General features: G+C 52.3%; 2 protein-coding genes across 2 annotated transcripts; both read left to right on the top strand.

Annotated features, from left to right (window-relative positions):
• Positions 1-14511: 14511 nt before the first annotated feature.
• LOC311204484 (uncharacterized protein) lies at positions 14512-18798 on the top strand (the record flags this gene model as incomplete). The annotated part of the gene is made up of 6 exons (XM_084280903.1): positions 14512-14534; positions 15866-15938; positions 16720-17006; positions 17545-17629; positions 18258-18353; positions 18611-18798. 6 exons carry the CDS (start codon positions 14512-14514, stop codon positions 18671-18673), a joined length of 627 nt encoding a protein of 208 aa, XP_084137029.1. The 3' UTR covers positions 18674-18798.
• A 9737-nt stretch (positions 18799-28535) lies between these two features.
• LOC311204482 (uncharacterized protein) lies at positions 28536-33111 on the top strand (the record flags this gene model as incomplete). Its single annotated transcript, XM_084280902.1, has 7 exons — positions 28536-28544; positions 29596-29671; positions 30197-30269; positions 30907-31319; positions 31858-31942; positions 32571-32666; positions 32924-33111. The coding sequence occupies 6 exons, from the start codon at positions 28536-28538 to the stop codon at positions 32653-32655; spliced, it is 741 nt and encodes a 246-aa protein (XP_084137028.1). The 3' UTR covers positions 32656-32666; positions 32924-33111.
• Positions 33112-60474: the final 27363 nt, after the last annotated feature.

Here is a 60474-nt window from a genome sequence, read left to right as displayed (position 1 = left end):
AGTTGTCATCTAGAGGGACGTAAACAAGCTGGAGAGGTGGGTCCATGCAAGCCTCATAGAGTTCAAGAAGGCCAAGTGCAAGGTCCTGCACTTGGGTTGGGACAATCCTCACTCCCAATACAGGCTGGGGGATGATGTGATAGAGAGCAGCCCTGCAGAAAAGGACTTGGCCCAGTGCATCCTGGGCTGCACCACAAGAGGTGTGTCCAGCTCATGGAGAGAGGTGATTCTCCCTCTCTGCTCTGCTGAGACCCCAAGTGCAGTACTGACTCCAGCTCTAGAGTCCTCAACAAAAGAAGGACATGGACCTTTTGGAGTCTGTCTAGAGGAGGTCACAAGGATGATCGAAGGATGGAGCACCTCTCCTATGACGACTGGCTGAGAGAGCTGGTGTGGTTCATCATGGAAAAGAAAAGGCTCAGAGAACTCAGAGCCCCTTTCCAGAACCTGACACATGTTGTCCAGAGAGATGGTGGAGGCTCCATCTCTGGAGACATTCAAGGTCAGGCTTGAAGCTCTGAGCAACCTGATGGAGTGAAAGGTGCCCCTTCTCACTGCAGGGGGTTGGACTAGATGGCTTTTAAAGGTCCCTTCCAACCCAGAGCATTCTGTGATGCCACAACTTCAGTCTCAGGGATGGAAGGAGCTGTGGGAATGTCTCCACCCCCAACTGCCAGGAGAGGGCAGTGTGAGCCCAGAAGAGCTGCTGAGCCCCAGCTCCCAGGTGGGACCAGCAGATCACCTCCCAGAAGAGCATCCTCCGGCCCAGGCTGGGATGCTTGGAGCACCTGAATGGGCATCTCAGGGCTGTTGGGTGCTGATGAGAACCACCTCATTATCGAGCACTGTGCCCAGAGGAACAGCAGAAGCTTCATGAGGGAGCTGGAGAAGGGAAACCCAATAAGATTTCAGGTTGGCTCCCCTCTCCCCTCAGCATCCCATGAGCACAGGCAGCAGCTTCACCTTTCCTGGTGTCACCCCCATCAGAGTGGGAACAAAACGCTGTTTGTACCCGGGGTTGAGGCAGGAAGGCCAAACTCAAACCATTCCCTCGGGCATCCCAACCCCAACCAGGATGAGTCCTTGAAGCCCACTGCCATCCTCTGACATGGATGCAGGACCCCCAAAATGTGGAGAACACGCTGGATTTCTGTTCAAAGGAGTTTCGGGGATCAGAGCCAGGAGCTCCCAGGGAATGACAGCATCAGGAGACAGGTTAGGGCTTGGGGAGTCCCCCTGGCCTGCAAAAACCACTGGGGAGAACACTGAGGTGCCCCAGGGATGGAATGGGAGCACAGGGGAGAGGGTCCTACCTGCCGGAAGGGCCGGGGCAGGGGCTGGAGAAGTGCCATGGCTTCTCAGTGGTGGGGTGATGGTGACCTCCTGGAAGGAGAGCTCCTGGTGACAGCTGCCTCCTGGGGGTGTGGGTTGGGGGGTGCACACAGAGAGGCTGTAAAGAGGCCTCAAAGTGACAACATTTTGAAAGTTAAACCATTAAACCAAAGTAACCAAAATGAAAGAAGGGGAAAAACCCACAACTGAGACCCAACATACAAAGGAAAGAACTAAAATTTAAAAAAAGAAGCAAAATTAAAAATATCCAAGCAAAAAACAAAACCTGAAAAGAACTAGAATAACCCCCTGAATAACTGAATAAAACACATGTAATATTATGAAATCAAATAATCATTTTTTTACAAAATAAGAAAGAAAAATCAAAGAAACCAAAAAACCAAAGAACTAATTTTAAAAGGAAATCAAAAGAGAAAATAAAAAAGCTAAGTAAGAAATAAAATTGAATGCTAAGAAATAAATTTTTAAAGAAAAAACAAATTATAAATTTTAAAATAAAATTAAGCCAAGGAAAAAAATATAATCCCACAGTAATAAAACCTTAGGAATAAATTTTTAAAACCCAACAAACCACAAGGTGAGAAATACAATTAAAAGTGATGAACTAAACTTCAAAAAGCCAAAGTCAGACACAAAGCTTGAAATATTATCATAAAAAAATGACAAAAGAAGGAAAAACTTGTTGCCCTGATGTTCCCTCTGCAGTAGCCCCCAAGCCCTGAGGTCGGACCCCGCCTCTGCCGCCAGTTCCCCTTTCCCCCGGCTGCGCAGGGTCCAGGGGTTCCCCCTGCCCGACAACCTTCATCTCCCCCCTACACGCGCTGGCACAGAGCGGGGCTCCGCGGTACCTGCGCACCTACTGTAGGTGGGGAGGGCTGACCCAAACCCACCCAGCCCCCAGGGTGAGGGAGGATGGGGTGGCCCCCACTCACTGGGGAGAAAAATGCCTTTTCCAGATTTCCCTCTTCCCTCTATTTTTATTCTTTTTTTTTTATCATTTTCCACTTTCATTTTAAACCCTATTCCATTTTTATAACCATTTTTTTGCCTACTTTATAAAAAAATGTTTCCTCCTTTGTAAAAATAATTCTCCCATTTTCCTCTTTCAAACATATTTTTTTCTTTTACATTTTAACCTTTTTTTTTACCTTTTCTTTTTCGCATATCCTTATCCCCTGTTTTATCCTATTCCACCTTTTTTAAATCTCCTCCCCCCATTTTTACCTTTCTCGGTTTTTATTTCCTCTCTTCATCCCTTTGTTTCTTTCCCCTCTTCCCCCTTCTTTCTCCCCCCCTTCTTTCTTTTCAATCCACACTTTCTTGCAAGAAAAGAAATGACAGGATGGGCATCTTCAGACCCCCATGGAAGTTATCAATAAAATAGCAGCCATATCTCCACCGGCCAACACAAAGGAGACTCAAGCTTTCCTAGGCACTGTGGGTTTCTGGCGAATGCATATCCCAAACCACAGTCCCATTGTCAGCCCTCTCTACCATGTAACATGGAAGAAGAATGATTTCCAATGGGGCCTGAGCAGTGACAGGCCTTTGAACAGATCAGACAGGAGACAGTCCATGCAGTAGCCCTTGGGTCCATCCGGCCTGGGAACTTCCTCTGCCCAAAAGCTTTTGTATTTCCTCTTCCTGGAGGTGCACCTGGTATGTGGGTACAGGGTGGGCATTGCAGTTCCTTGCTTGGTTCTCCTGTTCCTCCTCTGACAAGGGGTGATCTGGAGGGTTCCTAAATGAGCTTCTGCTGTTGTGGGAGTCTCCTTCAGCAGCTGGCTTTTTGTGGGAATAAATGCTGGAGATAAAGAGGATCTTTTGTTCTCTTTTGGGTTAAACAGCAAATTCCTGCAAGAAGAAAACCGGGAGAAAAGAAAGGTGGAGCTGGCTTGTTCCCAGGGGACTCCTCACAGCACGGAGCCCCACGTAAGTGAGCGCTGCTTGGGTTTGGAAAATGAACTGTGGCTCCTTGTGGTGAGGGTCTGAACCCGTCCGAGTTCAGCCCAAGTCATCAGCCCGGAGCTTCTCCTGTTCTTATGGCACCACCTCTGGCTGCGAGCGGAGCGGGAAGCTGGGTTGGACTCTCCAAGCAGAGCCTCTTCTTGCTGGCCCAACGCTCTCTTTGCTGTTTTGGGGTTGGGGTTTGTTTAATCAGTCTGCCCCATTCAGGTGAATCTGACTTTGTCCCCATTCCATAAGTTTTTAAGGATCTGTTGAGCCCTTGTCAGAGACCGTAGGCTGCCAAACCCAGCTCTGGGATGAGGATTGATTCTGGCTTGGAGCACAGAGCCCGGTGTGTGACAGAGCAGGGGCTGGTGCCAGTGTTTCTCAGGACATTCCCTCAGAGGGAAAAGCGAGGCCTCAAGCCTTGATTGCGGAGACACGGCGCTGTGCAGAGCTGGGTGTGCCGAGAGCTGGGGGGACCCGCCGAGGCTGCGGGAGTGGGAAGCGCATCCCGAGTTGGGTGCGGTTAGCGCAGGGCTGGTGTGGGTAACGCCTGCTGCTCGTCCTCTGAGGGAACGGCACATCCTCTGCCTTCCTCTGCCTTCCCTAGGAAATCCCTCAGCAGCAGAACAGCAGCGACTGTGGGGGTTTCGCCTGCCAACACGCAGACAGCATCTCCCAAGACGAGCCCATGACCTTTCCTCAAGTGAGCGAAGGTTTCCAACAGCTCCAGAGCTTTTTTGCCCTGGGTTTTTTCAAGAGCTGGGGGAGGGGAGTTCAGGCAGCAGCCTGGGGCAGGGGCTGAGGGTTTGTACCTCTCCTTGGGCGCGCACTTGCTGGGGTCGGCACTTTGGGGTGGCCTCAGCAGGGCAGAGCAGCGCTCCCCGTCCCTAACGAACCGGGTGTTTGTGCCTCCTTGCCACCCTGACTTTCTATTTAATGGCTTTCTCTCTCCTCTTTCCAGAGTCACATCCCTCACTTCCACAGGAAGATGGTGTGGGACATAATCCACCAGCAGCTGCTGTGAGACGGGCACCACTGCAGTCACACTGTGATCCCCTTGGACTGACCCTCATTTTAGTTTCTCTTCTGAAGTTTGACCAAGTCCCTGCAACGTGGGGTTGGGTTTGTTGTTCTGTTTTTGTCTGTTAAATGTGCAAAGAGAAATATTTATTTATTTTATTGCATTAAATATTTAAATTCTATAAAAAAAAAAGCCGTGCTGGTGTGAAGCTGTTTGGGACCGGAGCGGCGTTGACCCTATAAACAATATTTCATCAATCATGTTGGAGTGGGTTTTTTGGGGGTTCTTTCTGTTTTTCCCCCTTATATTCTCACAGCTGCTCTAACTCCTTTAAAATCAAAATCGAATCCTACACTAGAACCAAAATAACGTAGAAGTGAAGCTGTTTTATTAGGGTGACTGTCACATTTCCCCCTTTGAAAGTTTTGATAATCATACTCAATACTTTCACATACTCAAATTGTGGCTTCATTGAATGTCAAATTGTCATGTGCAACTTCTTTAAGAAGTTGAATTGCAACGTCTTTAACAAAATTATAATTTATATTTTAGATTGAACTGCTATTGATATTAGATTTGTATTTATTTTCTTAACCAAACTTGTTCACCTGCTTTTACTTGCCAAGTTACAGGTTTGTAACGGGGCCTGTGAGTGTGATAAACGGAGATACTTCAGGTTTTATTCATTCTCACTTCTTTTATTACTATGACGTTAGTGCTATGCCTATTCTCTTAAAAAATAGTAATTAAAAAAAAACCCCAGTCCTGTATCTGCTGCAGATGGACTAAAAAAACTCTAGTTTGACAGGATCTTGAATCTCCTGGCTTTGTCCCCATCTGCAAGATGTGCATCCTGGTTTTCTGCCTGCTGCCCCCCTGTCTCAAGCCAACCCACTAGAGGTCTAGAATTGCAACAGTTGCCAGGGACCTCTGGTGACCAACCAGTGACATCTCTGTCAGAGGGGCATCACCTGGGAGGTCACTTCCCAGAGGGGAAGCACCTCCAGCCTTGTCAGGGGAGATCACCTCCGGTCTTGTCTGGGGAGATCACCTTGAGCAGGTCACACACGACGGTGTCCAGGTAGGTTTTGAGTCCCTCCAGAGAAGGAGACTCCCCAGCCTCCCTGGGCAGCCTGGGAGGAATTTCCTTTTCTTCTTTTCTTCATTTCTTAAATCTTCTCTTTGATGGCTCAGCCGGGTGACAGTAGAGATGGTAAAGCCGGTATTTACTCCGTCTGCCCTTTCTCCAGACTTTATCCTACCTCCTGGGTCTGGGATTCCTGAGGGCCCCTTCTAGACAGGTGGATCCTGTCCCTCTCCAACAGGTTGGAGTCACCAAAGAACATCCCCTTGTTGTCCAAGCCAACCCCCTGGCCTTAGTACCAGCCGTGTAGCCAGGAGTTGAGAGGCGTGAGATTTCCCAGCCCGTTCAGAAAAAGGAGGAAAAGCCAACTTGGGCACCAGTGTTTTCCACTGGCACCCCCAGGGCTTTCTGGTCTTCTTGATTCTGCCTGGTGAAATTGTTTGAAGTATAAAGGTGAAGTCAGGTGAAATCCAGAAGTCCATTGGTGCGAAATGTCCTGATATATGGTCTTGGGTGAGGAACTTGTGGTGTGCTCTCTGGTAGGGACGTGAATTTCAGGACTGGAATTCAGGGACTGAATTTCAGGACTGGAATTCAGGGACTGAATTTCAGGACATGAATTTCAGGACTGGGAAACGACCCTGTTGGTGCTCATAGAAACACCTTCAGGCATTTATGAAGCTTCAGGCTTTGTGTTACTTTCCCACTGACGATTGTAAGGTGCTTTCTTGTTTCTCTTCCCAGCTGTAATCCCTGAGGCTGTGTAAAATGGCTGGGCGCTTCCACAGAGTCCTCCTGTGTGCCATACCTGGAGTGCTGGCACTTGTTGGCTGCTGGTGGCTGTACTGCCAAAGGAGAAAGTCTGCCACCTTTAATCAAGAAGAAAGAGCCGCTGAAGAGCAGCAGGAAACACCAGCAGCGAGCGTTGGGGCGAGAGAGGCAGCCTCCAAGGAAGAGCAGTGCCCAGGGGATGAAGCCTCAGCCTCCCTGCCTCTGGAGATGGCGAGCGTTGCGTCCTCTGGCTGTGCACGTGCATCTGAAGGTGGGACGAGTGCGAAGGCCCCGCCGCAGAAGACAACGTGGTCTGGTGCATCAGGCCAGCAGTTGGATTCACAGAGGGTATCTGCAAGCCAAGATGTGCCTGCTGAGCAGAGCTCAGCACCAAGAGAAAAGCCTCCCACTCTGGCTCTACCTGAAGGCAGCATCGTGCCCCACAGTAAAGGGGTGCATAAAGAGGATGAACTGGCCTTGCATCTTGACGGTACCAGGGCAGCAGGAATGGGTGAAGGTCACTCAGGAGGTAAGGGATTTCCAAATCCTCCTACAAATACATGGGGACCAAGTGTTTTATGTGCTGTACCCCTTCTGCTTCAGAACATGTCTAAATCTATCCTCTCCCTCTAAATCTATTCCTCTCAGTAGAGGAATATTTGGCCCTTGTACAGGTGGGTATGCATTTGCTCTCAGAATTCCCATCGCTGTTGGCTCTGGGTGAATTTCAGGGTCTGCTGCAAAGGGGTGAATGGGCTGGTCCCCTTTCAGCATGGAGTTTACTGTCTAAAGCTGAGGGTGTGCTTGAGCAGCCCAGTGAAATGGGCCGTGTCTGGGTGCTGAACACCCCGCTGCTTTGAGACCTGCTCGTATGAATGGTTTCTGCTCCCGTTGAGGCAGCCTCCAGTAAGCACGGGGTCCTTCTCTCTTTATGGGCTGCTGCTGAATGGATGGATGGCAGCAGGTTTCTGAGGTGCTGCTGGGCGAGGCAGAGACGTGCTCTGAGGAGCTGTGGTTGAGTCAGTTGGTTGCAGACCAAGTGCCCTTGAACCCTGTCAGTTCTGTGTGAAGAGTTGCATGGCCCCCCACGTGCTGAACTCCAAGTCAATGCTGGCCACATGTTTTTACAGCAGCATACACACCCTACTTTCTGTGTCCAGCATAGACTTGGCCAGCAGATGAATGCCTGCTATTCCCAACTGGATATTCCCACCCTGCCAACTCCAGTAGAAGGCAAGTAACTCAACTGCTCACAAGCTGTTTGCTTGAGAAACTTGTAGGGTCATGCAAAAGCCCAATGCCCCTGAGCACGGTAGTGGCAGACAGACTTGAGAGTCCAAGGCAGCTCTGCTGTGTCGCAGCTGCAGGCGGGTCTGATGGAGGGGCAGGGGTGTGGAAGGGAGATGGGAGCAGCAGAAGGAATGCTGTTGGTTCTCAGGAGGTCGCTGCGCAGCGCGGCTGATCCGCCCGAAGGGCTCGTTTCTGGGCATCCACTCACCCTGAGCTCTTCTGCTTTGCAGTTGGCACGATCTGCGCGGCTCCGGCTCTGGATGGGGCGTGGTTACGGGCTCAAGTCAATAGGTACTTTGAAGAGACCGGTGAAGTGGAGCTCCGCTACGTGGACTATGGAGGCTACAACAGAGTGAAGATCGACCAGCTCAGGAAGATCAGGTCTGTAGCTCCTCTGCTGCTGCTGCTTGGATTGCTGGGAGCGTGGTCTGGGGTCTTTGGAGGGTCTTTACTTTTAAACTGAATTCCTGCTAAAGCAGTTGATTAATTGCCGTAACCTTCAAGGACACAGGAGAAACTTAAATCCATCTTCTTTGGGTTTGTTCCCTTTTCCTTCAGGTCTGACTTCTTATCGCTGCCTTTCCAAGCAGCAGAAGTTTTGCTGGACAACGTGGTCCCGCTGGCAGGTAACGGAGCTCTCGAGACGTACCCTGGTGGTGCTCTGGCAGGTTTCCCTGGGTGCCAGCTGTGTACCAGCCTTGATTCTGTCTCAGCCTTCTCCCTCCCCTTGCGAGCGCAGCCTCTGAAGGGACTGGAGAGAGGGCTGGAGAAAACGTATTTTCTTCTAAATGTGTGAGTGTGGCACAACCTGTCAGGCTCCAGGGGAGAGATGGGGAAGGGCCAGGCTTTCTCCTGTGTGGAGGGAGGAGAGAAGGAATGACATTACTGAAGAGCAGGTTGGCAGGACCTTCAGGGTATAGGTGAAGTAGCTGGAGCTACTCTGCCACCTACTGTCCCGAAGGAGTTACCAAGGCAAACTTAGCTTTTAATTTGCTAGACAAACGCCTGAGATTTTCCTACTAGTCAGAGTCAAAACAGCAATGGCAGATGAGAAGTCTGCTCTTCTGCCTTTCAAGCCTCCCAATTCATCAGCTGCTGGCGTTCACATGCAGGTGGCTTTAGAAAGCGCTCGGTCCTTTCCCTTCGGCAGCACAGCAGGGATAATACTTGTGTGACCTCCAGCTGGATAGGCTGGGTCCAGCAAATGCCTCCAGCGTTGGCAGGGGAGGGTTCTCTGTTCGGGCTGCTGTCAGAGGTCAGGCAGGGCTGGTTGCTTAGTCCCTCCTGGCCTGTGAAGCCTGGCACCATCTCATCTGCTGTCTCCCGCTCTGCTCTCTCCACAGACGAGGATCACTTCTCATCCCAAGCGGACGCAGCCGTTGTGGAGATGACCAGAGGCGCAGTGCTGGTGGCGCAGGTCAGTGGGAGCTGTCTGGGAAAGCCTTGCTGCTGCTTTGAGTGCTGCTGTTGGCCCCTCTCCTCCAGCATCCTGTGTGTGCTCCAGGCCAGAACAAAGGCCCAGCTTGGACGCCTGGCTGCTGGGCAGGGCTCTCGTGGAGAAACCTTGGTGCTGAGACCTTCCTGGTGCAGCATCGGCAGCGCAGTGGCTGACGCTGGCCGTGCCAACTCTGTGGCTCAGGGCAGGGCACTGCTGAGAATCGCTCACGCTCGCGACTAGGACTGGTGTCTGTCTGCACACTGATGTCGGTCTGTCTTTTCCAGGTCACAAATTATGACAGTGCAACAGGTCTGCCACTGGTAGAGCTCTGAACTCGATGGGAGATGAGGTGTGTTTGGCCACATGCCTGTTTTTTCAACACTCTTAGAGTTGACGATGATGATGATGCAGAGTGTTGATCAGCAACTGGCTGATGGTTCTTCCCAGTGGCTTGTTCACCTTTCTACTTCTTTCCCCCCCCTTTAGATGCTGTCAGTGAACAGAGCTCTAGTGGAAAGAGGGCTGGCTCAGCGGCTTGACCACTAGAGATGCCCCAGATGCTCTGACGCTTATTTCTGCAGAGAAATCTTATTTTGCACTGTTACAATTTGGTTTGGCAAGTTCTTAAAAGAAAACGTTCTCTTACCAGTGTGTGGAGTTTTTCTGGTCTGTTCAAACACATTTCGTAGGGAGCACAGCTCGTCCTTACGCGGTGTCTGGGTCACACAAGACCGAGAGATACTTCATGGGAGGATGAACGTGCACCATGTTATTATGGCTTAGACACACTAGGAGTAAAAAAACCCAAACCAACTACTCAAAAACCTACTAAATATAGCCTGGTGCTAACGTGAGTTTCGTGGCCAGCGATGCACAGAAGACCAGCAGTTTGTTGCTGCTTAGAAACATCCAGTCATCAGTTTCCACACAGCATCCTTGAGCTCCTGGATCCTCACGCTGTAGATGAGGGGGTTCACTGCTCAGGGAACCACCAAGTAAAGAAATGCCACTACCAGGTTCACTTGTCTGTGGAGACAGGACAAGGGGCAATGGCATCTTGTAGGAGCGTAGGAATTTCCACACCAACATGTGGAAGAACTTTTTCAGTGAGAGTGAGGGAGCCCTGGGACAGGCTGCCCAGGGGAGTTTGGAGTCTCCTTCTCTGGAGCTATTCCAGCCCCATCTGTACGCCGACCTGTGTGACCTGTCCAAGGGAAACTGCTTTGGCTGGGGGTTAGACCCAATAAAAAATAGGCGAGTTCCACGGACTTGTGGAGGGCTGGATGTGTCCCTTGGTCAGTTGCTCCTCTATTCAATCTTGGAAGTGGGCAAGTTTTTCTTTAGTAAGCGGCCATCGCTCGACCCAAACGGGGGGTTGTATTTTCCAGGTTAATTTTCAAGTAAGCTGCCCACTTTCTATGGTCACCATCAAAAATCCTTTTGCTCTGTGCCCAGCCTTGCTCTCAGTGGATAAACGCATCCCTGAGCCTGTGGCACATACGAGCAAATGCTGCAAACCGATTCATCAGGAGACAGTGATTTCTGGGTGGGTTGGGTGGGAGGTGTGGATGGGAGCGGTGGGTGTAGAGACCAAGTGGGTTCCTGATCCGATGGCTGACAAGGCAGGTTCTGGCCAGGCGGCTTCTGGACCGTCTCTGTAGGGCTTTTGTCCATGTGCACAGGCTCCTTGTCAGTGTCCATGGGCTCAGGAGGTGCCGTGGGGACAACACTGACCGGTGCTTTAGTCTGTGTTTCTCTGTATCCGTAGCCTTCGGGTGGGTGGGCGGTCGGTCCTGGGACTGGGGGCTCAAACCCTTTCCCAGCAGGCCATGCCATTGCCGCCAGAGCTTTAGCAGCCCCCGTGGCATCTGTCTGCTCCGCTTTTATGCTTTCCAGAGTGGACATCCCAAGTTTCCCAGCAGCAGCAACTCTCTTGACCTTCTTGGCTCCCCTAGAGACTGCATCCCATAATTTATCCCCCACCCCTTGCCAGGTGTTTACACTGAGCACTAAGTGCAGTTGGAGTGAAACTCCATGGTCACAACCCCACCGCAGCAGACGCTCCAGTGCTGGCTCATCCTATTTTATGCCTCTTTGAAAGGGTTGTTGCTCAAATCCTGACTATGGCCCTTTCCTCACTAGAGAACTCATTCCCCAGAGCTGTAACAGCTGCTCACCTTCTCAGCCATACTGCTGCAGGGTGTTGTTTTCTCTTCTCTCCACCATCCTTGAGCACTGTCTGGTTGCTGCAGGGATTGTTTCCAGCTGCTCTTTTCCTCTGGAGTTTGTGGTGACCGGCAATGAGCAACACCCAATTCGATATGAATTTCAGGTGAAGCCGTTTATTGGGTGAAATCCCACAGATTAGAGACATTTGTTACTGCAAAGGTGGCAAGCTGAACAACTGCTACTTGGTTACACACACTGTTCACACCCCACTGACTGGTTTGTGATTATAACGAGTTCTGATAACCCATCTTATCGCCAAATATCCTTAGTTTACCTTTGATGCCTAAAAGCATCCGCACACCGGCTGTTTGCCCATCTTATTATGGCTGGTTCTGGGAAGGAAGAAGCTGGGTGCTATCTGGGGAGGATACCGGGCAGAGGAGCGGCTGGAGAGGGGCGTGTCTATGCAAATAAAGATCAGAGGTGCGCGCAGGGGCTGCTGGGAGTGCTCGGTGCGGAGCTCTCCGCCGATTAACGGAGCCGGGAGCAGCGGATCCCGGCGGGAAGAGGGGGATAGGTAGGGGAATATGAATGCGAGGGGGACCTGAGGGTGTTTCGGGGCAAATGTGTATTAACCGTGTTTTGTGTGAGTGCCGGCGGGGGTGTGTAGAGGTTCTGGTTGGCTGTTAGGCATCGCTTCTGGGCCTTTTGGCTGAGGTGAAGTGTAATGTATGTTCTTATGAGTTTAATACATGATACGTCCTTCATCAGAAGACTTTATATTCACTAATTTTTTTGGTCCTGCGTGGCCATCCCGATCTCTTTGCCCTTCGAGAGATGGGGGTGCCTGGAGTCGGGTCCCGGTGAGGGGGATAAACCCGGCTTCCCGCCTGTCTCCAAACAGACCGTCTGTCTGCTGACAGGTGGTCCCTGTCTGTCGCGAGTCACAACCTTGCTCTCATTTATTTTGTTCTCCTTAGCACCTTTCCCTCCAAGCATCTTGCAATAGTTAGTAATTGAATTTACTCTTATTTATGTGTAAATTATAAATGCGATTTCTTATGCTCCCTTCTATACGTCCACCCCCATCACACATGCCAGTGTCTTGGGAACAGCCTGTGCAGTTTGCTCTGTCCCCAGATCACAAACGTTCCCTTCACACCCTGAGCTCCTGAGCTCCTTTGTTAATTCTTTCTCCCCCTCCCTCCCTTCTGCCAGGATGTTCAGCAAGGAGAGAAGAAGACGGACAAACAGCTCCTCCAACAAGGGAAGGGAGAATGGCCTGGAAGCCCGGCTGACCCGCTGCCCGCCAGCGCCAACAAGTCATGACAGGGAGAATAAGCCCTGCCCTTGTGGTGGGGACGTTGTAGCTGATGTAAATGGGGCTGGGGGCTTCATCTGCTCTGTGCTGAGAGAGGCAGCGTCTAGTTCTAGTGCTGGCAGCCTGACTTGAAGGCAGGAGATTCCCGGTGCTGGCTGTTCAAAGGGATCGATGCTCCTCCCGTCTGGCAGTGAGGGGTTTTGCCTCGTTGGGGAATCCTGTTCTCCCCGGGAAGGAGAAACGTGAGGTAAACACAGGGGGGGCCGGGATTCTCGGGGTGGAAACCCGGGGGCACCCCGAGAAGCCTCACCCCGGCTGCCCGCGCAGCTCCCTCCCTCCCTCCCCGCATCCCCGCCCTTCTGGCTCGGTCAGGGCAGGGGGAGCGGGGTGGCTGCGGGACCCAGCCGAACCCAGCGGGACAGGGGAAACCGACTCGTTCCCGCCCACTGGGAACGAGTGGTTCCCAGTGGAACGAGCCGGGGAGGGACGGCCCAGCCCGGCCCAGCCCAGCCTGGCGCTGCCCAGGGAGGGGGAGCAGCACTGCGCATGCGTGGCCGGCCCTGGGCCACACACCCCCCCGTTGGCTCCTCCGCGTTCTCCCTGCCCAGACAGGCAGCGGTCGGAGCCAATGGCGGGGCTGCTCCGCACCCTGGTGGGAGGGGCCGGGCCGTGCCGGGCGCGGCGCAGGACGGGCGCGTTCCCGCCGCGGGCTGCCGGTGCTTGTGTCCCGATGGCTGCTGGGGCCCCTCGGCGGCCTCTTCGCCGCCGTCCGCCGCGCCCCCCGAGCTGTCCCCGGCCGCGCCGCCGCTGCAGAGGCCGCCCCCCAGGTCAGCGATCCGCCCCGAGGCCGCACGGCCGCCCGAGGGCCTCGCCCCGTCCCTGAGGCCCCGCGGCCTCCCGGGTGCGGCCTGCGGGACCTCTCCTCGGCGTTGGAGCCCAGGGCGGGAGCGGAGCTGCGGGTCCCCCCGCCCCGAGAAGGCCCCTGGCGAACCCGCCCCCCTTGGCCCCCCGGGGGCTTTTCCGTCTGGGAAGCGGGGAGTTGGGAAAGAAACGGGCCCTGGGAGCGCGCGTGGGGCAGGAGCAGAGGGCTCAGTGTGTGTGTGTGTGTGAGGGGGAGCAGCGGCTGGGGGCGAGTCCCGGCGTAGGGCGTGTGGAGACACGGGGCTGCCTTCCCGGGGCTGAACCGATGCCAGCGTCCCGGAGCTCCCAGGCACAGATGGGGGGTGGTTGTGGGGTTGGAAGGGACCTGAGAGACCCATCTTGTTCCGGCCCCCCTGCTATGGGCAGTGATGGCCGTGCCGTGCCTGTGGCTTCTGTGTCCCAGGGTAGAAAGAGGCAAAACTGCGGGTGTGGGTGGTGAAACCCCCGGGGAGAGTAACTCAGCGTTGTACACAGGGGCATTGCCCCGCTGAAGGGCAGTGTGTGGCTTGGGGGGGTGTTAACCTGTGCAGAGTAAAAGAAAAAGCCCGTTCCACGTAAGCCAAAGCCCTGTGTTTGGTGCTGGGAACAAGCGTAACTCATGAAGAAGCATTAACAGAAGGGAATTACCCCACTGTAGTGGGATAATTAGCGGTGCCTTGGCTGGGAGAGGCGGGGGATGCTTTGCGGTGTCTGTGAGTGTGTCTGAGATGATGCCAGGGGGGCTTGGAAAGGGAACTCCAGCAATTAGCTCTGGGAGTTTTGCTTGTGTGAAGCTGAGCCGTGGTTGTACATCCCTGTTCTGTGTCTTCTCTCCACAGCCCTCATCTGCCTGTGGAACATCCTGATGGGCAGGAACCTCCAAAGCTACAACCAGGTGGCGCCCATGACAAAGGTAGTTCACAGCCCTGGTTCTTCTGGGGTTTGGTGTCCCTTGTAAAACTGAGGGGTGTCTGAAACTGCAGAAGGGTGTGCAGCTTGGAATGAATCCCAGTGCTCTGGGTGGGATCGAGGAGCTGGGCTGCCATGCAAATGGCGATCTGAACCCCCTCTTAAGTCACGCTGTCATGTGGCCTGCTTTTGTTGTTCAGATGCTGCCATCCCTGGGTGTGAAGAGAAGGCTGAAGAAGTTTCTGCTGCTGCGGTGAAGGTACCAGCCAGGGCAGCAAGGAAACGCCGAGCTTCGGGCAGCGATGCCGCTCCAGGAGCAGAGTCTGTGGGAGAGGTTAGCAGAGACTTTCCTGAACCTGTGCAGCCTCAGGCTCTTCTTTGCCCTTGACAGCAGGTGCCTCTTGTGTGCTGGGTTTGCCTTGCTCAGGTTTTACCTGCTCTGCTCTGGCATGTGGAGCTGAGGAAGGAGCACCCAAACTACATGACCATGTGAGAACAATCGCCTGCTTCCTCTGGATAAAGCCCTCTCTGCTGGGTTGGGTATCCACCGGCCCGGGAGAGGATTCCCCTAGGACTTTGGCTCTGTAAAAACGAGTCCTGAGCTGCTTGACCCCTTAGTTTGGTTGGGAGGTGCCGTGTTCTTTTTCTTACTGCCCCGTATGGTGAGAGGAGTAAGAAACCCTCATGCTCTATTATTTGTCCCTGAGAGCACCATTGACTCTTTGTTTGTACAAAACCCCTTTCTGAGGGGCTCAGCTCTCCCCGAGCCAGAGTCAGGGCTGAACTCCGGAATGCTGAGGAGCTGCCTGAGGGGAACTGGGCAGGAAGCCTGAGGGGGTTTAATCCCTGTGTGGGGGAGAGCCCCTATTAACAATCAAACCCAAAGGGCAGCGTGCTGGTCAGAGATCCTGCAAAGATTCTTCTGCTGTGCTCTGAGCCAGCAAATCCCAGTCCCTAAATGGGACCAGAGCTGCCTCCCTTTCCAGAAGCTTCCGCTGGCTTGGGCTGGTGTTCAGGTTAAACTCAGGGTGGTGCTTTGTTTGTTTCTGTTCCAGACTCAGGCCCTGTCATCTGAGCCTGCAGTGAAAAGACCCCGAAGTTCTGTGCTGGAGGAAGAACTGGTGCAGACTGGTAAGGCTGACGTCAGGGCGTGAGCTTGTTTCTCCTGCGCTCTTCCTGGCGTGTGGTGCGACTCTCCCCCTCGGCTCACGGACGGGCTGTGGCGGCATCGCCCCTCGGTAGCGTCTGGCAGTGCTGGGGTGGGAACTCAGTCTCTTCCCTGCATCCCTGCGCTGCTGCTGGGTCGGGGCCGGGCGTTTCGCTCGGCATCTCAGTCCCGGAGCTGCCTTGGATGCAGCCAGCTCCAGCTGCAATATGGCTGCTGCCAGCTGCCCAGAAGGAAACTGGTTTGGTTTGAGGTGTTAGATCCCCAGAACCCTTTTTGGGTTTGAATCTGGGGTTCAGCCTGGCGATACCTCATGCCCAGCGCAACTTGCTGCAGTTGCCAGTAAGAAAATCTGAGACTGTTCTAAAGGAACAGAACACAGGGAATGTGGGGATGTAGGGGAGAGAGTAAAGACTGACCTTTGGGGAAGCTCATCAACCTCCTCAGTTGCCTTTAACAGTGGCTGATTTGCTTATGCTCTCCTCTTGTAGATCAAATGCCTTGTGGGACTCCCTTGAGCAATGGAACACTCTCCCTTTGGGACAAGACAGCTCCTTGTGCCAGGTAAAACCCTTCTGTTTGCTTTGACTTTCTTCTCTGACAGCTTTGCTTTCCATTTCATTCCTGAAGATCCTCTGTGCTGCCCAACATTTGTCTCTGTGTCCGCACAGGGATGTTTTTCCAAGGTTTCCTGGGCTGCTTTCCTAAGGGAGGTGAACCTTCAGTAGCATTTTATTTTTCCTTCCTCCCCTTCCAACTAGAGATGTTTTTTTTCTTTTTTAGTCTGGGGCCGTGAAATGTAAGGTAATGACAGGGGATGCCAGTATTTTCTCTCTTCCTTTCCACCTCCCCTGGTCCTTCTCGCACAACTTAGAGGCAGTTTTCTCTTTTGGGTAACCGTGAGGTGACAAATTTGATTCCTGCCCCTCTGGTCTGCCCGAGTTCAGAGTCACCCAGCTGAGTGTGAAGAGCCTCTGCACAGAAATGCCTGCTGTGTTTTGTCATGACACCAGTGCAGGATGTTTGACAGTCTCCTTGTACTTTAGGTATTTGTTTTCCTTTAGCTGTGGCTCCCCACTCACATGTAGACAGTTGTGTAGGAATAAATTGTCTCCTTTCTGGTGCTCTGACACGTATCAATGCCAAATGCCGTGCTTATAAACACTGTGGTTCCTTTCTGTTGTTTTTTCCTGCCCCACAGTGCTCCAGCCTCCTCGACTGCTGAGGCCCCCTTGACTGCTCCAGCCTTCTCCAGTGCTCCAGCCTTCCCCCCTGCTCCAGTCTTGTACAGTGCTCCAATCTACACCGTTGCTCGAATCTACTCTGGAGTTAAATCACACCCCAGTCTTCCATCCTACTGCTGTGTTCCATCCTACTGCTGTGTTCCATCCTACTGCTGTGTGCCATCCTACTACTGCCGTGTGCCATCCTACTACTCCAGCTTGCCATCCTACTTCCATTTTCCATCCTACTACTGCCACATGCCATTCTACTCTGCTGTTCCACCCTTGCTCCGTCTTCCATCCTTGTCCGGTTTTCCAACCTTCTCCAGTCAACCAGTGACAACTCTGTATCAGCTGGACCAACAGAAATATGGAGGAGATCCCTTTCCATCTGGGACTCCAAAGACCTGTGAGTATCCCCATGATTCGTACCTGTCCCACTTGGTGGGTAGACTGTAGCTGCACCACACAGCAGGAGGACGTAGTATCTGGTTGTCGGGACTTGTGGAGGGTGACACATTACTGCACCCCCTTAGGTACCCGCTACTTAACTCAGGCTTGTGGTTACATGGTGCTCTTCAGTCCTTTTTTCATGCTGTTGGTGACTCTCTCTGTGGCAGCAGAGCTTTGAATCCCCGTAAGCTGGTGGTTGTAACACCATGTGTTGGAGGGCAGACAGCAGGTATTGTCCCAGCCCCCGGCCTGGGAACTTCCTCTGCTCAAAAGCTTTTGTATTTCCTCTTCCTGGAGGTGCACCTGGTATGTGGGTACAGGGTGGGCATTGCAGTTCCTTGCTTGGTTCTCCTGTTCCTCCTCTGACAAGGGGTGATCTGGAGGGTTCCTAAATGAGCTTCTGTTGTTGTGGGAGTCTCCTTCAGCAGCTGGCTTTTTGTGGGAATAAATGCTGGAGATAAAGAAGATCTTTTGTTCTCTTTTGGGTTAAACAGCAAATTCCTGCAAGAAGAAAACCGGGAGAAAAGAAAGGTGGAGCTGGCTTGTTCCCAGGGGACTCCTCACAGCACGGAGCCCCACGTAAGTGAGCGCTGCTTGGGTTTGGAAAATGAACTGTGGCTCCTTGTGGTGAGGGTCTGAACCCGTCCGAGTTCAGCCCAAGTCATCAGCCCGAAGCTTCTCCTGTTCTTATGGCACCACCTCTGGCTGCGAGCGGAGCGGGAAGCTGGGTTGGACTCTCCAAGCAGAGCCTCTTCTTGCTGGCCCAACGCTCTCTTTGCTGTTTTGGGGTTGGGGTTTGTTTAATCAGTCTGCCCCATTCAGGTGAATCTGACTTTGTCCCCATTCCATAAGTTTTTAAGGATCTGTTGAGCCCTTGTCAGAGACCGTAGGCTGCCAAACCCAGCTCTGGGATGAGGATTGATTCTGGCTTGGAGCACAGAGCCCGGTGTGTGACAGAGCAGGGGCTGGTGCCAGTGTTCCTCAGGACATTCCCTCAGAGGGAAAAGCGAGGCCTCAAGCCTTGATTGCGGAGACACGGCGCTGTGCAGAGCTGGGTGTGCCGAGAGCTGGGGGGACCCGCCGAGGCTGCGGGAGTGGGAAGCGCATCCCGAGTTGGGTGCGGTTAGCGCAGGGCTGGTGTGGGTAACGCCTGCTGCTCGTCCTCTGAGGGAACGGCACATCCTCTGCCTTCCTCTGCCTTCCCTAGGAAATCCCTCAGCAGCAGAACAGCAGCGACTGTGGGGGTTTCGCCTGCCAACACGCAGACAGCATCTCCCAAGACGAGCCCATGACCTTTCCTCAGGTGAGCGAAGGTTTCCAACAGCTCCAGAGCTTTTTGCCCTGGATTTTTTCAAGAGCTGGGGGAGGGGAGTTCGGGCAGCAGCCTGGGGCAGGGGCTGAGGGTTTGTACCTCTCCTTGGGCGCGCGCTTGCTGGGGTCGGCACTTTGGGGTGGCCTCAGCAGGGCAGAGCTGCGCTCCCCGTCCCTAACGAACTGGGTGTTTGTGCCTCCTTGCCACCCTGACTTTCTATTTAATGGCTTTCTCTCTCCTCTTTCCAGAGTCACATCCCTCACTTCCACAGGAAGATGGTGTGGGACATAATCCACCAGCAGCTGCTGTGAGACGGGCACCACTGCAGTCACACTGTGATCCCCTTGGACTGACCCTCATTTTAGTTTCTCTTCTGAAGTTTGACCAAGTCCCTGCAACGTGGGGTTGGGTTTGTTGTTCTGTTTTTGTCTGTTAAATGTGCAAAGAGAAATATTTATTTATTTTATTGCATTAAATATTTAAATTCTATAAGAAAAAAGCCGTGCTGGTGTGAAGCTGTTCGGGACCGGAGCGGCGTTGACCCTATAAACAATATTTCATCAATCATGTTGGAGTGGGTTTTTTGGGGGTTCTTTCTGTTATTTCCCCCTTATATTCTCACAGCTGCTCTAACTCCTTTAAAATCAAAATCGAATCCTACACTAGAACCAAAATAACGTAGAAGTGAAGCTATTTTATTAGGGTGACTGTCACATTTCCCCCTTTGAAAGTTTTGATAATCATACTCAATACTTTCACATACTCAAATTGTGGCTTCATTGAATGTCAAATTGTCATGTGCAACTTCTTTAAGAAGTTGCAATTCAACTTCTTTAATCAAATTATAATTTATTTTTTAGATTGAACTGCTATTGATATTAGATTTGTATTTATTTTCTTATCCAAACTTGTTCACCTGCTTTTACTTGCCAAGTTACAGGTTTGTAATGGGGCCTGTGAGTGTGATAAACAGAGATACTTCAGGTTTTATTCATTCTCACTTCTTTTATTACTATGACGTTAGTGCTATGCCTATTCTCTTAAAAAATAGTAATTAAAAAAAAAACCCAGTCCTGTATCTGCTGCAGATGGACTAAAAAAACTCTAGTTTGACAGGATCTTGAATCTCCTGGCTTTGTCCCCATCTGCAAGATGTGCATCCTGGTTTTCTGCCTGCTGCCCCCCTGTCTCAAGCCAACCCACTAGAGGTCTAGAATTGCAACAGTTGCCAGGGACCTCTGGTGACCAACCAGTGACATCTCTGTCAGAGGGGCATCACCTGGGAGGTCACTTCCCAGAGGGGAAGCACCTCCAGCCTTGTCAGGGGAGATCACCTCCGGTCTTGTCTGGGGAGATCACCTTGAGCAGGTCACACATGACAGGGTCCAGGTAGGTGTTGAATCCCTCCAGAGAAGGAGACTCCCCAGCCTCCCTGGGCAGCCTGGGAGGAATTTCCTTTTCTTCTCTTTTTCATTTCTTAAGTCTTCTCTTTGATGGCTCAGCCGGGTGATGGTAGAGATGGTAAAGCCGGTATTTACTCCGTCTGCCCTTTCTCCAGACTTTATCCTACCTCCTGGGTCTGGGATTCCTGAGGGCCCCTTCTAGACAGGTGGATCCTGTCCCTCTCCAAGAGGTTGGAGTCACCAAAGAACATCCCCTTGTTGTCCAAGCCAACCCCCTGGCCTTAGTACCAGCCGTGTAGCCAGGAGTTGAGAGGCGTGAGATTTCCCAGCCCGTTCAGAAAAAGGAGGAAAAGCCAACTTGGGCACCAGTGTTTTCCACTGGCACCCCCAGGGCTTTCTGGTCTTCCTTGATTCTGCCTGGTGAAATTGTTTGAAGTATAAAGGTGAAGTCAGGTGAAATCCAGAAGTCTATTGGTGCGAAATGTCCTGATATATGGTCTTGGGTGAGGAACTTGTTGTGTGCTCTCTGGTAGGGACGTGAATTTCAGGACTGGAATTCAGGGACTGAATTTCAGGACATGAATTTCAGGACTGGGAAACGACCCAGTTGGTGCTCATAGAAACACCTTCAGGCATTTATGAAGCTTCAGGCTTTGTGTTACTTTCCCACTGACGATTGTAAGGTGCTTTCTTGTTTCTCTTCCCAGCTGTAATCCCTGAGGCTGTGTAAAATGGCTGGGCGCTTCCACAGAGTCCTCCTGTGTGCCATACCTGGAGTGCTGGCACTTGTTGGCTGCTGGTGGCTGTACTGCCAAAGGAGAAAGTCTGCCACCTTTAATCAAGAAGAAAGAGCCGCTGAAGAGCAGCAGGAAACACCAGCAGCGAGTGTTGGGGCGAGAGAGGCAGCCTCCAAGGAAGAGCAGTGCCCAGGGGATGAAGCCTCAGCCTCCCTGCCTCTGGAGATGGCGAGCGTTGCGTCCTCTGGCTGTGCACGTGCATCTGAAGGTGGGACGAGTGCGAAGGCCCCGCCGCAGAAGACAACGTGGTCTGGTGCATCAGGCCAGCAGTTGGATTCACAGAGGGTATCTGCAAGCCAAGATGTGCCTGCTGAGCAGAGCTCAGTACCAAGAGAAAAGCCTCCCACTCTGGCTCTACCTGAAGGCAGCATCGTGCCCCACAGTAAAGGGGTGCATAAAGAGGATGCTCTGGCCATGCATCGTGATGGTAGCAGGGCAGCAGGAATGGGTGAAGGTCACTCAGGAGGTAAGGGATTTCCAAATCCTCCTACAAATACATGGGGACCAAGTGTTTTATGTGCTGTACCCCTTCTGCTTCAGAACATGTCTAAATCTATCCTCTCCCTCTAAATCTATTCCTCTCAGTAGAGGAATATTTAGCCCTTGTACAGGTGGGTATGCATTTGCTCTCAGAATTCCCATCGCTGTTGGCTCTGGGTGAATTTCAGGGTCTGCTGCAAAGGGGTGAATGGGCTGGTCCCCTTTCAGCATGGAGTTTACTGTCTAAAGCTGAGGGTGTGCTTGAGCAGCCCAGTGAAATGGGCCGTGTCTGGGTGCTGAACACCCCGCTGCTTTGAGACCTGCTCGTATGAATGGTTTCTGCTCCCGTTGAGGCAGCCTCCAGTAAGCACGGGGTCCTTCTCTCTTTATGGGCTGCTGCTGAATGGATGGATGGCAGCAGGTTTCTGAGGTGCTGCTGGGCGAGGCAGAGACGTGCTCTGAGGAGCTGTGGTTGAGTCAGTTGGTTGCAGACCAAGTGCCCTTGAACCCTGTCAGTTCTGTGTGAAGAGTTGCATGGCCCCCCACGTGCTGAACTCCAAGTCAATGCTGGCCACATGTTTTTACAGCAGCATACACACCCTACTTTCTGTGTCCAGCATAGACTTGGCCAGCAGATGAATGCCTGCTATTCCCAACTGGATATTCCCACCCTGCCAACTCCAGTAGAAGGCAAGTAACTCAACTGCTCACAAGCTGTTTGCTTGAGAAACTTGTAGGGTCATGCAAAAGCCCAATGCCCCTGAGCACGGTAGTGGCAGACAGACTTGAGAGTCCAAGGCAGCTCTGCTGTGTCGCAGCTGCAGGCGGGTCTGATGGAGGGGCAGGGGTGTGGAAGGGAGATGGGAGCAGCAGAAGGAATGCTGTTGGTTCTCAGGAGGTCGCTGTGCAGCGCGGCTGATACGCCCGAAGGGCTCATTTCTGGGCATCCACTCACCCTGAGCTCTTCTGCTTTGCAGTTGGCAGGATCTGCGCGGCTCCGGCTCTGGATGGGGCGTGGTTACGGGCTCAAGTCAGTAGGTACTTTGAAGAGACCGGTGAAGTGGAGCTCCGCTACGTGGACTATGGAGGCTACAACAGAGTGAAGATCGACCAGCTCAGGAAGATCAGGTCTGTAGCTCCTCTGCTGCTGCTGCTTGGATTGCTGGGAGCGTGGTCTGGGGTCTTTGGAGGGTCTTTACTTTTAAACTGAATTCCTGCTAAAGCAGTTGATTAATTGCCGTAACCTTCAAGGACACAGGAGAAACTTAAATCCATCTTCTTTGGGTTTGTTCCCTTTTCCTTCAGGTCTGACTTCTTATCGCTGCCTTTCCAAGCAGCAGAAGTTTTGCTGGACAACGTGGTCCCGCTGGCAGGTAACGGAGCTCTCGAGACGTACCCTGGTGGTGCTCTGGCAGGTTTCCCTGGGTGCCAGCTGTGTACCAGCCTTGATTCTGTCTCAGCCTTCTCCCTCCCCTTGCGAGCGCAGCCTCTGAAGGGACTGGAGTGAGGGCTGGAGAAAACGTATTTTCTTCTAAATGTGTGAGTGTGGCACAACCTGTCAGGCTCCAGGGGAGAGATGGGGAAGGGCCAGGCTTTCTCCTGTGTGGAGGGAGGAGAGAAGGAATGACATTACTGAAGAGCAGGTTGGCAGGACCTTCAGGGTATAGGTGAAGTAGCTGGAGCTACTCTGCCACCTACTGTCCGGAAGGAGTTACCAAGGCAAACTTAGCTTTTAATTTGCTAGACAAACGCCTGAGATTTTCCTACTAGTCAGAGTCAAAACAGCAATGGCAGATGAAAAGTCTGCTCTTCTGCCTTTCAAGCCTCCCAATTCACCCGCTGCTGGTGTTCACATGAAGGTGGCTTTAGAAAGCGCTCGGTCCTTTCCTTTCGGCAGCACAGCAGGGATAATACTTGTGTGACCTCCAGCTGGATAGGCTGGGTCCAGCAAATGCCTCCAGCGGTGGCAGGGGAGGGTTCTCTGTTTGGGCTGCTGTCAGAGGTCAGGCAGGGCTGGTTGCATAGTCCCTCCTGGCCTGTGAAGCCTGGCACCATCTCATCTGCTGTCTCCCGCTCTGCTCTCTCCACAGACGAGGATCACTTCTCATCCCAAGCGGACGCAGCCGTTGTGGAGATGACCAGAGGCGCAGTGCTGGTGGCGCAGGTCAGTGGGAGCTGTCTGGGAAAGCCTTGCTGCTGCGTTGAGTGCTGCTGTTGGCCCCTCTCCTCCAGCATCCTGTGTGTGCTCCAGGCCAGAACAAAGGCCCAGCTTGGACGCCTGGCTGCTGGGCAGGGCTCTCGTGGAGAAACCTTGGTGCTGAGACCTTCCTGGTGCAGCATCGGCAGCGCAGTGGCTGACGCTGGCCGTGCCAACTCTGTGGCTCAGGGCAGGGCACTGCTGAGAATCGCTCACACTCGCGACTAGGACTGGTGTCTGTCTGCACACTGATGTCGGTCTGTCTTTTCCAGGTCACAAATTATGACAGTGCAACAGGTCTGCCACTGGTAGAGCTCTGAACTCGATGGGAGATGAGGTGTGTCTGGCCACATGTCTGTTTTTTCAACACTCTTAGAGTTGACGATGATGATGATGCAGAGTGTTGATCAGCAACTGGCTGATGGTTCTTTCCAGTGGCTTGTTCACCTTTCTACTTCTTTTCCCCCCCTTTAGATGCTGTCAGTGAACAGAGCTCTAGTGGAAAGAGGGCTGGCTCAGCGGCTTGACCACTAGAGATGCCCCAGATGCTCTGACGCTTATTTCTGCAGAGAAATCTTATTTTGCACTGTTACAATTTGGTTTGGCAAGTTCTTAAAAGAAAACGTTCTCTTACCAGTGTGTGGAGTTTTTCTGGTCTGTTCAAACACGTTTCGTAGGGAGCACAGCTCGTCCTTACGCGGTGTCTGGGTCACACAAGACCGGGAGATACTTCATGGGAGGATGAACGTGCACCATGTTATTGTGGCTTAGACACACTAGGAGTAAAAAAACCCAAACCAACTACTCAAAAACCTACTAAATACAGCCTGGTGCTAACGTGAGTTTCGTGGCCAGCGATGCACAGAAGACCAGCAGTTTGTTGCTGCTTAGAAACATCCAGTCATCAGTTTCCACACAGCATCCTGGAGCTCCTGGTTCCTCACGCTGTAGATGAGGGGGTTCACTGCTCAGGGAACCACCAAGTAAAGAAATGCCACTACCAGGTTCACTTGTCTGTGGAGACAGGACAAGGGGCAATGGCATCTTGTAGGAGCATAGGAATTTCCACACCAACATGTGGAAGAACTTTTTCAGTGAGTGAGGGAGCCCTGGGACAGGCTGCCCAGGGGAGTTTGGAGTCTCCTTCTCTGGAGCTATTCCAGCCCCATCTGTACGCCGACCTGTGTGACCTGTCCAAGGGAAACTGCTTTGGCTGGGGGTTAGACCCAATAAAAAATAGGCGAGTTCCACGGACTTGTGGAGGGCTGGATGTGTCCCTTGGTCAGTTGCTCCTCTATTCAATCTTGGAAGTGGGCAAGTTTTTCTTTAGTAAGCGGCCATCGCTCGACCCAAACGGGGGGTTGTATTTTCCAGGTTGATTTTCAAGTAAGCTGCCCACTTTCAATGGTCACCATCAAAAATCCTTTTGCTCTGTGCCCAGCCTTGCTCTCAGTGGATAAACGCATCCCTGAGCCTGTGGCACATACGAGCAAATGCTGCAAACCGATTCATCAGGAGACAGTGATTTCTGGGTGGGTTGGGTGGGAGGTGTGGATGGGAGCGGTGGGTGTAGAGACCAAGTGGGTCCCTGATCCGATGTCTGACAAGGCAGATTCTGGCCAGGCGGCTTCGGGACCCTCTCTGTAGGGCTTTTGTCCGTGTGCACAGGCTCCTTGTCAGTGTCCATGGGCTCAGGAGGTGCCGTGGGGACAACACTGACCGGTGCTTTAGTCTGTGTTTCTCTGTATCCGTAGCCTTCGGGTGGGTGGGCGGTCGGTCCTGAGACTGGGGGCTCAAACCCTTTCCCAGCAGGCCATGCCGTTGCCGCCAGAGCTTTAGCAGCCCCCGTGGCATCTGTCTGCTCCGCTTTTATGCTTTCCAGAGTGGACATCCCAAGTTTCCCAGCAGCAGCAACTCTCTTGCCCTTCTTGTCTCCCCTAGAGACTGCATCCCATAATTTATCCCCCACCCCTTGCCAGGTGTTTACACTGAGCACTAAGTCCAGTTGGAGTGAAACTCCATGGTCACGACCCCACCGCAGCAGACGCTCCATTGCTGGCTCATCCTATTTTATGCCTCTTTGAAAGGGTTGTTGCTCAAATCCTGACTGTGGCCCTTTCCTCACTAGAGAACTCATTCCCCAGAGCTGTAACAGCTGCTCACCTTCTCAGCCGTACTGCTGCAGGGTGTTGTTTTCTCTTCTCTCCATCATCCTTGAGCACTGTCTGGTTGCTGCAGGGATTGTTTCCAGCTGCTCTTTCCCTCTGGAGTTTGTGGTGACCGGCAACGAGCAACACCCAATTCGATATGAATTTCAGGTGAAGCCGTTTATTGGGTGAAATCCCACAGATTAGAGACATTTGTTACTGCAAAGGTGGCAAGCTGAACAACTGCTACTTGGTTACAGACACTGTTCACACCCCACTGACTGGTTTGTGATTATAACGAGTTCTGATAACCCATCTTATCGCCAAATATCCTTAGTTTACCTTTGATGCCTAAAAGCATCCGCACACCGGCTGTTTGACCATCTTATTATGGCCGGTTCTGGGAAGGAAGAAGCTGGGTGCTATCTGGGGAGGATACCGGGCAGAGGAGCGGCTGGAGAGGGGCGTGTCTATGCAAATAAAGATCAGAGGTGCGCGCAGGGGCTGCTGGGAGTGCTCGGTGCGGAGCTCTCCGCCGGTTAACGGAGCCGGGAGCAGCGGATCCCGGCGGGAAGAGGGGGATAGGCAGGGGAATGTGAATGCGAGGGGGACCTGAGGGTGTTTCGGGGCAAATGTGTATTAACCGTGTTTTGTGTGAGTGCCGGCGGGGGTGTGTAGAGGTTCTGGTTGGCTGTTAGGCATCGCTTCTGGGCCTTTTGGCTGAGGTGAAGTGTAATGTATGATGAAGTGTATTATCTGTTCTTTTTCATTTAATATGTGATACGTATTTAAGGAGAGGACTTTATATTCGGCGATTTTGTAGTTCTGCGTGGCCATCCCGATCTCTTTGCCCTTCGAGAGATGGGGGTGCCTGGAGTTGGGACCCGTTGAGGGGGATAAACCCGGCTTTCCGCCTGTCTCTAAACAGACCGTCTGTCTGCTGACAGGTGGTCCCTGTCTGTCGCGAGTCACAACCTTGCTCTCATTTATTTTGTTCTCCTTAGCACCTTTCCCTCCAAGCATCTTGCAATAGTTAGTAATTGAATTTACTCTTATTTATGTGTAAATTATAAATGCGATTTCTTATGCTCCCTTCTATACGTCCACCCCCATCAACCATGCCACTGTCTTGGGAACAGCCTGTGCAGTTTGCTCTGTCCCCAGATCACAAACGTTCCCTTCACACCCTGAGCTCCTGAGCGCCTTTGTTAATTCTTTCTCCCCCTCCCTCCCTTCTGCCAGGATGTTCAGCAAGGAGAGAAGAAGACGGACAAACAGCTCCTCCAACAAGGGAAGGGAGAATGGCCTGGAAGCCCGGCTGACCCGCTGCCCGCCAGCACCAACAAGTCATGACAGGGAGAATAAGCCCTGCCCTTGTGGTGGGGACTTTGTAGCTGGTGTAAATGGGGCTGGGGGCTTCATCTGCTCTGTGCTGAGAGAGGCAGCATCTAGTTCTAGTGCTGGCAGCCTGACTTGAAGGCAGGAGATTCCCGGTGCTGGCTGTTCAAAGGGATCGATGCTCCTCCCGTCTGACACGGAGGAGTTTTGCCTCGGTGGGGAATCCTGTTCTCCCCGGGAAGGAGAAACGTGAGGTAAACACAGGGGGGGCCGGGATTCTCGGGGTGGAAACCCGGGGGCACCCCGAGAAGCCTCACCCCGGCTGCCCGCGCAGCTCCCTCCCTCCCTCCCCGCATCCCCGCCCTTCTGGCTCGGTCAGGGCAGGGGGAGCGGGGTGGCTGCGGGACCCAGCCGAACCCAGCGGGACAGGGGAAACCGACTCGTTCCCGCCCACTGGGAACGAGTGGTTCCCAGTGGAACGAGCCGGGGAGGGACGGCCCAGCCCGGCCCAGCCCAGCCTGGCGCTGCCCAGGGAGGGGGAGCAGCACTGCGCATGCGTGGCCGGCCCTGGGCCACACACCCCCCCGTTGGCTCCTCCGCGTTCTCCCTGCCCAGACAGGCAGCGGTCGGAGCCAATGGCGGGGCTGCTCCGCACCCTGGTGGGAGGGGCCGGGCCGTGCCGGGCGCGGCGCAGGACGGGCGCGTTCCCGCCGCGGGCTGCCGGTGCTTGTGTCCCGATGGCTGCTGGGGCCCCTCGGCGGCCTCTTCGCCGCCGTCCGCCGCGCCCCCCGAGCTGTCCCCGGCCGCGCCGCCGCTGCAGAGGCCGCCCCCCAGGTCAGCGATCCGCCCCGAGGCCGCACGGCCGCCCGAGGGCCTCGCCCCGTCCCTGAGGCCCCGCGGCCTCCCGGGTGCGGCCTGCGGGACCTCTCCTCGGCGTTGGAGCCCAGGGCGGGAGCGGAGCTGCGGGTCCCCCCGCCCCGAGAAGGCCCCTGGCGAACCCGCCCCCCTTGGCCCCCCGGGGGCTTTTCCGTCTGGGAAGCGGGGAGTTGGGAAAGAAACGGGCCCTGGGAGCGCGCGTGGGGCAGGAGCAGAGGGCTCAGTGTGTGTGTGTGTGTGAGGGGGAGCAGCGGCTGGGGGCGAGTCCCGGCGTAGGGCGTGTGGAGACACGGGGCTGCCTTCCCGGGGCTGAACCGATGCCAGCGTCCCGGAGCTCCCAGGCACAGATGGGGGGTGGTTGTGGGGTTGGAAGGGACCTGAGAGACCCATCTTGTTCCGGCCCCCCTGCTATGGGCAGTGATGGCCGTGCCGTGCCTGTGGCTTCTGTGTCCCAGGGTAGAAAGAGGCAAAACTGCGGGTGTGGGTGGTGAAACCCCCGGGGAGAGTAACTCAGCGTTGTACACAGGGGCATTGCCCCGCTGAAGGGCAGTGTGTGGCTTGGGGGGGTGTTAACCTGTGCAGAGTAAAAGAAAAAGCCCGTTCCACGTAAGCCAAAGCCCTGTGTTTGGTGCTGGGAACAAGCGTAACTCATGAAGAAGCATTAACAGAAGGGAATTACCCCACTGTAGTGGGATAATTAGCGGTGCCTTGGCTGGGAGAGGCGGGGGATGCTTTGCGGTGTCTGTGAGTGTGTCTGAGATGATGCCAGGGGGGCTTGGAAAGGGAACTCCAGCAATTAGCTCTGGGAGTTTTGCTTGTGTGAAGCTGAGCCGTGGTTGTACATCCCTGTTCTGTGTCTTCTCTCCACAGCCCTCATCTGCCTGTGGAACATCCTGATGGGCAGGAACCTCCAAAGCTACAACCAGGTGGCGCCCATGACAAAGGTAGTTCACAGCCCTGGTTCTTCTGGGGTTTGGTGTCCCTTGTAAAACTGAGGGGTGTCTGAAACTGCAGAAGGGTGTGCAGCTTGGAATGAATCCCAGTGCTCTGGGTGGGATCGAGGAGCTGGGCTGCCATGCAAATGGCGATCTGAACCCCCTCTTAAGTCACGCTGTCATGTGGCCTGCTTTTGTTGTTCAGATGCTGCCATCCCTGGGTGTGAAGAGAAGGCTGAAGAAGCTGCTGCTGCTGCGGTGAAGGTACCAGCCAGGGCAGCAAGGAAACGCCGAGCTTCGGGCAGCGATGCCGCTCCAGGAGCAGAGTCTGTGGGAGAGGTTAGCAGAGACTTTCCTGAACCTGTGCAGCCTCAGGCTCTTCTTTGCCCTTGACAGCAGGTGCCTCTTGTGTGCTGGGTTTGCCTTGCTCAGGTTTTACCTGCTCTGCTCTGGCACGTGGAGCTGAGGAAGGAGCACCCAAACTACATGACCATTTGAGAACAATCGCCTGCTTCCTCTGGATAAAGCCCTCTCTGCTGGGTTGGGTATCCACCGGCCCGGGAGAGGATTCCCCTAGGACTTTGGCTCTGTAAAAACGAGTCCTGAGCTGCTTGACCCCTTAGTTTGGTTGGGAGGTGCCGTGTTCTTTTTCTTACTGCCCCGTATGGTGAGAGGAGTAAGAAACCCTCATGCTCTATTATTTGTCCCTGAGAGCACCATTGACTCTTTGTTTGTACAAAACCCCTTTCTGAGGGGCTCAGCTCTCCCCGAGCCAGAGTCAGGGCTGAACTCCGGAATGCTGAGGAGCTGCCTGAGGGGAACTGGGCAGGAAGCCTGAGGGGGTTTAATCCCTGTGTGGGGGAGAGCCCCTATTAACAATCAAACCCAAAGGGCAGCGTGCTGGTCAGAGATCCTGCAAAGATTCTTCTGCTGTGCTCTGAGCCAGCAAATCCCAGTCCCTAAATGGGACCAGAGCTGCCTCCCTTTCCAGAAGCTTCCGCTGGCTTGGGCTGGTGTTCAGGTTAAACTCAGGGTGGTGCTTTGTTTGTTTCTGTTCCAGACTCAGGCCCTGTCATCTGAGCCTGCAGTGAAAAGACCCCGAAGTTCTGTGCTGGAGGAAGAACTGGTGCAGACTGGTAAGGCTGACGTCAGGGCGTGAGCTTGTTTCTCCTGCGCTCTTCCTGGCGTGTGGTGCGACTCTCCCCCTCGGCTCACGGACGGGCTGTGGCGGCATCGCCCCTCGGTAGCGTCTGGCAGTGCTGGGGTGGGAACTCAGTCTCTTCCCTGCATCCCTGCGCTGCTGCTGGGTCGGGGCCGGGCGTTTCGCTCGGCATCTCAGTCCCGGAGCTGCCTTGGATGCAGCCAGCTCCAGCTGCAATATGGCTGCTGCCAGCTGCCCAGAAGGAAACTGGTTTGGTTTGAGGTGTTAGATCCCCAGAACCCTTTTTGGGTTTGAATCTGGGGTTCAGCCTGGCGATACCTCATGCCCAGCGCAACTTGCTGCAGTTGCCAGTAAGAAAATCTGAGACTGTTCTAAAGGAACAGAACACAGGGAATGTGGGGATGTAGGGGAGAGAGTAAAGACTGACCTTTGGGGAAGCTCATCAACCTCCTCAGTTGCCTTTAACAGTGGCTGATTTGCTTATGCTCTCCTCTTGTAGATCAAATGCCTTGTGGGACTCCCTTGGGCAATGGAACACTCTCCCTTTGGGACAAGACAGCTCCTTGTGCCAGGTAAAACCCTTCTGTTTGCTTTGACTTTCTTCTCTGACAGGTTTGCTTTCCATTTCATTCCTGAAGATCCTCTGTGCTGCCCAACATTTGTCTCTGTGTCCGCACAGGGATGTTTTTCCAAGGTTTCCTGGGCTGCTTTCCTAAGGGAGGTGAACCTTCAGTAGCATTTTATTTTTCCTTCCTCCCCTTCCAACTAGAGATGTTTTTTTTCTTTTTTAGTCTGGGGCCGTGAAATGTAAGGTAATGACAGGGGATGCCAGTATTTTCTCTCTTCCTTTCCACCTCCCCTGGTCCTTCTCGCACAACTTAGAGGCAGTTTTCTCTTTTGGGTAACCGTGAGGTGACAAATTTGATTCCTGCCCCTCTGGTCTGCCCGAGTTCAGAGTCACCCAGCTGAGTGTGAAGAGCCTCTGCACAGAAATGCCTGCTGTGTTTTGTCATGACACCAGTGCAGGATGTTTGACAGTCTCCTTGTACTTTAGGTATTTGTTTTCCTTTAGCTGTGGCTCCCCACTCACATGTAGACAGTTGTGTAGGAATAAATTGTCTCCTTTCTGGTGCTCTGACACGTATCAATGCCAAATGCCGTGCTTATAAACACTGTGGTTCCTTTCTGTTGTTTTTTCCTGCCCCACAGTGCTCCAGCCTCCTCGACTGCTGAGGCCCCCTTGACTGCTCCAGCCTTCTCCAGTGCTCCAGCCTTCCCCCCTGCTCCAGTCTTGTACAGTGCTCCAATCTACACCGTTGCTCGAATCTACTCTGGAGTTAAATCACACCCCAGTCTTCCATCCTACTGCTGTGTTCCATCCTACTGCTGTGTGCCATCCTACTACTGCCGTGTGCCATCCTACTACTCCAGCTTGCCATCCTACTTCCATTTTCCATCCTACTACTGCCACATGCCATTCTACTCTGCTGTTCCACCCTTGCTCCGTCTTCCATCCTTGTCCGGTTTTCCAACCTTCTCCAGTCAACCAGTGACAACTCTGTATCAGCTGGACCAACAGAAATATGGAGGAGATCCCTTTCCATCTGGGACTCCAAAGACCTGTGAGTATCCCCATGATTCGTACCTGTCCCACTTGGTGGGTAGACTGTAGCTGCACCACACAGCAGGAGGACGTAGTATCTGGTTGTCGGGACTTGTGGAGGGTGACACATTACTGCACCCCCTTAGGTACCCGCTACTTAACTCAGGCTTGTGGTTACATGGTGCTCTTCAGTCCTTTTTTCATGCTGTTGGTGACTCTCTCTGTGGCAGCAGAGCTTTGAATCCCCGTAAGCTGGTGGTTGTAACACCATGTGTTGGAGGGCAGACAGCAGGTATTGTCCCAGCCCCCGGCCTGGGAACTTCCTCTGCTCAAAAGCTTTTGTATTTCCTCTTCCTGGAGGTGCACCTGGTATGTGGGTACAGGGTGGGCATTGCAGTTCCTTGCTTGGTTCTCCTGTTCCTCCTCTGACAAGGGGTGATCTGGAGGGTTCCTAAATGAGCTTCTGTTGTTGTGGGAGTCTCCTTCAGCAGCTGGCTTTTTGTGGGAATAAATGCTGGAGATAAAGAAGATCTTTTGTTCTCTTTTGGGTTAAACAGCAAATTCCTGCAAGAAGAAAACCGGGAGAAAAGAAAGGTGGAGCTGGCTTGTTCCCAGGGGACTCCTCACAGCACGGAGCCCCACGTAAGTGAGCGCTGCTTGGGTTTGGAAAATGAACTGTGGCTCCTTGTGGTGAGGGTCTGAACCCGTCCGAGTTCAGCCCAAGTCATCAGCCCGAAGCTTCTCCTGTTCTTATGGCACCTCCTCTGGCTGCGAGCGGAGCGGGAAGCTGGGTTGGACTCTCCAAGCAGAGCCTCTTCTTGCTGGCCCAACGCTCTCTTTGCTGTTTTGGGGTTGGGGTTTGTTTAATCAGTCTGCCCCATTCAGGTGAATCTGACTTTGTCCCCATTCCATAAGTTTTTAAGGATCTGTTGAGCCCTTGTCAGAGACCGTAGGCTGCCAAACCCAGCTCTGGGATGAGGATTGATTCTGGCTTGGAGCACAGAGCCCGGTGTGTGACAGAGCAGGGGCTGGTGCCAGTGTTCCTCAGGACATTCCCTCAGAGGGAAAAGCAAGGCCTCAAGCCTTGATTGCAGAGACACGGCGCTGTGCAGAGCTGGGTGTGCCGAGAGCTGGGGGGACCCGCCGAGGCTGCGGGAGTGGGAAGCGCATCCCGAGTTGGGTGCGGTTAGCGCAGGGCTGGTGTGGGTAACGCCTGCTGCTCGTCCTCTGAGGGAACGGCACATCCTCTGCCTTCCTCTGCCTTCCCTAGGAAATCCCTCAGCAGCAGAACAGCAGCGACTGTGGGGGTTTCGCCTGCCAACACGCAGACAGCATCTCCCAAGACGAGCCCATGACCTTTCCTCAGGTGAGCAAAGGTTTCCAACAGCTCCAGAGCTTTTTGCCCTGGATTTTTTCAAGAGCTGGGGGAGGGGAGTTCAGGCAGCAGCCTGGGGCAGGGGCTGAGGGTTTGTACCTCTCCTTGGGCGCGCGCTTGCTGGGGTCGGCACTTTGGGGTGGCCTCAGCAGGGCAGAGCTGCGCTCCCCGTCCCTAACGAACTGGGTGTTTGTGCCTCCTTGCCACCCTGACTTTCTATTTAATGGCTTTCTCTCTCCTCTTTCCAGAGTCACATCCCTCACTTCCACAGGAAGATGGTGTGGGACATAATCCACCAGCAGCTGCTGTGAGACGGGCACCACTGCAGTCACACTGTGATCCCCTTGGACTGACCCTCATTTTAGTTTCTCTTCTGAAGTTTGACCAAGTCCCTGCAACGTGGGGTTGGGTTTGTTGTTCTGTTTTTGTCTGTTAAATGTGCAAAGAGAAATATTTATTTATTTTATTGCATTAAATATTTAAATTCTATAAGAAAAAAAGCCGTGCTGGTGTGAAGCTGTTCGGGACCGGAGCGGCGTTGACCCTATAAACAATATTTCATCAATCATGTTGGAGTGGGTTTTTTGGGGGTTCTTTCTGTTATTTCCCCCTTATATTCTCACAGCTGCTCTAACTCCTTTAAAATCAAAATCGAATCCTACACTAGAACCAAAATAACGTAGAAGTGAAGCTATTTTATTAGGGTGACTGTCACATTTCCCCCTTTGAAAGTTTTGATAATCATACTCAATACTTTCACATACTCAAATTGTGGCTTCATTGAATGTCAAATTGTCATGTGCAACTTCTTTAAGAAGTTGCAATTCAACTTCTTTAATCAAATTATAATTTATTTTTTAGATTGAACTGCTATTGATATTAGATTTGTATTTATTTTCTTATCCAAACTTGTTCACCTGCTTTTACTTGCCAAGTTACAGGTTTGTAACGGGGCCTGTGAGTGTGATAAACAGAGATACTTCAGGTTTTATTCATTCTCACTTCTTTTATTACTATGACGTTAGTGCTATGCCTATTCTCTTAAAAAATAGTAATTAAAAAAAAAACCCAGTCCTGTATCTGCTGCAGATGGACTAAAAAAACTCTAGTTTGACAGGATCTTGAATCTCCTGGCTTTGTCCCCATCTGCAAGATGTGCATCCTGGTTTTCTGCCTGCTGCCCCCCTGTCTCAAGCCAACCCACTAGAGGTCTAGAATTGCAACAGTTGCCAGGGACCTCTGGTGACCAACCAGTGACATCTCTGTCAGAGGGGCATCACCTGGGAGGTCACTTCCCAGAGGGGAAGCACCTCCAGCCTTGTCAGGGGAGATCACCTCCGGTCTTGTCTGGGGAGATCACCTTGAGCAGGTCACACATGACAGGGTCCAGGTAGGTGTTGAATCCCTCCAGAGAAGGAGACTCCCCAGCCTCCCTGGGCAGCCTGGGAGGAATTTCCTTTTCTTCTCTTTTTCATTTCTTAAGTCTTCTCTTTGATGGCTCAGCCGGGTGATGGTAGAGATGGTAAAGCCGGTATTTACTCCGTCTGCCCTTTCTCCAGACTTTATCCTACCTCCTGGGTCTGGGATTCCTGAGGGCCCCTTCTAGACAGGTGGATCCTGTCCCTCTCCAAGAGGTTGGAGTCACCAAAGAACATCCCCTTGTTGTCCAAGCCAACCCCCTGGCCTTAGTACCAGCCGTGTAGCCAGGAGTTGAGAGGCGTGAGATTTCCCAGCCCGTTCAGAAAAAGGAGGAAAAGCCAACTTGGGCACCAGTGTTTTCCACTGGCACCCCCAGGGCTTTCTGGTCTTCCTTGATTCTGCCTGGTGAAATTGTTTGAAGTATAAAGGTGAAGTCAGGTGAAATCCAGAAGTCTATTGGTGTGAAATGTCCTGATATATGGTCTTGGGTGAGGAACTTGTTGTGTGCTCTCTGGTAGGGACGTGAATTTCAGGACTGGAATTCAGGGACTGAATTTCAGGACATGAATTTCAGGACTGGGAAACGACCCAGTTGGTGCTCATAGAAACACCTTCAGGCATTTATGAAGCTTCAGGCTTTGTGTTACTTTCCCACTGACGATTGTAAGGTGCTTTCTTGTTTCTCTTCCCAGCTGTAATCCCTGAGGCTGTGTAAAATGGCTGGGCGCTTCCACAGAGTCCTCCTGTGTGCCATACCTGGAGTGCTGGCACTTGTTGGCTGCTGGTGGCTGTACTGCCAAAGGAGAAAGTCTGCCACCTTTAATCAAGAAGAAAGAGCCGCTGAAGAGCAGCAGGAAACACCAGCAGCGAGTGTTGGGGCGAGAGAGGCAGCCTCCAAGGAAGAGCAGTGCCCAGGGGATGAAGCCTCAGCCTCCCTGCCTCTGGAGATGGCGAGCGTTGCGTCCTCTGGCTGTGCACGTGCATCTGAAGGTGGGACGAGTGCGAAGGCCCCGCCGCAGAAGACAACGTGGTCTGGTGCATCAGGCCAGCAGTTGGATTCACAGAGGGTATCTGCAAGCCAAGATGTGCCTGCTGAGCAGAGCTCAGTACCAAGAGAAAAGCCTCCCACTCTGGCTCTACCTGAAGGCAGCATCGTGCCCCACAGTAAAGGGGTGCATAAAGAGGATGCTCTGGCCATGCATCGTGATGGTAGCAGGGCAGCAGGAATGGGTGAAGGTCACTCAGGAGGTAAGGGATTTCCAAATCCTCCTACAAATACATGGGGACCAAGTGTTTTATGTGCTGTACCCCTTCTGCTTCAGAACATGTCTAAATCTATCCTCTCCCTCTAAATCTATTCCTCTCAGTAGAGGAATATTTAGCCCTTGTACAGGTGGGTATGCATTTGCTCTCAGAATTCCCATCGCTGTTGGCTCTGGGTGAATTTCAGGGTCTGCTGCAAAGGGGTGAATGGGCTGGTCCCCTTTCAGCATGGAGTTTACTGTCTAAAGCTGAGGGTGTGCTTGAGCAGCCCAGTGAAATGGGCCGTGTCTGGGTGCTGAACACCCCGCTGCTTTGAGACCTGCTCGTATGAATGGTTTCTGCTCCCGTTGAGGCAGCCTCCAGTAAGCACGGGGTCCTTCTCTCTTTATGGGCTGCTGCTGAATGGATGGATGGCAGCAGGTTTCTGAGGTGCTGCTGGGCGAGGCAGAGACGTGCTCTGAGGAGCTGTGGTTGAGTCAGTTGGTTGCAGACCAAGTGCCCTTGAACCCTGTCAGTTCTGTGTGAAGAGTTGCATGGCCCCCCACGTGCTGAACTCCAAGTCAATGCTGGCCACATGTTTTTACAGCAGCATACACACCCTACTTTCTGTGTCCAGCATAGACTTGGCCAGCAGATGAATGCCTGCTATTCCCAACTGGATATTCCCACCCTGCCAACTCCAGTAGAAGGCAAGTAACTCAACTGCTCACAAGCTGTTTGCTTGAGAAACTTGTAGGGTCATGCAAAAGCCCAATGCCCCTGAGCACGGTAGTGGCAGACAGACTTGAGAGTCCAAGGCAGCTCTGCTGTGTCGCAGCTGCAGGCGGGTCTGATGGAGGGGCAGGGGTGTGGAAGGGAGATGGGAGCAGCAGAAGGAATGCTGTTGGTTCTTAGGAGGTCGCTGTGCAGCGCGGCTGATCCGCCCGAAGGGCTCATTTCTGGGCATCCACTCACCCTGAGCTCTTCTGCTTTGCAGTTGGCAGGATCTGCGCGGCTCCGGCTCTGGATGGGGCGTGGTTACGGGCTCAAGTCAATAGGTACTTTGAAGAGACCGGTGAAGTGGAGCTCCGCTACGTGGACTATGGAGGCTACAACAGAGTGAAGATCGACCAGCTCAGGAAGATCAGTTCTGTAGCTCCTCTGCTGCTGCTGCTTGGATTGCTGGGAGCGTGGTCTGGGGTCTTTGGAGGGTCTTTACTTTTAAACTGAATTCCTGCTAAAGCAGTTGATTAATTGCTGTAACCTTCAAGGACACAGGAGAAACTTAAATCCATCTTCTTTGGGTTTGTTCCCTTTTCCTTCAGGTCTGACTTCTTATCGCTGCCTTTCCAAGCAGCAGAAGTTTTGCTGGACAACGTGGTCCCGCTGGCAGGTAACGGAGCTCTCGAGACGTACCCTGGTGGTGCTCTGGCAGGTTTCCCTGGGTGCCAGCTGTGTACCAGCCTTGATTCTGTCTCAGCCTTCTCCCTCCCCTTGCGAGCGCAGCCTCTGAAGGGACTGGAGAGAGGGCTGGAGAAAACGTATTTTCTTCTAAATGTGTGAGTGTGGCACAACCTGTCAGGCTCCAGGGGAGAGATGGGGAAGGGCCAGGCTTTCTCCTGTGTGGAGGGAGGAGAGAAGGAATGACATTACTGAAGAGCAGGTTGGCAGGACCTTCAGGGTATAGGTGAAGTAGCTGGAGCTACTCTGCCACCTACTGTCCGGAAGGAGTTACCAAGGCAAACTTAGCTTTTAATTTGCTAGACAAACGCCTGAGATTTTCCTACTAGTCAGAGTCAAAACAGCAATGGCAGATGAAAAGTCTGCTCTTCTGCCTTTCAAGCCTCCCAATTCACCCGCTGCTGGTGTTCACATGAAGGTGGCTTTAGAAAGCGCTCGGTCCTTTCCTTTCGGCAGCACAGCAGGGATAATACTTGTGTGACCTCCAGCTGGATAGGCTGGGTCCAGCAAATGCCTCCAGCGGTGGCAGGGGAGGGTTCTCTGTTTGGGCTGCTGTCAGAGGTCAGGCAGGGCTGGTTGCATAGTCCCTCCTGGCCTGTGAAGCCTGGCACCATCTCATCTGCTGTCTCCCGCTCTGCTCTCTCCACAGACGAGGATCACTTCTCATCCCAAGCGGACGCAGCCGTTGTGGAGATGACCAGAGGCGCAGTGCTGGTGGCGCAGGTCAGTGGGAGCTGTCTGGGAAAGCCTTGCTGCTGCGTTGAGTGCTGCTGTTGGCCCCTCTCCTCCAGCATCCTGTGTGTGCTCCAGGCCAGAACAAAGGCCCAGCTTGGACGCCTGGCTGCTGGGCAGGGCTCTCATGGAGAAACCTTGGTGCTGAGACCTTCCTGGTGCAGCATCGGCAGCGCAGTGGCTGACGCTGGCCGTGCCAACTCTGTGGCTCAGGGCAGGGCACTGCTGAGAATCGCTCACACTCGCGACTAGGACTGGTGTCTGTCTGCACACTGATGTCGGTCTGTCTTTTCCAGGTCACAAATTATGACAGTGCAACAGGTCTGCCACTGGTAGAGCTCTGAACTCGATGGGAGATGAGGTGTGTCTGGCCACATGTCTGTTTTTTCAACACTCTTAGAGTTGACGATGATGATGATGCAGAGTGTTGATCAGCAACTGGCTGATGGTTCTTTCCAGTGGCTTGTTCACCTTTCTACTTCTTTTCCCCCCCTTTAGATGCTGTCAGTGAACAGAGCTCTAGTGGAAAGAGGGCTGGCTCAGCGGCTTGACCACTAGAGATGCCCCAGATGCTCTGACGCTTATTTCTGCAGAGAAATCTTATTTTGCACTGTTACAATTTGGTTTGGCAAGTTCTTAAAAGAAAACGTTCTCTTACCAGTGTGTGGAGTTTTTCTGGTCTGTTCAAACACGTTTCGTAGGGAGCACAGCTCGTCCTTACGCGGTGTCTGGGTCACACAAGACCGGGAGATACTTCATGGGAGGATGAACGTGCACCATGTTATTATGGCTTAGACACACTAGGAGTAAAAAAACCCAAACCAACTACTCAAAAACCTACTAAATACAGCCTGGTGCTAACGTGAGTTTCGTGGCCAGCGATGCACAGAAGACCAGCAGTTTGTTGCTGCTTAGAAACATCCAGTCATCAGTTTCCACACAGCATCCTGGAGCTCCTGGTTCCTCACGCTGTAGATGAGGGGGTTCACTGCTCAGGGAACCACCAAGTAAAGAAATGCCACTACCAGGTTCACTTGTCTGTGGAGACAGGACAAGGGGCAATGGCATCTTGTAGGAGCATAGGAATTTCCACACCAACATGTGGAAGAACTTTTTCAGTGAGTGAGGGAGCCCTGGGACAGACTGCCCAGGGGAGTTTGGAGTCTCCTTCTCTGGAGCTATTCCAGCCCCATCTGTACGCCGACCTGTGTGACCTGTCCAAGGGAAACTGCTTTGGCTGGGGGTTAGACCCAATAAAAAATAGGCGAGTTCCACGGACTTGTGGAGGGCTGGATGTGTCCCTTGGTCAGTTGCTCCTCTATTCAATCTTGGAAGTGGGCAAGTTTTTCTTTAGTAAGCGGCCATCGCTCGACCCAAACGGGGGGTTGTATTTTCCAGGTTGATTTTCAAGTAAGCTGCCCACTTTCAATGGTCACCATCAAAAATCCTTTTGCTCTGTGCCCAGCCTTGCTCTCAGTGGATAAACGCATCCCTGAGCCTGTGGCACATACGAGCAAATGCTGCAAACCGATTCATCAGGAGACAGTGATTTCTGGGGGAGTTGGGTGGGAGGTGTGGATGGGAGCAGTGGGTGTAGAGACCAAGTGGGTCCCTGATCCGATGTCTGACAAGGCAGATTCTGGCCAGGCGGCTTCGGGACCGTCTCTGTAGGGCTTTTGTCCGTGTGCACAGGCTCCTTGTCAGTGTCCATGGGCTCAGGAGGTGCCGTGGGGACAACACTGACCGGTGCTTTAGTCTGTGTTTCTCTGTATCCGTAGCCTTCGGGTGGGTGGGCGGTCGGTCCTGGGACTGGGGGCTCAAACCCTTTCCCAGCAGGCCATGCCGTTGCCGCCAGAGCTTTAGCAGCCCCCGTGGCATCTGTCTGCTCCGCTTTTATGCTTTCCAGAGTGGACATCCCAAGTTTCCCAGCAGCAGCAACTCTCTTGCCCTTCTTGTCTCCCCTAGAGATTGCATCCCATAATTTATCCCCCACCCCTTGCCAGGTGTTTACACTGAGCACTAAGTCCAGTTGGAGTGAAACTCCATGGTCACGACCCCACCGCAGCAGACGCTCCAGTGCTGGCTCATCCTATTTTATGCCTCTTTGAAAGGGTTGTTGCTCAAATCCTGACTGTGGCCCTTTCCTCACTAGAGAACTCATTCCCCAGAGCTGTAACAGCTGCTCACCTTCTCAGCCGTACTGCTGCAGGGTGTTGTTTTCTCTTCTCTCCATCATCCTTGAGCACTGTCTGGTTGCTGCAGGGATTGTTTCCAGCTGCTCTTTCCCTCTGGAGTTTCGCTGGTTTCTTCACTCATGGTATCAGGAGCTGGTCGGTCGCAGGTTCAGGTTGTGTCGGTCAATCTCGGGATCACGTCGGGGTCACCATTTGTGGTGACCGGCAACGAGCAACACCCAATTCGATATGAATTTCAGGTGAAGCCGTTTATTGGGTGAAATCCCACAGATTAGAGACATTTGTTACTGCAAAGGTGGCAAGCTGAACAACTGCTACTTGGTTACAGACACTGTTCACACCCCACTGACTGGTTTGTGATTATAACGAGTTCTGATAACCCATCTTATCGCCAAATATCCTTAGTTTACCTTTGATGCCTAAAAGCATCCGCACACCGGCTGTTTGCCCATCTTATTATGGCCGGTTCTGGGAAGGAAGAAGCCGGGTGCTATCTGGGGAGGATACCGGGCAGAGGAGCGGCTGGAGAGGGGCGTGTCTATGCAAATATTGATCAGAGGTGCGCGCAGGGGCTGCTGGGAGTGCTCGGTGCGGAGCTCTCCGCCGATTAACGGAGCCGGGAGCAGCGGATCCCGGCGGGAAGAGGGGGATAGGTAGGGGAATGTGAATGCGAGGGGGACCTGAGGGTGTTTCGGGGCAAATGTGTATTAACCGTGTTTTGTGTGAGTGCCGGCGGGGGTGTGTAGAGGTTCTGGTTGGCTGTCAGGCATCGCTTCTGGGCCTTTTGGCTGAGATGAAGTGTATTATCTGTTCTTTTTAGTTTAATATCTGGTGCGTTGTTAGGGAGAGGACTTTATATTCGGCGATTTTTTGGTCTCGCGTGGGCACTCCGGTCTCTTCGCCCTTCGAGGGATGGGTGTGCCTGGAGTCGGATCCCGGTGAGGGGGATAAACCCGGCTTCCCGCCTGTCTCTAAACAGACCGTCTGTCTGCTGACAGGTGGTCCCTGTCTGTCGCGAGTCACAACCTTGCTCTCATTTATTTTGTTCTCCTTAGCACTTTTCCCTCCAAGCATCTTGCAATAGTTAGTGATTGAATTTACTCTTATTTATGTGTAAATTATAAATGCGATTTCTTATGCTCCCTTCTATACGTCCACCCCCATCAACCATGCCACTGTCTTGGGAACAGCCTGTGCAGTTTGCTCTGTCCCCAGATCACAAACGTTCCCTTCACACCCTGAGCTCCTGAGCTCCTTTGTTAATTCTTTCTCCCCCTCCCTCCCTTCTGCCAGGATGTTCAGCAAGGAGAGAAGAAGACGGACAAACAGCTCCTCCAACAAGGGAAGGGAGAATGGCCTGGAAGCCCGGCTGACCCGCTGCCCGCCAGCGCCAAGAAGTCATGACAGGGAGAATAAGCCCTGCCCTTGTGGTGGGGACTTTGTAGCTGGTGTAAATGGGGCTGGGGGCTTCATCTGCTCTGTGCTGAGAGAGGCAGCATCTAGTTCTAGTGCTGGCAGCCTGACTTGAAGGCAGGAGATTCCCGGTGCTGGCTGTTCAAAGGGATCGATGCTCCTCCCGTCTGACACGGAGGAGTTTTGCCTCGGTGGGGAATCCTGTTCTCCCCGGGAAGGAGAAACGTGAGGTAAACACAGGGGGGGCCGGGATTCTCGGGGTGGAAACCCGGGGGCACCCCGAGAAGCCTCACCCCGGCTGCCCGCGCAGCTCCCTCCCTCCCCGCATCCCCGCCCTTCGGGCTCGGTCAGGGCAGGGGGAGCGGGGTGGCTGCGGGACCCAGCCGAACCCAGCGGGACAGGGGAAACCCGCCCCGTTCCCGCCCGCTGGGTTCGGCCATTCCCGGCGGGTTCGGCAATTCCCGGCGGGTTCGGCGGCCGGTCGCGCGTCGCCGTTGCCCGGGCAGCCGGTCTGGCCAGTCCCGGGCGGGGCCGTTAAACGCTTTCGGACTCCCCGCTCCGTTTCCCGGGACACGCGTCCTGCCCACCCGCCGCTCTCGCTCAGTCGAGCCTTCGGCCATGGCTGAGCCGGTCTGTGCTGCGGGAGCGGGAGCGGAGACCGGCCGCGAGCGCCGGGAGAGCGCTGAGCAAAGGGCTCGGTAAGCCCCGGGAGCCTCCGTCCTCTCACCCGCTGAGCCGGGGGGAGGAGACCGGAGGGGGAACCTGCCCAGGGGCCGGGCCACTGGCCGGTCCCACCCACCTGCGTCCCCCGGGCCACGGAGCCCGCGTTTTGGGGGCGGAGAGAGAGAGGAGAGAGCCGCCCCTCTCCTCCGGCACCGCCGTGGAGAGCTCAGCAGCTCCCGCAGCGCCCACGCACGGCCCGGGCGGCGGCTGCTCGGCGCCGAGCTCCCCGCAGAAGCCCCGCCCGGGGCTTTCCGAAGGCGAGGGAAGAGGGAAGCGTCCCGCCCAGCCGGAGGAGGGGCCGGCCGGCCGGGAAGCAGGAGGCAGAGCCGGGGGAGGGGGGATGGACACGGCCCAGCCCACCCAGCCCGGTGCTGGCGAGTGAGGCCCCGCCCGCGGGAGGGGGAGCAGCGTGACCGCCCCTGGCCCCGCCCCTTGGGTTCCCTGGGCTCTCCCTCCCCTGACAGGCAGCGGTAGGAGCCCATGGAGGGGCTGCTCCGCAGGGTCGTGGGAGGGGCGGCCGGGCCGTGCCGGGCGTCGCACAGGATGGGCGCGTTTCCACTGCAGCCTGCCGGGGGTCTTCGCCGCCGCTCAAGGGGCCGCCCCCCAGGTCAGGGAGCCGCCCCGAGACCGTACGGCCACTGAGAGTCTCGTCCCGTCCCGAGTCCCCGCGGCCTCTCGGGGTGCGGCCTGTGGGACCTCTCCCCCCACTCCCCTCCGAGCCAGCCCGGAGCGCGGCGCCTCGGCCGCCTCTCCTCGGCCTTAGAGCCCAGGGCGGAGCGGAGCTCGGTGTCCCCCCGCCCCGAGAACGCCCCTGGCAAACCTGCTCCCCTCCAACCCCGTTGGCTTTTCCGTCTGTGAAGCGGGAATTTGAAAGGAAACGGGCCCTGGGAGCGTGTGTGGGGCAGGAGCAGAGGAGTGTGTGTGTGGGGGGGGGGGGGGAGGGGGCGGGGGGGGGTGTCTGTCAGTCAGTCTGTCTGTGTGTGTCTGTGTTTGTCTGTACAGCGGGTGGAGAGGGGTCCCGGCGTAGGGCTTGTGCAGAAACAGGGATGCCTTCCCAGGTGTTAACGGTTGCCAGTATCTCAGAGCTCCCAGTAAGAGATGGTGGATGGTTGTGGGGTGAGAAAGGACCTTAGAGATCCGTCTTGTTCCAGCCCCCATGCTTTGGGCAGCGGTGGCCATGCCATGCCTGTGGCTTCTGTGTCCCTGAGGAGAAGGAGCGTCCTGTGCAGAGAGACACCGGCTGCACCAGTAGTAGTTCCCAGCAGCCGTGCAGAGCACAGGGCCAGGGCAGGAAGGTGCCTGTGCAGGCGCTGCTGGCTGTCCTGGCACGATGTGAGCGGGAGACCCGGTTTCCCTCAGCGACCCCTCACTGGGAATGGCGGGCGAAGCGGTGCCAGGGAAGCCGTGTCAGGTGCTTCAGCTGCTCTCCCGCTGCAAAGAGGTTTTCCAGCAGCGCTGCCTGGGACGGGCTGTAAGGTGGCAAAGGTGTTCCCAGGTCCCCTGTGTGAGTCCTTGCATGGAGCTCTCAGAAGGGAATTATCCCAGTGTGGCAGGAAAATTATCGGTGCCTTGACTGGGAGAGGTGGGGGATGCTCTGCGGTGGCTGTGTGTGTGTCTGAGATGATCCCAGGGGGCTTGGAAGGGCAACTACAGCAATTAGCTTTGGAAGTTTGCTTGTGGGAAGCTCAGCCGTGGTTGTAAATCCCTGTTCTGTGTGTTCTTTCCTCAGCCCTCAGCCACCTGCAGAACATCCTGATGGGCAGGAAGCTCAACAGCTACAAGCAGGTGCCGCCCATGACAGAGGTATTTCACAGCCCTGGTTCTTCTGGGGTTTGGTGTCCCTTGGGAAACTGTGGGGTGTCTGAAACTGCAGAAGGGTGTGCAGCTTGGAATGAATCCCACTGCTTTGGGTGGGATTAAGGTGGTGTGTGTGGAGGTTTTGCCCTGGCTACAGGCCAAATGCCCACCACGCCGCTTGCTCACTCCCCTTTGTTAGAAATGCCAAAGGTCCTAAGAAAGGACTCACAGTGACATACTAGTGAAGCAGTAATTTATTATACCTTCCTGCAAGAGAGGGTGACCGAGCAAAGTAGGCACACCTGTGGTCAGAGTTTACAGCATTTTTATACCATATTCCCCTCCGAAATCCCTCCCCTGTTTATCTATGGATTAGGTGTTTCCAACAGGAAAACCTGGTACAGGCTCAACCAAGGCGCCTTCTTCACATGCTGCATGTCTGGCAGGTTCCTGCTTTGCATTGAAGCCAAATGGGGACCCTCAAATGCTTGGCTTTATCTCACTGCTTAGGCAGCTGAATAGTGGGGCTTGATTGGGACTCAGGGCACGTCTTATTTTATTTCTTCTCCAATCCCCGTATGTTACACTGATCTGTTTATAACACCAGAAAGAACACTGAATCCCCACACAAGAAAGTAAAAGTAAAATACTTCTCAAAATAACAAATGTGAAAAGTTGTTTGAGCCAGGCAAAGTTTGGGAGCCAGGAAGTGAGCTGATTCCAGACTACTTTAAATCCCCAGGGTGTATCATCTTGAGCTACTCGGTAAAGAATCTTTGTTTGCTTCCACATATTATTTAAATGTTTCAATTTCTTTTTTCTGACTTATGTATGCACAACAGCATTGATGTATTACCATGCACACACCTCCTTCTTTGGCCAGCAGCAGATCTGAGGCCATCCGATTGTGTCTAACTACGTTACTGAAGGAGGAAACTTGTAATTGCAATCTATGGACAGCATCACTTGTGTCCCTTTGGAAGAACTCCATGCTAGCAGATATATTAACTGCAAAGAATCCTTTTTCTTGTTGTATCTTTTGTGTTTGATCTGTTAATTTCTGAATGCTGGCATGAATGGACTGAGAGTGGTCAGACAGATTCCTGCAGCACGTGCCACCAGAATCTTGACACCCGTGTCTGTGAGCCAGGAACAGGAGATCAGTTGCTGCAGGATTCTGTGAGGTGGCAGGTCTCACAGAATCCACATCTGTGACCAAGTGCCTTAGCTACCTTTGCTGTTGCATTTGTTTGCTTTGCCAGTCAGGAGTGTCAGGAGTGTCTGGGTGTAGGTAACATCAGCTTCTCTTCTGGTACAGGCAGCCATTATTGTCAGTGATCTTAGGCTGTGGGGAAGTCACTGTTTCACTAATTTTCAGGCGTATTTTAAAGACTGTCAAATAGTTCAGTATGTCCCAGAACAAAACTTGAGTCCAACGTGGCTGCAGTTGGAACACTTGACTGATCCTGGGGTCAGGATCTGGTCCTGGTTCCTGCAGGCTTGCTTTCTTCTGGATGCACAGCTTTACCCACTTGGCTGGTCCCCACTTGGTTCCCGTATCTGTAATGACACAGGCAGATCTCCTTCCCCAAGTCAGTACCTGTAACTTCATTTCTTCCTAACACCTGACATTGACTTTCTTTGATCCCTTCCAAACCTCCTTTTAAACCTACTCCAGGTTTCATCATTGGAGGTGCCAAACTGTCCTGTGGCAGACTTAAATGGTTCAAAAGAGAAAGAGCTTTGTTTAGTCGAGCAGCTGGGGAGATGTCCTTCCCTCCCCCTTTTTGTTTGTGAAGCAAACGCTTGAGAGTTTGATTCCTCCGTTCCCCCATGGCCTGGCCTGTGGGCGAGTGCGGTGTCCCTGTGACATGGGGAATGCCCCAGAGCTGGCAGGAGGTTTGTGTTGCCTGTGCTGTATATCCTGGGCCACTGTCGGGTCTGATTTCAGGGGGTACCCCAGGTGCTGCTGTGGCAGAGAGCACGTGGCGTTGGACATGTTTACTACATCCCCCTTTGTGCAGTAGCCCCACACTGCCAGAGAAAAGGGATCTAGACAAACACGGACATACTTTTGCCCTCCAAATTCTGGGAGGTGGGTAACGTCCATTTGCCAGGCTTCTGGTGGGCCTGTGCCACGAGGACTGACACCAGGGGCAAGGCCACTGGTGAACTGCTGACAGTCCAGGCACGACTGTACAATCCCTTTAGCCTCAGCAACTGACAGGTGGTGTTGTCGCTGAAGCACCCTGGCAGACTGATGAAAGGATTCATGTGATGTCCGAGCCTGTGCGCAGCGCTCTGCTGAGGGAGCAGCCCACGCTGGTGCTGCCAACCTGTCTGCTCTCTGATTGCCTTCTGCCAGACCTTGAGTTAGTGCAGTGGGGCTGCAAATATGGGTAATAAAGTACTGATGCTGTCGGTTAGACAGGAGGAGCCAGAATTCCTTAACCAACCTGTACACTCTCTGGTCTGAAACCCCTTTCAATAGTGCCCGTTCCATTCGGGTCACTATTCCCACCACACACAGGGAGTCACAGACTGTATGAACCGGTTCAGCCTTCCACTTGTCAAACACTTGTACAGCTGCCTGCAGCTCCAACTGCTGAGCTGAGGCTGGGGCTCCTTTTAATATCAAATGCTGCCTTTCTCCATTCGCTTGCTATGTCATTGCAGCCTTCTGAGTTCTGCCTCCCCCATCAGTAAATACTGTAACACCCCGAAACTGACACCCACACAACAAGTGCTTTTCTTCTGTTTGACAGTTCTGTGCTACTGTAGAGATTCTGTGTGGTGGGTAATGCACTTTCATTTCCCCTGCACAGTCTAATAAAGCTATTTGCAGGGCAGTGCTGTTCCTCAAGGCTTCTTACACTGACCTGGGCTGTCGCCTCCAAACACAGAGTCACAGTTCCCTTTGGCTGCACTGGCAAAAACACCCATTCTAACAGCCTTAAGGGATCTTTGTCATTAGTCCCCTGCATTATAATAGCAGTCAGAATCCCATCGATGGGTACTAATAACTTCCAGGGCCTTTTCAGCTGCTTCTGACAGGATTCTGGGTGCTCCTGCACCACCTCCTCCCTTCAGCAATGCCACTAAAGGTTCCAGTTCCCTATTTGTAATGCCAGACAATGGTCTAACCCAGTTAATATCTCCGAGCAGCTTTTGAACATCATTTACCGTGCTGACCTCAGCTGGGATCTCAATCTTTTGGGGTGTTACGGTACTTTTGTCAATCTGCCACCCCAGATATTTCCACACTGGCTTCTTTTGAATTTCCTCTGGAGCAATCTGTAACCCCTTGCTTTTCAAATGCCCTGTCAACTCATGAATCCAACTGTCAATGCTCAAGTTTTTTCCTGCAATCAGCCTCTTCTCCATGTCATGAGAGAAGATGAGATCAGGATGGGCTTTTCGTACTGGAGCCAGTGCCCAGGGTACATGAGCCTGGCACACAGTGGGTGAATGTTTTGTGCCTTGTGGCAGCACCACCCAATGATTCCTCTCCATGGGTTCATTTTTGTTTGTAGCAGGGACTGAAAAGGCAATTTTTCCTAATCATCAGGGTGTAGAGGAATAGTGAAAAAACAATCTTTGAGCTCAGTGATGAAAACGCCCCCGTTTTTAGGTCTGCTGTCTGGAGGGGTCAGCCCGAGCTGCCAAGCTCCCAGCTCTCCCATCCCTGGAGGGACTTTCCTTAACTCGTGCTCCCAGCGCCATCTCCCGTCCTTTCCAGGAATGGCACCAAGAGGCGTGTTCCAGGGCCTTGTGGAAGGCGGGATGTGTCCCTTAGCCAGTGGCTCCCGTGTTGGATCCTGTCGGTGGGCAAGTGGCTGTGCGGGTCACAGCCCCTGATCAGCCCCAGCGGGGTTTCTGTTCCCAGGGTCAGTGTTTCCCGGGAGCTGCCCCCTGTCACCGGTGGCTCTCAGAGCCCCTTTGGCTCTGTCCCCAGCCCTGCTCTCAGGGGATAAGCGCATCCCTGGCCGCGCTCTCTCGGCCGCTTCTTGCAGCGCCGCACAGCGCGGTCCTGCCGGCCAGCGGGGCTGAGCCCCGGGCGAGCGCTCGGAGCCGGGGCAGCGCCGGGACCGGGCGCCGTTTCCACGCTCCCACCTCCCCCCGTCCCGCTGTCAACTTTCTCCCCCACCCGCTCGTTCCCGGGTCAGCTTTTCCCTGGTAGTTTCTGCGATTGAGCAGCAATTGAGTTCCCTTCAGTTGGAATCCACATCCCCAGATGGGGCTGTTTTTCCCGCTCTGATGCCACCTGACGTGCCCAGGCTCAGGTGTGATCCCCCATCTGATGCAATGACCCCAAATCGAGGTATTCTTTCATTTAGCAGTACCTTAGTTACTTCTCTTGCTTTGTTAGTTCTGCAAGGGAAAGCTTCTGGCCGTCCAGTAAAAGTATCCATCAGTGCCAACAGGTATGGATAACCCCCTTTTCTTTGGAGTTCAGACAAATCAATTGGCCAGGTTTCTCCAGGAGTATTTCCCTTTCCAATCGTACCCCATTTTATTCGATTCCCTGTATTAGGATGATTTCTTCAGCACACTGCACATTGCTGTGTGATCTGTTGGACAGTTGTACACATATTTTTCCCTATCCACTTTTGACTTAAATATTCCTATAAAGCATCTGCTCCCCAATGGGTTTTATCATGTTCTTTCTTAACCAAATTCCAAATGAAATTGGAGGGTCTAATTATCCTTCCATCCTCTAAAAGTGCCCATCCTTTAGAGGGGATTTGTACTTTAAGTTCTGTCATGAATTCCTGACCTGATTTAGAATATTTAACATTTTCCTGATCACAGAATTCAAGTTCATAGTCTTTACTGGTTGCAACCAGAGTTAAAATTTGATTTCCAGATGTCCTTTCTGCAGCCTGCTTAGCTTCATGATCGGCCAGTCTGTTACCTTTTTCTGGATCAGTGTTACTTTTGGTATGTCCCCGACAGTGCAGAATGGCAACCCTGGCTGGTGGCTGTACTGCTTCTAATAAGGGAAGTATTTCTCCTGCATGCTTAATGTGTTTCCCGTGACTTGTTAAAAGTCCACATTCTTTCCAAATCGCTCCATGGGCAGCACAACTCCAAAAGCATTCTTGGAGTCTGTCCATATATTTATCCTTTTTCCTGCTGCAAGTTCCAGTGCTGTGGTGAGGGCACTGATTTCTGCTTTTTGGGCTGAAGTTCCAGTAGGAAAAGGATTTGATTCTCTTACCTGGTCAGTAGTGGTCACTGCATACCCAGTCTTAGGGATTCCTTGTCAGACGAAACTACTGCTACCTGTGAACCAGGAATCTTGGGCACCTTCTAAAGGTTCTTCCTTCAAATCAGGTCTGCTAGAATACACAGCTTCCATAGTCTCCAAGCAATCGTGTACCAGTGGTTCGGTTGTAGTTTCACTGAGAAAAGCAGCTGGCTTCACAGTGTTAGTTACTTTAATCACAGTGTCATCAGACTCCACAAGAATTGCAGCGTTGGGAATCAAACCCTGGTCTCCCTGTGACAGGCAGGAGCTCTCTCACTGACCGCAGAGCAGCACGCTGTGACAGAAGGTGGCAGCAGGACTCCACCCTCCCCTTGTGATTACTGAAACGCCTCGGTCACACTGCACAAGATCTTTATATGATAAATCCAAACCAGAACAATGCTCACTCGATACAGTTATGGAGATTCCGATTGTTAGCAGCATTTACAGGCTACTAACCAGGTGTATACAATCAGGCACTAGTGACCTGGGATACGACACTCGCCTGGGATGTCTCCCAACTGCCTACAGTATCCCCAGACTACTGGTCTCCAGAAACCAAATGCCAAGATACCCAAGTACACCAGATACAGATGGGCATCCACCAAACCAGGAGCTCAAATAAAGTTAAAGGAACACCTTAACAATGGGAGGATGGTCCTGGTCTGCTGCCACAGTGAGCCAGGCAGGGCGAGGAGTCCCTGCGGGAAATCCCAGGGCGTGCCTGGGGAGTCCTGTTCCTCACTGGGTCCTGCAGCCCAGCAGAGAGGGTCCCATCTGGGTGCCAAACTGATGCCTCGGAAAGCTGGAATCCAAACTCACCAGCCTTGGTGACTGTTGAGCAGGGATCCTTTATTGTAGCTCTGGGCACACAGGGGATCGCTCCTCCCAGTGTGTGTGCCCATTAGAGCCAAATTTCTCCTATTTATACAGATTAACTCTACATATTCATTATAATTTCTAGGGAAAGGCAGAGTTATGCAAATTATTTGTAAGAAGTCATTTCTCTTAATTCCCCAAAGATAGAGTATGCTCAGTGACAGCCAGGGGGTCCCTCGGTGGTCCCAAGGAGTCTGAATGCCCTCCTTGCTCTCAGCGCACGCTCCCCACATCTCCTCTCCATGCTTTTCTGGGCTCCCAACACCTGCACCAACAAGTTAGTTTTTTACTGAAAACATGATTACAGCCTGTCGTGGTTTTACCCCGGCTGAGAGCTGAGATCCACGCAGCTGCCTGCTCCTTAATTGAAACGAGCAGGGAAAGAGTGAAGCGGGGGAGGGGTGTGTGTGTGTGTGTGTGTGTGTGAGAGGCAAGGGAGGGAAAGGAAAGGGGCAAATAACAACCCCAAAACCAAGACACTAAGAGGCCCGTGGGTTGGGATAAGGATAGTTTACTAAGATAACAGAAAGATAAAATATAACAATGCTAACAGGACTTCAGAGCAAAAACACATGAAGCTGTTGATACACAATGCAGTTTCTCACCAAACCACACAGCTCAGGCCGTGCCACCCAGAGCCGTTCCGGAACCCAACCGTCCCCCAAGAACCGTGCGTCCCGGAGCCGCCCCTGCTCTTCCCCCATCAGCCCCCCGATATCCTGGGCAGGACATAATTGGCATGGAATACTCTCTTCGGCCAGTTTGGGTCACCTGTCATGGCTTCGCCCCTCCTTTCTCATGAATAGAGAAATAGGAAGAGCTGAGAAAGTCCTTGACTGTCTGACAGCAACTAAAACCATCAGGGTGTTATCAGCACTGCTTTCATTTTAACTCTCAAACACAGCATTCCATCCTCTGCTACAAATGAAGTTAGCTCTATCCTGACCAAAACCAGGACATTATCCACCCCTTATTCCATACCATTTACGTCATGACCAGATCCAACCATTTCTTCTGGGTACAACCAGTTTCTTGTTTCAGACACACATATATGCATGTACACATGTATACGCACACATGTGCATACAGGGATTATTCCCTTAGTCTATGGACCATTCCTCTGCGTTTGTTGAGTGAATGAACATTTAGTCCATGATGATTTTCAGGCTTCATTCGTTGTAACAGTCTCTCATGGTGTCAGTATGCGCCATTGGATCGTTTCGTGCTGCATCTCGGGCTCTCAACCGATACAGCTGACATGGTCCATGTTCATAGTCTGTGAATCAAAGATGCTCATTTTCAAAGGGAAGGAGGAAAATGTTCTTGGAACACCAGGTCTTGGTCCTGTCATCCTTCATTGACTTGTTATGACTCTGGCTGTGACAACATACAACAACATACATCAATAATAGCAATAATGAATGTACAGTAATGGGTTATTTAACAATTATAATAATACAATTTCTACCTTATTAATTATATTGGCTATTCTCACCTAAAATCAAATCCCTTTGAGGTACACATCGAATTTCTCCATCCTCCTGCATTACCCACCAAGTACAACCAGGTCCTTGAGCAAAAACAATCCCTGACATGGGTTTACCTTTGCCTGAAGCAGGGATGACCCAAACTGTCTTACCTAATATACTCTTCATATGCACCACTGGGACTCTGTCTCCTTCTACAGTGCGTGGAAATTTTGACTGGGCAGGACCAGCTCGATTGGTGGATCCCCTAGAGTTAAATAACCACGTGGCTTTAGCTAAATGTGTATCCCAGTGTTTGAATGTTCCACCACCCATCGCTTTCAGGGTAGTCTTTAAAAGCCCATTATATCGTTCAATTTTCCCAGAGGCTGGTGCATGATAAGGAATGTGGTACACCCACTCAATGCCATGCTCTTTGGCCCAGGTGTCTATGAGAGCGTTTCGGAAATGAGTCCCGTTGTCCGACTCGATTCTTTCTGGGGTGCCGTGTCGCCATAGGACCTGCCTTTCAAGGCCCAGGATTGTATTCCGGGCAGTGGCATGGGGTACAGGATATGTTTCTAGCCAGCCGGTGGTCGCCTGCACCATTGTAAGCACGTAACGTTTGCCATGGCGGGTTCGTGGGAGGGTGATGTAATCAATCTGCCAGGCCTCCCCATATTTATATTTCATCCACCATCCTCCATACCAAAGGGGCTTCAACCGCTTCGCTTGCCTGATTGCGGCACACGTCTCACACTCATGGATAACTTGTGCAATAGCATCCATGGTTAAGTCCACCCCTCGATCTCGAGCCCATCTATATGTTGCATCTCTCCCTTGATGCCTGCTGAGTAATCAGTGCAACCCACTTGCTCCACGTAGCATCAGTGGCATGGTGTGTAGAAGGGACCTTCCCTTTGAACATCCAGCCCAGCACCGGTAGTCGGGGTGCCAGGAGGAGCTGGGCTTCAGTTCCAATCACTTCTGAAGCGGCTCGAACCCCTTCATAGGCGGCCAGTATTTCCTTTTCTCTTGGAGTGTAATTGGCCTCAGATCCTTTGTAGGCCCAACTCCAAAACCCCAGTGGTCGACCTTGAGTCTCCCCTTGTGCTTTCTGCCAGAGACTCCAGGTAGGGCCATTCTCCCCGGCTGCAGTGTAAAGCATATTTTTAACATCTGTCCCTGTCCGGACAGGCCCAAGGGCCACAGCATGGACTATCTCGCGTTTGATCTGCTCAAAGGCTTGTTGCTGCTCAGGGCCCCATTGGAAATCATTCTTCTTCCGAGTTACGTGGTAGAGTGGGCTCACAATGAAACTGTAGTTTGGGACATGCATTCGCCAAAAACCTATAACACCTAAGAAAGCTTGTGTTTCATTTTTTGTTGCTTGGTGGAGACATAGCTGCTATTTTATTGATAATGTCCATTGGGATCTGACGATGCCCATCCTGCCATTTTATTCCTAAAAACTGGATTTCTTGCGTAGGCCCCTTGACTTTACTTTGTTTTATAGCAAGACCAGCTTCTAAAAGGATTTGAATTATCCTTTTTCCTTTCTCAAATACTTCCTTTGCTGTATTGCCCCATACAATGATGTCATCAATACACTGCAGGTGCTCTGGGGCTTCACCCTTTTCCAGTGTAGTCTGGATTAGTCCATGGCAGATGGTGGGACTGTGTTTCCACCCCTGGGGCAGACGATTCCATGTATATTGGATGCCTCTCCAAGTGAAAGCAAACTGTGGCCTGCACTCTGGTGCCAGTGGTATTGAGAAGAAAGCATTTGCAATGTCAGTTGTGGTGTTCCACTTGGCTGCCTTTGATTCCAGTTCATACTGCAGTTCCAGCATGTCCAGTACAGCAGCACTCATACCTGGAGTGACTTCATTTAGGCCACGATAATCCACTGTCAGCCTCCACTCTCCATCAGACTTCCGCACTGGCCATATGGGACTGTTAAAGGGTGAGCGGGTTCGGCTGATCACTCCTTGACTCTCCAGTTGATGAATCAGCTTATGGATGGGGATCAGGGAATCTTGGTTAGTACGGTATTGTCTTCTGTGCACCGTCATCGTAGCAATTTGCACTTGCTGTTCTTCGACCTTCAACAACCCCACAACAGAAGGATCCTCCGAGAGTCCAGGCAAGGCACGCAATTGTTCAATGTCTTCTGTCTCCAAAGCAGCTATTCCAAAAGCCCACCGGTACCCTTTTGGGTCTTTGAAATACCCTCTATAGAGATAATCTATACTGAAAATGCATGGAGATTCTGGGCCAGTCACAATGAGGTGTTTCTCCCAGTCCTTCCCAGTTAGGCTCACTTCAGCCTCTAACACAGTCAATTGTTGGGATCCCCCTGTCACTCTGGAAATACAAACAGGTTCTGCCCCTACATGATTCGATGGCATTAGCGTACACTGGGCAGCAGTATCCACCAGAGCCTTGTACTCTTGTGGGTCTGATGAGCCAGGCCATCAGATTCGCACAGTCCAATAAACACTGTTATCCCTCTCCTCCACCGGGATGGAGGCAGGGTCCCTCTATTGTTGCTGATTGTATTTGCAGCATTCTTCCTGGCAGAATCTCATTGTGCAACTGTTTTACCCCGCAGCTCATTTACTTGTGTCTCACGATCTGCACCTAGATAGACTGCTTTGGCAGAGGTTAAACCCCCTTGCGTTCAAACCGACCTCAGATTGCTCTGGGTGGCCTGGGGCAGCTGGGCTTAACCCCTGAGTGATGTCCAATTAGGTGCTTTATCGTGAGGAGGTCTTCACAATTCTCGGGAACAGAATTAAGACTCAAAATGGAGTCAAGGTTTAAGTTACTTTACTTAGCCTGCAACAAGTGTGCAGGAGAAGGGGGGGAATAGGGAAGAGAAAGAGAAAAGAGTGAGAAAGAGAGTGAGAGAGAGAGATTACAATATCTACCACCACAGAGCTGAGATGTCCCATCAGTCTGAATTGACTTCACGTCAGACAGGGGTGGGGTTTCATTAGTTGCTACTTGTCATGGTTCAGCACTGGGTGCATGGGGCATTGCTCCACTGCAGACATGCACACTAACGTGGCAGTTCTTCTTGGTTATATACAGTTCAATGTTACTTATTCATTAGGTTACCTCATACGCCTGTACATATTCATAACCTGTCCCGCTTCGTATTAAAATGAGTTCCAAGAAGTGATTTCCATCAACTCCTCCCAATTGCGCCCGCGCACTGCTGTTTGGTGGTGGTCGTTGAGGGTCATGGGGATGAAGTCGGATGGCTCCTCCGAAGGCAAGTAACCTTCTGTTTTGCGCAGACTCAGACAAAAACTGAACCCTTGACTCTGATCCAAACTACAAGTTTGGTTTCAGCAGGTTTTGTGTACCTTCAAGGACAAAGGGGAGCTTGAACTAGTTACAATGAAATGCTTTGCCTGCATTTGTGACCAATTCGAGACAAGCAAGGAATTCATCGAACAGATCAGGAGGAGGGGGGTACAGGAAATTGTCAAAGAAGTCATTTTATTTCCACAGAGCACATAGTCCTTGGATGTGTAATTTACTTAAAATACGGTGTTAGACTCAAACTTACGTCCTAATTGATGTTTCTTTGCCACGACGGAGAGAGACGGGACACAGCTTGATGCAAGCAAGAGTCGATTTATTGTTAAGAATCATTCCTTTTTATATGCTCTGCGGACGGCTGCTTACTTTCAAACATAGGGTGTTCCTGGGCTACATCTGATTGGTCAACGTTTTGCTGTCACAGCAGCATCTCTATCTTACCATGGTAATAGAACCTCTAAAACCTCATAGGATAGCAGATATACCTTAACAATAGAGGACACTTTTTACTAGAGCCTGCCCAATCAGGGGGCTGGCAACGATGCTGCCACCTTGCTTAGTTTCCCCGAGGATCATGGACTAAAGGCTCCATCCCTTTATCTGTTAACTTGGCAGTGCTTGAGGCTTTGTTTCTCAAACTGCATGCCACAAGGTAAAGGGATTGTGAAGTAAGGGGATTGTGAGGTAAAGGGATTGTGAGGCAAGGGGATTGTGAGGTAAATGGATTGTGAGGTATAGGGATTATGAGGTAAAGGTGTTGTGTGGTGAGGGGATTGTGAGGTGAGGGGATTGTGAGGTGAGGGGATTGGGAGGTAAGGGGGTCGTGAAGAAAGGGGATTATGAGGTAAGGGGATTGTGACGTAAGGGGATTGTGAGGTAAGGGGATTGTGAATTAAGGGGATTATGAATTCGTAGAATTGATTGATAGATAGATTGTGATGTAATGGGATTGTGAGGTAAGGGGATTTTGAGGTAAGGGGATTGTGAGTTATATTGATTGTGAGGTAAACGGATATTGAATTAAGGGGATTGTAATGTAAGGGAATTCTGAGGTAAGGGGATTGTGAGCTAAGAGGATTCTGAGGTATTATGATTCTGAGTTAAGTGGATTATGTAGTCACATATTTGATTGACAGATTGTGAGGTAAGGGGATTGTGAGGTAAAGGCTTTGTGAGGTAAGGGAATTGTGAGGTAAAGGGATTGTGTAGTAAAGGGTTTGTGAGGTAAGGGTATTTTCAGTCAAGGGGATTGTGATGTAAGGGGATTGTGAGGTAAGGGGATTGTTAGGTAAAATGATTGTGATGTAAGGGGATTGTGATGTGAGTGGATTGTGAGGTAAGGGAATATTGAGGTAAAGGGGACTGTGAGTAAAGGAGCTTGTGAGGTAAATGGATTGTGAGTTGAGGTAATTGGATCGTGAGGTAAAGGGATTGTGAAGCAAGGGGATTGTGAAGTAAAGGGATTGTGAGGTAAGGGTATTGTGATGTCAGGAGATTGTGACGTAAGGTGATTGTGATGGAATGGGATTGTTAGGTAAAGGGATTGAGATGTATAGGGATTCTGAGGTAAGGGGATTGTGAGTTAAGGGGCTTGTGAGGTAAGCGGACTGTGAGTTAAGGGGATTGTGTGGTAAAGGGATTGTGAGGTAAGGTGATTTTGAGGTAAAGGGTTTGTGAGGTAAGGGGATTGTGAGGTAAAGGGTTTGTGAGGTAAAGGGATTGTGAGCAAAGGTGATTGTGAGTCAAGGGGATTGTGTGGTAATGGGATTGTGAGTTAAGGGGATTGTGAGGTAAAAGGCTTGTGAGGCAAGGGGGTTGTAAGGTAAAGGTATTGTGAGGTAAGGGGATTTTGTGGGATGATGATTATGAGTTAAGGGGATTATGAAGTCACAGAATTGGTTGACAGATTGTGTGGTAAGGGGATTTTGAGGTAAAGGGTTTGTGAGGTAAGGGAATTGTGAGGTATGGATATTCTGAGGTAATGGGATTGCGTGGTAAGTGGATTGTAAGGTAAAAGGATTGTCAGGTGAAGGGATTGTGAGGTAAAGGGATTGTGACGTAAGGGGATTGTAAGGTAAAGGGTTTGTGAGTTAAAGGGATTGTGAGGTAAGGGGTTTGTGATGTGAGTGGATTGTGAGGTAAAGGGGACTGTGAGTAAAGGGGATTGTGAGGTAAATGGATTGTGAGGTAAGGGCTTTGTGAGGTAAGAGGATTGTGAGGGAAAGGGATTGTGAGGTAAAGGGATTGTGAGGTAAGGCGATTGTGAGGTAAGGAGATTGTGAGCAAAGGTTATTGTGAGGTAAGAGGGTTGTGAGGTAAGGAGATTGTGAGGTCAAGGGGAATGTGAGGAAAAGGGTTTGTGAGGTAAGGGGATTGTGAGGTCAAGGGATAGAGATCTAATGGGATTGTGAGGCAAGGGGATTGTGTGGTAAAGGGATTTTGAGGTAAGGGTTTTATGAGGTAAGGGGATTGTGAGGTAAAGGGATTGTGAGGTAAGGGAATTGTGAGGTAAAGGGATTGTGAGGAAAAGGGATTGTGAGGTAATGGGATTGTGAGGTAAGGAGATTGTGAGGTAAAGGGATTGTGAGGAAAAGGGATTGTGAGGTAAAGGGATTGTGACGTAATGGGATTGTGAGGTAAAGGGATTGTGAGATCAGGAGATTGTGAGGTAAGGTGATTCTGATGGAATGGGATTGTGAGATAAAGGGATTGTTATGTATAGGTATTCTGAGGTGAGGGGATTGTGATGCAAGGGGATTGTGTGGTAAAGGGATTGTGAGATAAGGGTATTGTGAGGTAAGGGGATATCTGAGGTAAGGGGATTGTGAGGTAAATGGATTGTGAGGCATAGGGTTTGTCACGTAAGGGGATTGTGAGGTACAGTGATTGGTAGGTAAGGGTATTGTGACATAAAGAGATTGTGAGGTAATGGTATTGTGAGGTACATGGATTGTGAGGTAATGGGATATTGAGGTAAGGGGATTGTGAGTTATGATGATTGTGAGGTAAGGGGATTGTGAGATAAAGTGATTTTGAGGTAAAGGGATTGTGAGGTAAGAGGTTTGTGAGGTAAAGGGATTGTGAGGCAAGGGGATTGTGAGGTAAGGGGATTGTGAGGTAAGGGGTTTGTGAGGTAAAGGGATTGTGAGGCAAGGGGATTGTGAGGTAAGGGGATTGTGAGGTAAAGGGATTGTGAGGTAAGGGGTTTGTGAGGTAAAGGGATTGTGAGGTAAGGGGATTGTGAGGTAAAAGGATTGTGAGGTGTGGCCTTTATTTTTAGAAACAAAGCCTCAAGCACTTCCAGGTTAACAGATAACGGGATGGAGCCTTTAGTCCATGATCCTCGGGGAAACTAAACAAGGTGGCAGCATTGTTACCGGCCCCCTGATAGGGCAGGCTCCAGGGAAAAGTGTCCTCTATTGTTTCGGTATATCTGCTGTCTGAGGAGGTTTTAGAAGTTCTATTGGCATGATAAGATAGAGATGCTGCTGTGACAGCAAAACGTTGACCAATCAGATGTAGCCCAGGAACACCCTATGTTTGCAAGAAAGCAGCCGTCTGCAGAGCATATAAACAGGAATGATTCTTTGCAATAAATCGACTCTTGCTTGCATCAAGCTGTGTCCCGTCTCTCTCTGTCGGGGCAGAGAAAAGGAGAGGACAGGAGGTAGGGACAGGGATGGGAAGAGAAAAAGTCCCAACAACAACAGAAGAAAAAGCAGGAAGCAGCAGGGGGGACGGACGACATGGAAACAACCCCCAACAACCACCACCACCAAAGAAGGAAAGAGCGTGCAGAAGGGTTTGGAAGTGGGGGTGAAAAAAGGAAAATAAAAGAGGAGAAAGGGGGGAGGAAGCAAAGGAACCCCCTGCCAAAAGAGTAACTAGAGAGCACGATCAAGTTTCGTGCAGGGGTAGGGGGCTTATGGGTGGCGGGGAGAACTAGGGAAAAAAACACTTAAGAGAAATGAAAAGGAATGAGTGGAATAGAGGGATTCTGGGCTGCGGGGGAGAAGCTGGAAGCAGTTTGAACACCTCAGTGCTGGGGGGAATTTGGTTGCCCCTCGAGCAGTCTGCGCGAGGATGTTGAGAGACCCCAGAGTTCCCCGACAGCTCCAGTGATCAGCTCAAGGGGCTCCCAAAAAGCCACAGGGATGGGATTTTTGGGATCCTGGTGAGGGACACCAGTACATGATGACATTTCTGGGCCATCTGAGCAGCCCCTGCACTTTTTAAAGGCTGGAGTGACAAGGGCTTTGGTCTGATCTTCAGGCACCTCGCCTGTTGACCAGGACCCTTCTTTCCCCTCACAGCCCCCAAGAGCTGCTGGTGGGGGCTGAGGGCACCCCAAAGCCCCTTCCCTGCCCGGGAGGGGCTGGGAGGTGGTTGGGGTGGGGCAGAGCACATGAGGCCCCTACGTCACTTCCTGGAGACTCCAGAGAGGCCTTAGCAACCAACCATCCCCAGGGACCATGGTGCTGCCACAAGGGCAGTTCCACTGTCCGGCCTAGGTGCCCCCCGGCCCCTGCAGACTTCTGTCCTTCCCCACAGCGTCTACCCCCAGGGAAGGACCCAGACTGAGTCTTCAGCCCAGGGACACTGCGCTCCTGGGGGCTGAAGCAGAGCTGCCCACCGCCCAGCGCTCCTGTCTCTCTCTCCGGCTCAGCCAACCTGTGCCCACCGCCTGCCCAGCAGCAGCAGCCCTTCCCTGCAGCCCAGGCACCCTCAGTGGGGGGGCACCCCAGGGCCCCCAGGCACCACCAGCAGCTACGGCACCCCGCTCTGCTCTGGCATATATACACATATACACACACAGCTGGAGAGTATTGTGGGGCTTTATTTTATTTCCCATTGGGTGTAGCCTTGCCCTGTCTGTATGTTACGGGGTGGGACTGCACTGTAAGTCCCGTGCTGTCCTCTTGCTCTCTGCAGTGCACTTTGTGTTGTATTCCAGGCGCTGCACTGCACTGGATGGTGTTGCACTGTACAATGTACAGCGCGGGTACGTCCGGAAGCGCACTGTGCACTGCACGCTGGGTGCTCTCCTGCACGCTGCAGGGCTGCCTGTCACACAGCTTGTGCCTATTTGATCCGAATGTTGGAAAGAGCAGGTTGGAATCCAAACAGAAAGGCTAAAACAGCACGGGGCTGGAAGAAATAAGAGAGGCAGGTGGAAGAGACAGACAAAGAAGAGGTTGAAAAGGAGGAAGAAGAGGACGGGGAGAAACAATATTCCAGAAATGAATACAGAGAATGACATGTGGAGGCGTAGGAGGTGGTGGTGGAGGAAGATGCAGAGGAGAAGGATAACAGATACTGAACAATATGAGAAAGAAAAGTTTAGGAAGAATAAAGGCAAGTGGAGGCTAAATATGAGGAGGAGGATGAGAATCCAAGCAGCAGGTGAGAAAGAGGAAGAAGAAGATGAGGTAAAAGAAGATTCCAGAAATGAATACAGAGAAGACTATGAGGAGGATGTGGAGGAAGAGGTAAGTGGAGGAGGAGGAGGATGAAACAGAGGAAGAAGAGGTTGAGAAAGAGGAAGAAGACAACAAGGAGAAAGAAGAATCCAAGAATGAATACAGGGAGGAACATGAAGAAGAGAAGGAGGATGAGGAGGAAGTTGTGGAGGATGGACAATATACAGTATGAGGAAGAATACTAAGGAAGAAAATAGGTAGAGGAGAACGAGGAAGAGAAAAGTATGAGGAGGAGGAGGAGCAAAGACAACGAACAGTATGAGGAGGAATACTAATGGAGAATACAGGTAAGTGGAAGAGGAGGACGAGGAGGAGGATGAGATGGAGGAAGAAGACAAAGAGGAGGAAGAAGAGTCTAAGAATGAATATGACGAGGAGAAGGAGGTGGAGGAAGGGGCAGATTTGGAG

This window comes from Gallinula chloropus (genome assembly GCF_964237585.1).
Source record: "Gallinula chloropus genome assembly, contig: HAP1_SCAFFOLD_82, whole genome shotgun sequence".
Taxonomy (NCBI): Eukaryota; Metazoa; Chordata; class Aves; order Gruiformes; family Rallidae; genus Gallinula; species Gallinula chloropus.
Note: the sequence above shows the minus strand (reverse complement) of the source record. Positions and strands in the feature narration are given on the sequence as shown.